General features: G+C 36.6%; 1 protein-coding gene across 1 annotated transcript; it reads left to right on the plus strand.

Moving 5' to 3' along the window:
* Positions 1-18,827: 18,827 nt before the first annotated feature.
* Positions 18,828-21,219, plus strand: LOC147481846 (uncharacterized). Its single transcript, XM_086579091.1, has 3 exons — positions 18,828-19,177; positions 20,821-20,871; positions 21,177-21,219. The coding sequence occupies exons 1-3, from the start codon at positions 18,828-18,830 to the stop codon at positions 21,217-21,219; spliced, it is 444 nt and encodes a 147-aa protein (XP_086435217.1).
* Positions 21,220-72,089: the final 50,870 nt, after the last annotated feature.

Raw genomic sequence — 72,089 nt, forward strand, 5'->3', positions numbered from 1 at the left:
ATACTAATAGGTAAAGATGTATCATCTATAAATATTTCTATACGAACAGGCAAATACACATTAGTAATACATATATGGAGGCTAATAGGCAAATATACATTATGTATAAGTATATCAACGCTAACAGACAAATTGAAACTACTCATACTCATACGTATACGTAGTAGGCAAAGATATTCTACGTATGCGTATATATACTGATAGACAAAGACGTACATATACGTAAAAACTAAACAAGCAACGTATTATATATAGACTAATAGACTACTCGTATTTTGCATAATAATTTGATTTCGTAAATACTCAGTGAGATTGCAAATGTCATATAGAGAGCAGCTTCACCCCGAAGGTTTTAGAAACAACTTACCCAACTCAGATTTTAACCCTCGTTGGAATGTTCTCCTCTTTCATGACAAAATCAACTTATTAAACAAGACAGTTTACCCATATGTAGCTAGATAGTAAGCATGCAACAATGTACTCTTATACATATATATAAATATAACCATGCAAAACATAATCACGGGCATGTATATATACATTAATATACAATTCATAATCACTCAAACGTGTATATATATATATATATAGAGAGAGAGAGAGAGAGAGAGAGAGAGAGGCACATTCATTATGTGCACATTATAGCCACATTTTCGACATACAAATTAATTAAGACCTAGTTTTTTGTAGAGATGATCTCCCCACCATGAAGATCATTCTCACAAAAAATCATAATATTTGGATATGTCTAACCATGTAAAAATTAGTGTTCATTTGTGTTCATTTTTGAACTTTTCATCTAATGGTCTAAAAGTTTTGTGAGCATGTTCTAATGTTAGACTTCTTTGAATAAGTTGAATTTTTGTGAACATGTTCTCCATGGTGGATAGATCATATGTACAAAAAATTGGCCCTTAATTCAACTTTTAAATCCATATATATATTAACAGGCGTACACACATGATTCATACATATTTCTAACCTAAGACGCAAATAATAGTCCATTACCTACGACATAATAGATAAACACATGTGAATCATGCAACATTATATTAAAAAAATTGAACCTCTAAGCTTCCCGCAAGTCCGCTAAAGAAATGAAACTGTCGTTTCAACCCCGTGAACGTTTTGAACTCCTCAAGTTACTGGACTATTTCAAAATAGAGAGCTTGGACTCAGACCACTACTGGAGTGCCACAGAACAGGTTATTCTTGCACTGAAATCTGGACTTCAACAGATCGAAATGGCTAGCGCACACAACTAATATAATTGCGCACGCGAATGGTATGACTCGTCGCGGACGCTACTAATTGACCCGCGAACCCGATCTAAGTAGCAAATTCTGTCCTGAATTTTTAGCAGTGAGCTTAGTTAGCTTTGTAGATGTTGTTCTAGGCTCAAGTTAAAGGTACCTGTATGCGAGACAAAATAACAATACGGGATCAGTAGCAAATTGCGAAGAAAATAAAAATGAAAACACACTCAAAAAGGAAAAAAAATGAAATGTATGGAGGGGTAGGAGTGGGGGGTTCCCCTTGGATATAATTCTATCTTGTAACGTATGATCCTTACATCTTTAGGATGGTAGCGACGCCATTTGATATTAGCACTTTTATGGTCTTATGAATATGCAATTTCACAACCTTTTACGTACTAATTTTTAAGGTTTCCTTACTCATATGTTTTCGTTTGTATGTTTAGAGAATATCCTTACATCTTTCGTTTGTTTTGTTGAAGATTTATTTTTCCTAATGATTACCTACTACACAAGTTATCTAAAATTTGCAAGTTGTTTCTTAAATAAATAGAGAGAGAAAGATAAGGAGAGGATTAACCTAATCATGCAAAGATTAACTACATAAGATTTTAGGAGACAAGATCACTACATCTCTAAATAGCTGCAGGTTCAAAGACAAACCCGAAACTGATTCGAGTATTGATCCCTAGTAAGATGTACTCATCTCTGAGTCTATCTTACTAGCATGAGGAGTTGTCAAGATATTTCATTTATGAAATATCCCTTCAACTCCTGGTTTCGTTCTACATCGGTCGAGCAAGTTTCGCAACCTGTGTTCCCCAAGACTCGCGCGCCCCAGTGTAAATGGTTTGCTCACTCGACCTTTTCTGGAGTTCCAGACTCCAAACTAGGTCAATCTCTGCCATTTTAGAGCAGGTTGAAAAACCAAACCTATGCCTCTAATTAGTGACACTGGAATCCTAAATTCGTAACCTGATCCTCACATGAGCATCATTAACCCTCCTTTTGGGAGGGTTTTAGCTTATGATCCTTGGATTCATATGATATGTTAACTATGTAATGATAAATTAAGAAAATAAGAAGAAGAAGAATAACAAGTGCTGATTTTACCTAAGGTAAAAGCTGATTTTTATTTAGAATACAAGTTTTTCCACCATTAAAGATATTACAAAAAACTTAACTTAAGCAAAGAAAAATGAAACATGTATGTATGTAAAATGAGAATGAATGAGAGTGGTTAAAAAATAGTCCATTTCAAGAGATTTCTCTCATTCTCCCACGTGAATCAACTCCCACAATTACTCACATTAAATTTTATCTTATCTCCAAATCCAAAACAAATTGACGCCTTGCACAAATTGACACTATTAGCACCTCAAGTTTACTCAACTTAATTAATGTCAAGCAAGGTGTCAATTTTTGCTAATAATTTGTATATTTTGTCTTGACTTGCTCTCTGATTGATGATTCATCCAATCTTGTGGGCCCGCAGAGTGGGTCCATGTGCTTGGTCCAATGGTAGGCTGGGCTTTTACCATTTTTACAACTTCCTGCCTGTTTGTAGAGTTCATCGCACTGATCGTCTGAGCAGCTCACTCGCCGAAATTGGAGTCCCAGTTCAAGAGATATGAGCTTCGGAGGTTTGATGCTTTTGTGCACGTAATCCCTTTCTGACTTGGAATTGTCATGTTGGAGTCCCTGGGCTTTAGGCGGGTTTTGTTGAGCTTTTAATGAGATAAATTGGAAATCTTTATGTAAACATATTATTCCATGCTTAAATACTGGTTTTATCCTCATTTTTACGTTAGTTGCGCAAACATGCAAAAGCACGAAAAACAATTATTTCATGATTATTAAACACATAATTAACCGAAATGTTATGTCTCTATGGGGTTTTATAATACAGTTTTGGGTGCTTATCAGTGTCTACCTCGGTCACTTCTTCACGAACATGCTACTACGGAGAGCCATCACCAATAGTGATCTCCAAGACTCTTGGCAACCTGGGAAGACGGTTTTGGGGTTGCAGAAATTACAAAAGACATGATTGTGGTTACTGTGTACAGTGACATTGAAGTGTTCCAACAATGTTTAGATGCTGCTAAGACGAATAAACTCAATTTGTAAAAGAAATTGATAGTGACAGTTAAATGTGAGAAGAAAAAGAGAATGGAGTTGAAGAAAAAAGTGAAACAATTGGAATTGAAGAATATGTAATTGAAGCAAGCTATTGTAATTTTAGTTTTTGCATTTATGTTGTACAAGTGTTTAATGTAAACGGTTATTTGGCAATATTGTTTATTTGGTTATTTGAGCTGCTTAATCTGCAACAAATCTTCTGCAACAATAATACATAACATAAACACTTACTAAAATACTGCGTAAATCCTTACATTAAACAACAAAAATAACCAAAAATCTTGACATAGCATCCTGACATATGTTCCTAAACAACCAAAATAACAAAATACATAACATCCTGACATTTGTTCTTAAACAACCAAAATAACCAAATACACATCTTGACTTATGTTCTTAAACAACTAATTACATAGATCACTTGGAAGCTTTACTTCTTGTTGTGACACCAGTAGTTGTTGATCTAGTCTGAGGCCTTTTGCCACCCAAGGTTTTTCCAGCTTTGTTTCTAACTTGTGGTGCTTTATTTGCTTGAGATCCTCCCATGGTAGAAGAACCTTCAAGGCCACTAAGTTGATCAGGTGCACTTGATGAATTACTTCTCATAGATGATTTTTCTTGTGGCTATGTCAACAATATTCAATGTGTCAAAAAAACCTTATTACAACTTACATGAAACAACTAACCATATATCATAATGAAGACACAACAAAAACTTACATGAAAGAAGTTGCTTCCACTTGGAGGGACTGCATGTATTCCTTCACCCAATGACATGACTTTTCTTGGTGCAGTTAGAGGTGACAACCTTGAAGCAATCTACACATAAAATAGATCATATTGATATAAGTGAAAAAAAATACAAATAAATAAAACAATAAAACCAAAATAACACAGACACTCACATTGATATTTCTTTCTCCATCACCTATATGAACTTGTTCCTTTCTTCCCCTAGCTCTACCCCTTATTCCTCTACCTCTTGAACCTCTACCACTTGAACCAGTTACAACACCAATCCCTTCTTCCTCTACATTAGCAGCTTGTACATTCTTTGCTTGTACATTCTCATGTACTATATGCATATTTTGCATATTCCGAGGTGGAAATCTACTTGCAGTCTACATAAAATATGGCAATGCACTTGAGAGTATAACACTTGAAAAAAAAACACACACACACACACACACACATACACGTGCACATGACTCTCACATTGATATAAGTTTCTCTATCAGGGCTCTTATATACTCCAAAGCCTATAGGAATTGGATCCCTTCTTCCTCTACCTCTTCAGCCTCTACCTTTTCTTCCTCTAACTACTCCTGACCCTCTACCCCTTGAATCAATGACACCACTAGGGTCTTCCTCTTCTACATTCCTAGCTTCTACATTCCCAGCTTGTGCACCTTGTACATTATTGTCATTTGATTGTTCATTCTCATTCCCACCTTGTTCATTGTCATCATTTGATTGTTTCTTCTTCCTCACCTATTAAATAGAGTTAAATACAATTACAAACAAAAGTAGAAAATTGGGTAAAATTAAAGCACTAAACAAACTAAAAAAAAAAAAATTAAAAACACTCACTTGCTTCTTTCTAACTGGTTCTTGAGTAGACTTGCAAGATCGAATGTTGTGTTATGTACTATTGCACCTTGAGCAATGCCTTTTCCTACCTTTCCTGCTGAGTTAGTGAGAAAGCTTGTCTTGTGTCACTTGTGTAACCCTTCCAGTACCCACTGCCACCCCTTCCTTTCTTTTATTCTTCTTGGGCCTACCAGGCATTCTCCTTTCTATTGGGGGCAAAAAAGCTTCATTCCTTGTTCTATTCCATAGGTTTTGGCCATTCAAAGGCCGCAACACATGACTATATATGTCTTCTTATACTCAGTCACAGAATACCAACTTGATATATGCTTCATTGGATCAATGTTGACAAAATACATAACAGATATGGAGTATGCACATGGGATGCCAGTCAACTCCCACATACTACAAGTACATGGCATAGCTTCCACATCAACAGTGAAGGCCTCATACTTGTTCTTCTTTACCTCAAATGACTTGGAGCCATTGTACTCTGCTGTCCAGTATCTATGGTCCTCCTTATTTTTCTCTAGCTTCTTTATTATCATAGGACATATGTCACCCTTCCATTTTTGCATGTCTGAAATCTTCTTTTGCATCCTTCTCACCACTTGCAACCTGATTTCCTCAAGTATGGTTGAGTTGAATGTCTCACATATATTGTTGTCAACACAGTCAGAAGAAGCAAATGTGGTAAAGAATGCCCTTGACCATTGTTTTGGGTTTTGCTTCACCATCAGGTGTTCATATGCTGGTGAGGAATACTTCTTCAATTCTTCCATGATACCATCAAACTCTTGAGGTGTCCCGCATTTGCTAGCCTTCCAAAATGAGAAATTATATTGTAAACCAAGGAATAAATTTTTAAAATTGGCATAAATATGCCTAGCATAATTCCTGTGCTCAGCAAATGGCAAATAATCTTTAACTACTTGTACAAGGCCCTTTTGGTTGGTCACTTATAATGGTCAAGCCAAGTCCATATCCTTCACTGTAACCTAAGTCTTGCATTAACAAATCAAGAAACCACTTCCAACTTTTTGAGTTTTCTACTTGTACTACAACCCATGCTATTGGGAACATTTGATTGTTTGCATCCCTCCCAATGGCTGCAAGTCTCCCCTTTGCAGTAACCCTACAAGAAACATCCATCCACCCTAATAACTGGCTTGCAACACTTTTCCAAGCATTTATAAGTGCTCTAAACCCTATATACATACTCTTGAAAACTGCAGGTCCATTAGGTTCAGGATTACATGTCACAATCTTAATTGTACTACCAGGATTACTCCTTTTAAGCTCAAACTGGTAGTCCCATAACTTTGCATATACTCAACCCAACCTACTTTCCACTGCATCTAGAACTTTCTTCTTAGCCCTACAACACTGAAACAATGTCACATCCAGCTTAAACTTATGAGATATATGTTCTTTCAAATCTTTCAACTTCATTTTAGGGTACTTGAGTATCTTGTCATGATAGATCCTAACAATCCATTTACAGTTAGCAACTTGAACATCAAAGACTCTGGAACATGTATGTTCCTCTATATAAGACTTTATTTGAAAACTTCTTTTTGTATTCATCCAACTAGCATACAGTCTGAAAGAACACCCCTCAGCACAAACTGCAAGAATTCTTTTCTTGTTGTTCAACTTGAACCACAATTGGTACCCATGAGCAACTATAAAGTCCTTCAAACAATCTTTCAATTGATTAGCATTAGTAAAGACCATCCCTAGTGCGGGTCTCACATGAAACACATCAGTTTTGGGATCAAAAGTAGGGTACTTCATCTTCTTAGACTTTCTAAGTATGGTACCATCCTCATCTATATCAGGGCTATCATAATCACTAGAATCTAAATAGTCACTATCAACATCTTTCGGTTCCACCTCTTCATCACTTGCAACATTCCTTGCTTCATCAATATTCACTGCCATCACTAGTTATAGCTTGATCAACAGTTCACCATTCAATGCTTGATCACCACTCTCACCATTCACTGCTTCATCACCACCATTCTTAGTCACTGGAATATCTTTAGGTTCATCATCATCCCAAATGGATTTCATTCTTTCAATTATTCTTAGCCTTTTCCTTTCTTCAACCATTTTTCTAACTTCAATCAGCTCCTCATAATTATTAGACAACTCAGGCAAATCCTCAAATTTAAATTCATCCTCAGACTTACTACAAGAAAGATAAACCTTATCACTCTGTAATTGAGTTTGTATCTCTTGCTCTTCCCCATCCTCTAACTCAAGTTCTTCAACAGCATGTTGAACAATCAACTTATGCTCAGTATACACCTCAATACCATTCCCATCCTTAACTTCTTTCAACATTTCCATCACACCACTATCATCATGAACCAACATATACGCAGTGCCTTTAAACCCACAGAAGTGAATTTTGATGATATTGGAATAACCCAACCCATCCACAAGTTCTTTCAAATCAAAATAACCAAACCTATCAGGATCAATATCGTAAAAATATGATACCTTACCCCCACAATAGTGAAGCTTTGGAGTCGTAGCGAATCCTTCTCCATGATGGAGATGAATAGCAATACTATTCACTACATAATTAAACAACACATTATACTAATAATAAATTAACAACAATAATATTTTAATACTAATTGAATAATATTTATGCTTACTTGAATCGAATAAATTCCTAATATTAGTTAACAATGTGAGTTCACAAACAACTTTCTACAGTTTCTAGGGTTTTATGGTTTTCAGGTTATGTAGGGAGAGAGAGATGTTGGACAAATGTTGGAAATTAGGGTTTTAAGATAGATCCCCCATTTTCACTTAATTGTTGGAAATGAGCACAAAAAATGAGAAATGAGAGGGAAGTTTGAGCCATGTGCTTCTAACGTGCTTCATTTTAAGCTTGTGTGGCACAATGTCATAGGGAACCCATGCCATGTTAGAAAAAACATGACACGTGTTGACCATGTGAGCACAAGTTGAACAGAATTTGGCCTATGGTCGTCACCTGAAAGAAAATGCAAAGTACAAAGTACTGTAGTGAAAAAAAAAAAAAAAAGTATCTAAATTGCAAAAAAATGTAAAGTACGTTGTACATTATGCCTGTTAAATGATAAATAATAGTTTTAGGATAATATCATGTTTTTACTTTACCCTTATTATTTTTCAAAAATATAAAAAAAAAATTAGGATAATATTAACTTAGATAAGGTTTAGGTTAACTAGGATAAGGTTTAGGATAATACCAACCTTTGTCCTAAAGTGAAAGTCAATTGTATTTTGGTTGAAGTTAATAATTTACCAAGTGTTAGAAATTTGATCAACTTGGACCATTTGGATGCGTGAGGTGAGTAGTGCAACAATACGCTCACGCATCTCAAATCAATTTGAAGATTAAATTTCTAATCGTTGACATTTTCCTTTTCATTAATCTGGTTAAGTAGTTACATCTAATAACACTAACACGTAATATTGCCGTTCTTATGTTATCAATTCTATTTCCTACTCTCAATATAAATTTGCAATATAATAGAGTATGGATTCGTTCCACTCTTAAACTACCAAGACTCAATATGATTAAACTAATTAAACCAAGATGAAAGGGGTGATAGTAATAGTTATGTTGATAATAAACTAGCTATGATTATGCTATTAATTAAAACATAAACTAAATAAACTAAACTAATAGAAATAGGGTTTTGATGGAAAAGAAGATTATAGAGGAAGTAATAAATCAACATATGCAAGTTTATTCATAATTCAATTAGTTCATGTATTAAAGTCATCATCTTTATCAAATTCCTCAATGTAATGAAATAAAGATTCATACTTTGTAAGATCCCTAATCAACTATTACTATCTCTAGTTAATAATTAATTAGCATGAGAGAGTAACACTTCTATGAATCTCTTGTATAAAATTACTAAACTCTAGCTTAAAACTAACAATTCTTATCTCTAAAAATATGAAAACTTTAAACTTTAAACGCATAAACACAAATAACCAACAAAATCATAAACAATCCTCACACAAGCTTCATTAAAACTCCACCTAATAGGAGTTTTAGCCTTGATTCATTGGACTATCATAAATTATATCTAAAGAAGAAGACATAATAATAAAGAACATGAATTGATTGAATTGAAGAAACTAAACTTTTATTGAGAGGTTCTAATGGAGGCTACAAGAATAAACTAATTAACTAAATCTAAACTAAACTAATGAGAGAGAGAGAGGAGAGAGAGAGAGAGAGAGAGAGAGAGAGAGAGAGAGAGGCCTAAATTATCACTAACTAATGAGGGAGTGAGAGAGAGACCTAATTAAAACTAAGCTAATGAGGGAGTAGCCAAATAAAAGTTTAGCCTTAATCCTCTTTATATAGGAGAGGATTTAGGGTTATATTTTCATGCATAGGCTTGGAGGCTAGACTTTGACCTTCTAAGTGAGCCCAAAGTCTATTAGGTTAACTCTAAAAGGGCCAATTTTGTTGGAAATTACTTTAGTTCCCTTTTTGTCCACTTTAGCAATTTTGATTGGGGCAAGACCGGGTCCATTGGAAAGCTTATTCTGAGCTGGTCATTTTAAAATAAAGTAAGCCGAAGTTCGAGGTTCGAGTCCAAAGATACGCCATTTTGAAGTTCTGCTGACTTTTTATCCTTTTTCTACTCGAATTCACTTTGACTGGGCTTGAAAAGACTTTTTCTTCTTGATTGTTGGGCTTTAAATATAGAACTTTTCTAGCAATCATCTTGACTCATTTTCCATTCAAAATGGCATTTTTAAGCCAAACACATAAACAATACTAACTCTTATTTATTATAAATATAATTGGCCCAAGTATAATACAATTAAGGGGGTTTAAACTACACTTTTAGGTGCTTATCACACCACCCCCAAACATCATTTTGCTTGTCCTCAAGCAAAGATGATAAATAAAAACAGATAAGTGGCCAAAAATGTGGTCCTAATTAATTAATCTCGTTTCGCAGAGTGCGATTCCATTAACCATCTGCAATAAGGCCTTAAACCACTAAAAATTCCCTAGTGGATGAGTTATAGCCTCATGAGAGTTTTCCAGAGAAAATACTCACAACTCACAAACTTTATTTATACGACAACGACTAAGGGATAAAAGTAATGTTCCCTTATTTTATCTTAGATATCTATACATCTCACTAGCATTTAAACAAGGATCATCAATCTAACTCCTAAATTAATATATACATAATAATCAAATTATCTTAAGATAAACAACTATACAATGAACTATGCTATGAAATGCAATGGTAGGTCCGTTTCTGAAACTTTTTGATAGCGTGCCTAAGTAGGTTCTCACAAAGAATGTGTCAAGACATATAATACTTTGATTTTTCCATTCAAGTTTGTTAACTCCAGTGTGTAGTGGGCACACATTTCCTCACAATCTCAATGAGAATCCAAGGAAGTCGAGGTCGATCAAACACATCTACCACTTACTATCACACCAACCTATTCCTAATTGAGCTAGAGGTCTTTATAAGGTGTTGCGGAGATTAGGTGATAGTTTAAGAAGGAAGGAAATGGATATTCAAAAAGAAAATAGGGTCTTCATATTATGTAACTGGAGAAAACCTTGTTCTTACTTTGCTTTTACACTTTGTTTCCATCGTTAGCCTTTTTGTTTTGGCTTTTGATTCCTTGGATTATGTTTTTTGGAGTTCTAACTTTTTATTTTATTTTTCTTTTCTTTGGATGGAAACATTCTTTTCTTTTCTTTTTCTTTTTCTATTTCTTTTGAAGTAACTAACTAATTTTTGTTTACACAAGTTTTTCTCTTATATTTTCTTCACTCATCCTATTTCTCAGACTTATCCAGATAGGTAGATTGATTTTATTTTTTATTTTGTTTTATTGGGTAAAATATTTGTGGTTTGTGAAAAGGCTAATGAAAGGCTCAGTGGGGCGACTAGCGGAAAATATACTTAGGTCAAAATTTCTGGCTTTATTGATCCAAAAAGGGCCTAAATTCTCGCTTAGGATATAGTATGGTGATCAAACAAGTGGATGTGTGATTTCTCTACTCGGATTTGACTACTCCCTTGTGTCATTACTCAGATATTAATTTATATGGGTTTTTTTCCTAGATGCTTACTGGATATGTATTAAGTACTCTAACCTAGGTCTCTGAAAAATACTGCCAAGTACAATCATCGATGCTCATGTAAGATGTTCATGAAAAGATGCAATGACTATTACCTACATATTAATCTAAGTTTCAAAAATTAAATTCTAATCCAAGTACACTCATACATGCTCATGTAAGATGTAAATGAAAAGATGCAATGACTATTACCTACGTATTAACCTAAGTTTCTAAGAACTACGCTTAATTCTATTTCTAGTTGAGATTTCTAGACTAATATCATCATGGAAAAGGAAATAATACCATTATTCTAAGTGCATAGTATAAACTATTTCTATACTTTTCTAATTTTTATATGACAAATAATAATACGTAATATACAACCTAATATGTACTTAAACATTTACAACATGTTTCTATACCACCCCCAAACAGAATCATGCTTTGTCCCTAAGGTATAAAATGAAAATAAAGGATAGATAGTACCATAGAAACGTGCTTGTAAATGGGAGCACTTGAAAAAGAAGGTTAATCTATACTAATATAAAGAAATAAAAATATACACAACTCCTATATGAGTTCCTCCCGTTATGGGGATAACATGAAATAATAAATAGCACTTGAGACATAAGTAGATTCTAACATAAATAAAATAATACCATAAGTTCACAAATCAAGCATGCGCATATCGTGGCTCCTATAGGATTAGCCTCTGAAATTCCGCAAAATAGTGGAATTGCACAAAATTAAGGCACCTAATTACATGATGAATCCTAATTAAATTAACAAGGCCCATGAGTTCTATATTTTGATATTTATACATGCAATTTTAATACGTGAACATACAATGTGCTAAAATTAAATATACCACCCCTAAACAATTTGGGAGAAGGGGGTTCATAAAATAATTTAATAGGACAATGAAATTACATAACTAACTAACCTAGACTTTACTAGAGTAAACATGACATGCAAAAGAGTGGCAAAAAGTTTTGAAATAAAAGACCAAAATACGTCACCCCCAAACAAAATTTGAAAACATTTTTTAAGTTTGAAATTTTTTGCTTGGCCTATGCTCCAGAAAGGTGGTATTACACAAAACTTGGGTCTTTTAAAGTCAGATTCCCTAGACTTACTAATATATGTTTATGTTTTTAATTTTTTTTTATAATTTTTATAGGTTTTATTTTGGAAAAAACAAAATTGCAAGGAAGAAATAAAAATGAAACTCACTCCATAGAGAAACACTACTCAAACAACGAGAAAAAAAAATGCAAGAGATGAATGTGAGAGTCACATGAAACGTGGATTAAAGATCTGACACTTACAACCATATACTCCAAAAGGAGGGTTCGGTTACCTTATTGGTGCACTCCTATAATATAAGATTGGAATGCAGTACACCGAAGAGTACACTTAGTCTTTTATAGTCAGATACTTGAGAATTTATCTAATATATATTAACATGTAGTTTACCATATATCAATAACCTAAAGAGTTGTGGGTCTTTCCATAATAATTATCACAGAAAGCACCCCCAAACAGAATTAAGCACCAGGATTTTCTATGACGTGGCTTAGCGGAGTAAGAGCGAAGTCTGATAGACTGAGAACCGAGTCTAACATGTTGTCACTTCTACTTTGAATGAAAGGGTCTGCAAGTAAATGATTGTGAGGAAAAGAATGGTTGTGGAAAATACTTGGAATGTGGATAAGTGTTAGAAGGAAAGGGTGGAAGGAATGAGAACATGGGGTTAGCACAAAACTTATTCATGCTGTAGGTCATAGACTTCTGAGAATTTTTTTAAAGGAGAATAAAAAAATGGGGACCAAATACTGGGCGAATGGGAGTGACATAACTTAAGTAATTCAAATGATACAGTGCTCCTCTTTTTGCCTCTTTGATAAAAAAAATTAGTTTAATTGAATAAGCTTATCTTCTCATCTTCATCTTTCATTCCATTTCGGGTAAAACCCTCCACTATTCACAGTGAGAGTTCTGAAATTGGGGTGCCTCTCTCTTTCTCTTGGGTGATTTTCTCAGTTGCCTTACATCCTGACTTCTGAAAAGACTAGAATACAAGAATTGCTTCGCCACTTTCTCATTTCTCAAGCTCCATTTTTCAGGTAAAATCCTTCACTGTTCAACAGTGCGAGTTTTGAAATTTGGGGTGCCTTTTCCTGCTTCTTGGGTAAAATTCTCCACTGATTCACGGTGCGAGTTCTAGAAAGTTTGGAAGTTTAGGCATTGGATATCAATCCTCTCAATTCTCATGTTCTATTCCTTTTTGGGTAAAATCCTACATTGCTCTACAATGTAAGTTCCGAAAAGGGTTTTCTATCATGGATCTCTATGAGTTTGAGAATCCAAGCAATCAGAACAAGGAACACACAGAAACAAGATGAGCAATTAATCATCAATGACAAAAGTGCTGATGACTCACAAAAAGGTACTACGAAAATCTCTTATGTGGATGCTGTAAAACAATAATTGAGACAACCAGTTGAATTTCAAGAACTTCCTATTCCGGAAAAAATGGGAGTACCTAGCCATAACAATTCCTGAAAAAGCCTGCGAAAAAGGATTGCTTTATTGCAAACACTGTTTGGTGGGAAGAATTGATTGACAAAAAGTATCATTGGATAGGGTTCGAGCAATTGCATCACAAATTTGGAAACCAACAGGTGAATGGCTCATTACTCCTATTGGCAAAGGTTTTCTCTTCCTAAGATTTTCGGATGCAGAGGATCTTAATAGGGTATAGGCTAAAGGGTCATGGGACTTTGATAAAATTCCTATGAGAATCAGCCAATGGACTCCAAATTTCAATCCTGATAGCCAACGACAATCTCATGGATTGGTGTGGATTAGATTACCTAGCCTTGGTCAGGAATATTTGGAACCAGAATCTCTGATGTCTATTGCTCGTGGAATGGGGTACCCTATGCAAATCGACGAGAAAACACTCAACAGAGAGTATGGATACTATTCAAATATTTTGGTGGATATAGACCTTTTGGAACCGATACCAGATCAAATTTATGTCAGGGCAAAGAATATGTCCTTCTGGCAAACAATGGAGGTGGGTAAACTTCCAAAAATGTGCACGCATTGTAAAATTGTGGGGCATTTGGTTACGGAATGCAGAAAACTCAAGAGCGATATGCATACCAACAAGGCTAAGAATAATAAAGATAAGGGGGTAGTAGTGGATGCAATCCCTCCCTTGGATGACTTAGGGGAAAAAAAAATTAGACGACAGGGAAGGAGAAGGAACACAGGAGAAACAAGTAAACAAGGGGAAACCATTTGGAGAGCAAAAAACACAGACAAATCTAAAGATGTTCGAGTCCATAATCGATTTGAAGGGCTGGAAGTGGATGAGATCCACAATATTGAGGACCAGGATCATCAAGTAGCAGGTCAGGATGATATTCAGGAAGTTATTACTAGGGAAGAGAATCATACTCATAATCTAGGTTTGGAAATAGACTCAGATAAGCAAAATGATGCACTAGTCCATGACACTGCCCATGCCTCTCTGAATATAGGAACAAAAAGAAATGAATATGACAAGATTATTGAGGTAGAGGTGGGAATGCAAACAGACCAAACAGATAGGATGGATTCACCAACAAATTCAAGAGAGGATATGTTATTTATCTCTCGTACTGGGGATAACTCAATATCTCGAATCCATACCACTCCAGTTGGAATAATTATCGCGGACTCTAAAGCATAACAAGTACTTCATCTCTTAGTGAAAAAGAAGCAAGTGCGAGACTTGGAGGATAAACCTCCAGATGACACTTCTCCTCAGTCCTCGAGCTGGGCAGATGAGGCTGAAGAAAAAACTGGTGATCAAGTCATTTAAAAAAAAGGCAATTCCAAACCACAGTGGCAGCTGCAGAAAACAGATATACCCTCCACCAGGTCCAGATCCCGATCTAGGACTGGAACTAGGGCAAAATAAGGTGACTCTCACCATTTCCATCAATAAACTCCCTCTGTTCACAATGAGGTGCATATTTTGAAATATAAGAGGTATAGCAAATGAAAAATCTCAGAACAGGCTATCCAAACTTATCAACAAATGGGATCCATATATCGTGGGTATAACATAACCGAAGATACATCCCAATGATAGTCCCATCAATTTTCTTCACTCACTAGGAATGAGCAATGCCTTTTACTTAAATCCTAGACCTAATCCAAATCGAGTTTCTAATCTCTGGCTCATATGGAAAGCATTGATGCCCACTCCTACTATGGTTTATTTTTCAAACCAACACATTACAGTGGAGGTTGAAAATGTTCTCATTACCATAGTTCATGCTCACTGTACCTCTGTTCAAAGGAGGCAGCTCTGGCTAGAACTATCCAACATTAATCCACTTAATCTACCATGGCTAATTATGGGGGACTTCAATGCCTGCTTGAGCATCTCTGAAAAGAAAGGAGGAAATAATCCGTCTTCATCCTCCATGAATGACTTCAGAAACTTCATAAGTAACAATCAGTTGATGGAAGTTCCAAGAAGTGGGTATCAGCTCACTTGGTGGAATAAGCAAGTAGGGAGGTTCAAAATACTGGGCAAGATCGATAGAATGTTATGTAATGCAGGCTGGGGGTCAAAATTTCCAGGTTGGAAATACTAAGTGTATAGCAGAATTTGTTCTGATCATCCTCCGCTACTGGGGGAAAATCTGACCATTCTGCAGCCCAAGAACATGCCCTTTAAATTTTTCAATATGTGGTGTACTCACCCTATCTTTAGAGATACTATTTCTGAAAGCTGGCAGATACCACTTCTGGGAAATTCCATCTTTATTCTTATGCAGAAACTGAAAAGGTTGAAGGGTGTATTGAAGAAGTGGAATAAGGACACTTTTGGCAATATCAAGGTCAAAGTGGAGGATGAAACAAAGAAATTGGAACAGATGCAAGAACAATTTGAGAAGGGAAATGTGATAGAGGAATTCACTGTGCAAATGGTAGATCAAGAAAACCAAGTGGAGCTTTTGTTACAGCAAGAGCAAATGTTCTGGAAGCAGAAATCAAGAACAAAATGGGGCAATGACAATGACAGGAGTACAAATTTTTTTCATGCTATGGCAAATAGAAACAAAAGCAAGTCACTAATTACAAAAATGAAGAATGATGAGGGCATCACTCTAGATACTCAAGATGAAATTTGGAAACATATAGTCAAGCATTATTCTGACAAATTCAGGAAGGCGGATCATAACATAGACTGGGAACTCATTCATAATATGCCTCAAGAGATGCAATCGGAGGATAATGATTTTCTCACCACTATTCCTTCTACAGAGGAAGTGAAAGCGACAGTATTTCATTTGAACCCAGACAGCTTTCTGGGACCTAGTGGATTCTTTGAGTATTTCTTTCATCACTGTTGGGACATTATAGGGCTTGATCTAGTACGAGCTATCATATATTTCTTCATAAAATCTAGATTGCCCCTTGGATTCAATGCCAACTTCATTGTTCTTATTCAAAAAGAGAAAAATGCCAATCATCTTGGGAAATTTCGCCCTATATGCCTTTCAAACTTCATTTTTAAGGTCATCACCAAGATTCTTAGTACAAGGCTGAGTCCTATAGTAGAAATAATTATTAGCAAGGAACAATATGGCTTCATTCCCAATAGAAATTCCTAACAAGTCATTGGACTAGCTTCAGAGCTAGTGAATGAACTATAAACACCTAGGTATGGTGGAAGTATGGCTATCAAACTAGATATCTCTCAAGCCTTTGACACTATGGACTGGAACTTCCCTTGGGCAGTGCTGCAGCATGTGGGATTCAAGGAAAGTTGGATCAAATGGTTACACACAATCTTTCAAAGTAATACAATGTCAATCATGCTTAATGGAGGTCCTCAGGGATATTTTTCAGCAGAGAAAGGACTGAAGCAAGGCGATCCCCTATCCCCTATGTTATTTGCTCTGGTGGAAGACTGTATAAGTAGAAGCATCAGCAGATTGGTTCTTGATAAGAAAATTCAACACATGGTGATAAACTCCAAGTATTGCAGTCCTTCCCATTTAATGTTTGCGGATGATATCTTCTTTTTCTGCAATGATAACATGTGGAGCATTAAGCAGCTTGTCAAACTTCTCCATAGATACCAGGACACCTCTGGATAACTCATAAATAAGGAGAAGTGTAAGATTTTTCTTAGTACAATGAATAACAGGCAAAAGCTTTTGATTCAGGAGGCTATAGGCATAAAAGAGGGCATGCTACCAGAAAAATATCTCGGGGTTCCATTAATTATGGGCAGAGTGACTAAAGCTGCGTTAGCACCATTAGTTGACAAGATAAAAAACAGAGCTGCTGGGTGGGCTGACAAAATGCTATATTTCCAAGGTATAGTAGTATTGGCGCGACATGTTCTTAATAGCATACCAGTCCACAACATAGCAATCTACAAATGGCCAACCTTAGTGATAAAAGAATGCGAGACCATTTTCAGGAATTTTATCTAGAGTGGCAATCTTGTGGATAGAAAATCTTTTATGGTATCCTGGGAAAAATCATGTAAACCTCTCGAGGAAAGAGGACTGGGTTTGAGGAGACTTAAAGACATCAATCTCTCAATGCCCATGAAAGAAGCATGGGGTGTGCTAACTGAGGAGAGTGATTAGGCTGCCTTTATGAGAGGAAAATACACAAACAGGTCAGGCACATGGACTGATTATAAGACTTCGACAGTTTGGAAGGGAATAAGATGGGCTCTCAAAGAAATGACTAACCTACATGGATGGGTGGTGGGAAATGGATCATCAATAAATGTTTAGAGAGAGAATTGGCTTCAACACAAACCGATTTGCGACTTTTTCCAGGAGGAGAGTAGAGACATCAGGAAATTCCAAGGCCGACTTAATGAGTTCATCCAAGGTAATCAGTGGGACCTTTCCAGCAACATTACACAAGTGCTGCAGCTAATTGGTATTGATCTCACCTTGTTGTAACAACCTGATTCTTCAAAGGAGGATGAGCAAATTTGGTTATCAGACAGCAAAGGAAAATTTTCAGTTGCAGCAGTGCATGAAGATATCAGGAGAAAAGCACCTAAGCATAAGGGCTACCAATTCATTAGGAGCTTAAAAATTCTTCCCAAGACACAGGGCATAACATGGAAATTACTCCAGGGGGCTTCTAGAACAGATGATATGTTGAAAAAAAGGAAGACATAGATGGTCTCTCAATGTTGTGTATGTAAGCAGGAAGAAGAGAGTCTCGATCATATCCTCTATCACTATGAGTTGGCCAAGAGAGTCTGGAATCATGCTAGACATATTTTTAGCATCCAATCAAATATCGAATCCTTCAATGACATAATACAATAGGGGAAACACCACAACTCTTTGATTTTAGACATGTGGAAAGCCTGCTCAATGACAAGTTTGGTAAACTTATGGAAGAACATGAATAAGGTTCTCTATGATCAGAAGACATCCAGTTTCTCTAACATTTGTTTTTTGATTAGAAGAGCCATCATCAGAGCGTACCATAAATCACCAGGTACCATGAACAACTAGATGACAGATATGAAAATTCTTCACATATTTAATCTCCCTCACAAACTCAGAAGTGCCCCCAAAATTTTGGAATGTTATTGGCTTCTCCCACCTCTGGGTATTATAAAAATTAATGCTGATGGAAGCTCACGGGGAAACCCAGGCATGGCAGGTTGGGGAGTGATTCTCTGGGATCATATGGGGCATTTTTTGGGTGCCGCAGCAGGAGGACTTGGAGTAACAACAAACTATATGGCAGAAACCTTTGCTATTATAGAAGGAATTCAGCGAGCACTAGATCGAGACTCGAGATATATCTGGGTAGAATCAGACTCATCCTCGGTGGTTCAAGCTTTTCATAAAGATAAAGTGTATTGGAGAGTAAGATCAAAATGGAAGCAACTAAGAGAGAAAGTAGCCTGGATCAATATATCAACTACATGGAGAGAAACAAATTTAGGAGTGGACAGCTGTGCGAGACATGGTGTTGCTTTACAAAATGGAGAAAGTAAATGGTGAGACAATAAGCCTCCATTTGTGAGGAACTTGGAAAACCATTTTACTACTTACTTCCGATTCATAAGCTAAATTTTGGATGTAATAGGTGGGTTCACAAATGATGAGACCCATACTAAATAGATCTTACACTTCATATTCTTCTTTCTTGTAACCTTTTATTATTTTTGAATCAATTACCTTTTAGCAAATATATATATATATATATGATGTTGTAGGTCGATCTGAACTGTCTCATATCTAAAAATGAAGGTGTCAGGTGGCTTATCCTTGGGTATTATTTTCTTACTAGATGGGTTTAAGAAGTCATGAAGTACAGGAGAAGCAAAAAGGTCAAGTGCAAACTCAGGGTTCCATTGAAAAGGTGGAGGCAGGGGAATCGAGGTGGTGGTAAATGATTAGATTTTATTAGGGATTAGCTTAGGTAGATGAATGTCGGGTGGAGCTCTAGGTAATTCTTGAGAAGGTGGATTATTACAGGCTCTTAGAAACTCATCGAATTCCTCATATAGGTTGTTTGTATCCACATAATTATGGTATTCATCTGCATTTTTGAGGAATTCATCTATCTTGTCCATTGTGAGATTGACTCTATCTCCCATATAGTCAGAAGGTAGGGTGGAAAATTCTTCCTCTATTTCAGTTATGTTTAGGGAGTCAAAATTGTGATCTTTGTCTTCTTCCAGAAAAGGTGCATCTAGTAAGGTGGGGACTAAGGCATCGGCCGTACTAATATGAGAGAAAAAACTCTCAATGGACTTCACTTCTCCTTCTACAGACAAACCTAGTTGTCTTTGTTTGATTCTAAACATGTTGACCTCCACAGAAAGATTTCTAAAGGAAATAGTCATTGATCCATCCCGTCAATTGATTTGGGCATTGGTGGTTGCCAACAAAGGACGCCATAAGATGATGGGAATAGAATCATGGCCAACTTCTGTGTCTAGAATAACGAAGTCAACCGGGTAGTAAAAATCTTAAACTTTAATGAGAATGTTTTCAACTACTCCCTTGGGTATTTAATAGAACGATCAGCTAACTGCAAAGTCATTTTGGTTGGTTTAAGTTCATGGAGACCTAATTGTTTATATAAATAAAAATGAAGTAAGTTAACACTCGCCCCCAAGTCTAATAGAGTAGTTGTTATGAAGTAATCTCCCAAGGTGCATTATACAGTAGGACGACCAGGGTCCTTATAAATAACAAGTCCATTATGTTTAGATAAAGATGGATATTGTTTAGTTAAAAAGGTTTCTTGGGGTATGTTCGTTTTCCTCTTCGTGGTGCACAATTATTTTAGAAACTTAGCGTGTTCAGGTAGACTTTTTATAACATCTAGAAAAGGTAGGTTTATAGTCAGATTTTTAAACACTTCCCTAATCTCATCAAAATTATCGTCTTTTTTAGACACAACTAGTCTCTGGGGATACGGTGGTTTATCTCTATATTTAGCATAAGGGTCAACATTATTATTAACCTTGTTTTTATCTTTAGCATGAGGGTGAACATATTTATGAACCATTATTTTATCTTTTGGTGGATTCCCTTTTGGTTGTGGTTTAACTGGTACTTCTACAGTTATAGGATCTTTAGTTTCTATTACAGTATTTGGTATGGTTTCATTTTCAGCTTCCGTTTGCAGGCAATCTTCAGGCGTAGTCACTTTATTATCAACTACTCTTCCTGAACGAAGGTAGTGAATGCTAGTAGGTCCCCTTAGTTTATATTACCAATACATTGAATACTATTTACTTCGAAGGCAGTGTTTGTTGACTTAGGATTAGGCACATATTAACCTGGAAACATGCCTTTTCAGTTATTATTTTGGTTAGGAGATAACACAATTACCTTTTGGCATAAAGACTGCATCATTTGCATCGTTTGTTGTAGCATGTTAGAGTTTTGACCATGTTGATCTTTCATAAATCTGGAGTTTTATTCATTTTGTTCCTTCATCATGTTGGAGTTTTGTTGTATAATTTGATTTTGATGTTACAGCAAAGTTACTACTACTTCCTCTGTATATGGTTTAACTGGGTGAGTGGCCATAAGAGGAGTGCCTGGAACTAAGGCTTGTTGAGTGTTCATGTCTTGATGTTGATAGTTCTGGGTCATGGGCACTAAACTTCTGTTCTGGTCACCTAGATGTCATTGTCCTTGATGTTGATTAAATGGGTTGAAGTTTACAGTAGGCCTAATGTTATGATTAGTAAAACCTGGAGATGTAGCTTGTTGTCATGGATTATAAATAGTTTTTTACCTCTATTATGTGTTAGGGTTGTTATTTAAAGTGAAAACATTTTCTGTCCATGGTGGTGGTTGTTCATAGACAAGAGGACAATAGAAGTCAGAATGCTCAAGACAAAAATAGAAATTGAAATGAGGAGAGTTGATGTTCATGACTGGAGTGGGTTTCGCTTCTTGTTTATGCACAGAGAGGGCATCGACCTTTTGAGTGAGGGATTCAATTAAAGTTCTAAGTTCAGGATCTGGTTTTACCTCAAACATACTGGCTGCCTTAGCTGTAGATGAAGAAGGGGTGGAACAGGAGTAATCGTTACCTCTCCAATTGTTGCTTTTCTTGGATTGATTATTTAAGAAGTTATAAGCATCTGTGGCTCCTTTACTTAATTAAGAAATTACCTCCATTCATGATGTCTAAATTCCCATTATGGTGGTGAGATAGACCTTTGAAAAATGCACGAACAAGTGTGTCTTTTTCAAGGTTATGATGGGGACACTCTACTAGAAGATCAGTGAAATGATTCCAAGCCTCATAAAAAGGTTCATAAGGCTTTCGGAGAAAGAAGTGAATATTTTGAAGCATTTCGTCACTCTTCTGTGGTGGGTAGAATTGTTCCATAAATAATTCAACTAGTTTTTCCCATGTGTCCATAGAGTTCGGCTTTTGTGTTTTTAGGCAAGCAGCCACTTTGTTAGCTAAGGTGAAAGGAAACACCCTAAGTTTTATTTGTTCAGGACGTACTTCAGGATAATAGAAGGTGGTTAGTACTTGTTGTATCTTACATAAATGGTGATAGGGTTTCTCATGGTCTAATGGTCTAACCCATGAGAAATAGGTAGTAAGTTAAAGATATTAGAGGGGATTCTAAAATCTCCAGTTGTATCTGCAAGAATGATGCAGGACTCAGGTCTATCGTTCAAAGCCTTGTAAAAGTCCGAGAGGGGTCTCTCTATCTCTTGAGCCCTTACTACAGATGTGGTGTTGTGAATTTCTAGATAGGTGTGTGGTATTGTGTCTACGGTAAACAAGTAAAGTAGGTTTATGCATACCAGATCTTAATCTCATACAATTTTAAGTCTAATATGCAATCAACCTAATTTAGCATGCAAAACAGCCTAATTATTACTAGAAATTTAATCCTCTTACAACAAATGCGAGGATGTAAAGAAGTGTTACCTAGAGCGTCCTTGCTATGCGTATAAATAGCGCTTTCAACAGCCTTGAAGCACGTTTATTGTTATTGGAACACTTATACGAGTATTGGATGTGGTGATGTACTATATTCACTACTAAAATCTTTCCAAACCAACGGCTAGGCCACTTAAGAATTGAGGGAGGTTGTCCGTGCGTGCATGTTATTTAATTAAATAACCCCAATCCTATAAGTTTTCTAGACACCGTATAGTATGAGAAAAAAATTCGTGAATCTAGGTGTTGTTCTGTACCCAATACAAACAAACGAATGATTAACCAATCAAATAGAGTAAAAAATTGCCAAAATTTTAGTGGAAACTCCTGACAGATCATGTGTGTTCCAATAAATTTTAGAGTAATTGGAATTCTACAAATCCTCCTTCTCGGCTGTTGTTTCAGACATTAAGTGTTGCAAAACTGCAGAAACACACTGGAAACAGTCCACTAGTTAGGTGGTCAAAACAAGTAAAAAACTCTTCATATTTTTACTGAAAACTCCTGACTTATGATATATACTCCTGTAAAAATCTTAAATTTTTTGAAACTTCCTAAGTAACCGTTCTCGTATGTTTTTCCAGAAACTTACGATTTGGAAGCTGAAATACAGCACTGTAAGGATGGTATTAGTTAACTAGGTAAAACACCTAAGAAAAATCTGAAAAAATTTCAGTAAATCAATAACACCTTAAGGAATATTCCTACAAAATATCAGAATTTTCTGAAATTTACAAATATTTTTATCGTAGTATTCTTCACTGTGACTCTGCAGTCACAAGGGAGGGTAGGGCGCGCTCTGTGCAAGGCAAATGGGAGTGCTGGCGCCCTTTAATTTTAACCAATGAAATTGAACTTTTGATAGATAACTTCCATAGATGTCTGGAAAACCTTTCTTTAGTCGTATGCCTCAACCGGGCGTCTGAAAAAAATCATAGTAAGAATATCCAGTAAGAAATTAATGAAAACGCGAAAAACAAGAACGAAAAATTAAATGGGTGGGTGGGTTGAGAATGGGGGTTTGCCCTTTAGATAACCAATTGAATTTTTGTCTTAAATGAGTTTAAGATGGCAGCAGTGCCATTTGATAACTATAAAACCATTTAAATACTAAATATTAATGCTAAGAACACTAACACGTAATATTACCGTTCTTATGTTATCAATTTTATTTCCTATTCTCAATATAAATTTGCAATATAATAGAGTATGGATTCGTTCCACTTTTAAACTACCAAGACTTAATAGGATTCAACTAATTAAATCAAGCAAAATGGTGAGAGTAATAATTCTGTTGATAATAAACTAACTATGATTATGCTATTAATTAAAATATAAACTAAATAAACTAAACTAATAGAAATAGGGTTTTGATGGAAAATAAGATTATAGAGGAAGTAATAAATCCACATATGCAAGTTTATTCATAATTCAATTAGTTCATGTATTAAAGTCATCATCTTTATCAAATTCCACAATGCAAAATAAAGATTCCTACTTTGCAAGATCCCTAATCAACTATTACTATCTCTAGTTAATAATTAATTAACATGAGAGAATAGCACTTCTATCAATCTTTTGTATAGAATTACTAAACTCTTGTTCAGAACTAACAATTCTTATATCTAAAAATATGAAAGCTTCAAACTTTAAACGCATAAACACAAATAACCAACAAAATCATAAACAATCCTCACACAGGCTTCATTAAATCTCCCCCTAATGGGAGTTTTAGCCTTGATTCATTGGACTATCATAAATTATATCTAAAGAATAAGACATAATAATAAAGAACTTTAATTGATTGAATTGAAGAAACTAAGCTTTTATTGAGAGGTTCTAATGGAGGCTACAAGAATAAACTAATTAACAAAACCTAAACTAAACTACTGAGAGAGAGAGAGAGAGAGAGAGAGAGAGAGAGAGAGAGAGAGAAAAAAGAGACTAAAAAACTAATGAGAGAGTAGACAAATAAAAGTTTTTCCTTAATTCTTTTTATATAGGAGAGGATTAGGATTACATTTTCATGCATAGGCCTGGAGGCTAGAATTTGGGCCTCTAATGTGAGCCCAAAGTCCATTAGGTTAAGTCTAAAAGGGCCAATTCTGCTGGAAATTACTTCTATACTTTTTTCGTCTGCCTTAACAGCTCTAATTGGGGCTAGGTTAGGTCCATTAGAAAGTTTATTATGAGCTGGTCGTTTTGACATAAAGTAAGCCTAATTCTGAGGTTTGAGTTCAATGATACGCCCTTTTGAAGTTCTGTTGGCTTTTTGTCATTTTTCTACCTGAATTGACTTTGACTTCCCAGCTTTGACTTGACTTGAAAAGACTTTTTCTTCTTGATTATTGGGCTTTAATCATAGAACTCTTCTAGCAATCTTCTTGACTCATTTTCCATGCAAAATGGCATCTTAAGCACATAAATAACTTCAAGATCTGAAATACACAAAAACACGTAAACAATACTAACTTTTATTTATTATAAACATAATTAGCCTAAGTAGAATACTATTAAGTGGTTTAAACTACACTTTTGGGTGCTTATCACCCATAAATCAGAAAACCCCGACAGAAGAAACTCAAGAATCTGTGTTGGAGATTAACTCGACAAACTTGGACAATGACATTGAGGAAATTTATGAAGATATAGGAAGATAGGAAAAAGAAAATCAAGTGCTCGAAAAAGATGATATAAAATCTATGGTGGAACGAGGATCTCAATTTACTTTGGCCGTTCAAGATTTAACTAATGGAATATATTTATGACATCCTTACAATTTTTGAAATGAACCACAATTCTGTGAATATGCCTAAGCTAGATGAAAAGTCTTCTGAGTTCCCAAGAGTATGTGATGAGCCACTACCCAACCACCATTCTCCTAAGTTAACACCTTTTGCCATTCACCCATCTAACATCACCAAGCTATCCGTCAATCTTTTATTTCAAAGAAACCTCAAATTTGCACTTGAACCAATCGCCTCCGAAATACTTCATAATTTTTTCAATCCTCCCTGTAAAGAGACTTTGCCCAATATACAAATGCAAGAGTCCATCAATTCAGTAGTTGAGAAACCTGGAATGTCCTATTCTCCATCATTTGAGCCTCATAAAGGACATCTACTACCAACCTCTCACTCTTTTGGACAATTCAACTATGATGGGTGACACAAGCATCCTCTTATCATTCTGTATCTTACACTCCAAATGCATCATTTCATTCTATTTGGGGGTAAATGCTTTATAATATTTGTATGGATTAATCCTTAACTGTTTAGACTATTAGTTTATAGTGAGCATAAAACTTACTCACGTAAGATAGCACGTCGTCTTAGACAACCTCCTTTCTCTAGTCCTCCACCTTCTAAGATGGCTGACGAGGTCATGAAAGCTGAAGAGCCTCTCTCCAACTTCTACATACCGTTACAATATGGACCTCCATCTTGTTTACGACTCACACCGTTCACGATTGATTTTCGCATTCCACCGAACGTGATCAATCTTTTACCCATTTTCCACGGGTTTGAACACGAGTTACCGTACGAACATCTACACCGGATATACGAAGTATTTACTTTCCATCATCCGGGCATCACCACTAATCAACTGAAGCTACGAGTGTTTCCTTTCACTATAGCTGGTAAAAGTCACGCATGGCTTCTTTCTAAGAAGCCCGATCTTTCGATACATGAGAAAAACTTGTGTTCTCCTTCATGAAGAAGTACTTTCCACAGAAGAAAATAGAAGAGATATGAAGCAAGATACAATTCTTTAGACAGAGTTCGAGTAAGACATTCTCCAAAGTATGGGATAGATTCTCTGACTTACTCCATTCAGGTCCTCACCATAAACTAGAAAAATCCACTATTGTCTAATATTTCTTCGAACATCTTCTCCAAGAACACAAAGTAACCCTCGACATCATGAGTAATGACAATTTTTTGGATAGAGCTATAACCGAAGCTTTAACCTTCCTTGAAAACCAACCTGAAAAGAGTACCCATTGAGGCGACATAAACAATTCCAGAACAACCCAACCCAGTACAGCTAAGGCTAATGGTATTTTTGAGGTGAAATCTGATTCGTAAAAAAAATATTAATTGAATTCCTCACAAGAAAGATAGATGCCCTCACAACCAAACAAAAAGACCAAACTCCTCAACCTGTCATGAACATAAATACCTTACAATGCAATTTCTATTTAAGCTTAAATCATTTAAATACCAATTGTCCTTTGCTCACCAACATATCATCACTTCAACCAGAAGAAGTCTGTGCTTTCAATATGCCAAATGCACCATGGAGGCAGCACCCTAATTTCACATGGACTACTAATCCACAAACGCAACCACCTCCAGGGTTCACTAACCATGTCAAGCCACCAAATACATTCAAACAAGGACAAGGTATGTATAACAATTAGAGCATGACATTGGTTCCATCCCATTTTAACTAGAACTATCAAAACCCACTAATCAACAACCAAAGGGACCTAGTTCTAGTTACACAACCAACTAGTATCCAATCAGATAAGCCATCCGAGATAATGCTATCGGTATAATGCAACAACAAACTCAAATCCTAACATCCATGCAACAATCTCTAAACTTGTTAGCTCAAGACAAAATCCATAAAGGTGTGTCCCCAGGACAAGCAATTCCAAATCCTAAACCAACAAACACAGCCTTTGAAGCAATAAGTGATATTAACGAAGCTGGAGCACTAAAAATTCTTCCATGAGTATTCATGTTTACAAGGATTAAATCCTCTTTTCCATGATGTATTCCTTTCCCTTTCCTTTCCATTCCATATCTTTCTTAAAATAACTACATCATTAAGGTAACCGGACCCTCCACTTGGAGTGTGTGGTTGTAAGTGCCGGAGCCTTAGTCCACGTATATCTCGCATATTCTTTGGAAAACACTTTTTCCTCGTTATTTGAGTAAGTGTGACCCTTTGGAGCGAGTATACAATTTTCTTTTTCATTATTTTACATTTAAAAAAAAATAGTTGTTTTCTCCGTTCTCTTAATGCAATGCAAGATTCTCGATATATCAATAGTTGTGTGTTTCTTCCAAAAAAAAAATGAGCAATGGATTCTACATAGACCAACCCCTAGAAAAATGCAACCTATGGGCGGTTTGACATCAGTTTTGCTTATTAAGGGTCGCCTATATCACTGCTAGCTTATTCAAGACGGTCCGACATTCCATGTCTTCTTGCTAGAAATCCTTTAACACGCCAGATCTCAGCTCTGCATGCGGATTGAGTTTGCCCCAGAGCCGACACGAAAGTTGCCTAAGATTACCTATTATGGTTTGTTTTCAAAATTAGAGTTAAGAATCACTATTTTTGAGTATGAGAATCTTATCACATCTCTCCATAGTTTTCAAAACTAGAGGATATAAAAATAAATATTATACGCCCCGGAGTAACCAAAATGATACCGGATTCATGTATAATTTTGTCTTCTTGTCAAAACCTCTATATGGTTAGAGATATCTTTTACATGGGAAAACCAACTAAAAAAAATAAAAAATAAAAAGAAAAGATTAGGCATCCTCAAACACGAATTAAAACAATTAGTGTAATCCAAAGTGATACTATTATCTGTTTAATTCTATCTTTTTTCTCCGCCTCTCTATATTTGCCTCGAGAATCTGACGTTAAAAGACTCAAACTTGTACAAATATTTCAAAAATTCCCCATTCTTTTCAAATCTTCAAAAACTTTCCCCTTCTCAACCTCTTTTTCGAAAATTCTCCTCTTTTTTCGAAAATTCTCCCAATTTTCAAAAATGTCTTCTGATCAAAACAAAAACCCTCCACCTAGCAGGACTAGATAGATTAGTTTCAATGATCATATCTAAGCACTTCCTAGAGAATTCCAAGTGAAAATATGGACCCATATACCAAAAACCATTCTTGGTTTGAGTAAGAGTTCATACGCACATAAGAGACGCGCTATGAGATAAGGCTGGTGCTCGAACTGTCAAACACCAACTTGCCTTAGTCTTCAACCTCATAGTGATAATTCAGTTTTCAAGATTTTCATGTGTCATACACCTGCCCACTGAGCGTAGCTTAATAGAGTAATCCAACCATCTGGTTAGGATTGACTCAAGTTTTCAAAACTTCAACAAGTTTTGGGAATTTGATTAAAAATGACCCACATCTTTTACAGTTTTCGAAAAATTAATTCCTAAAAAACTTAATTAATTGTTATTTTTCAAGTTTGTAAATAAAAAATAAAGATCCTCCTTCCTTTGCCCTCGTAACATTCTTTTTGTCTGATCATGCCATTTGTACATGCTTGCTTACGAGTTTGACACACTCTATTTCTTTAGAGCTCCATCGTGTTTAAACTTATGTCATCTACGCACCTTAAGGCGTTATTTATCATCCTTCCTATTGTACGACCTCAGATAAAAGCATGTGATATACCGTTGGATAGGATTTTTTGTGCTAGTTGTTTAGACGGCTCATTTGTCCAATTCCAACTGGTAATGAAATGGGGATTTGCGTTTAACGAGTTACGAGACTGGAAATGACATCTTGGGTATTTCAGATATTTACATGGGCTTGGGCCAAAATTTTCTTAACCCTAAAAACCCAACACCCGACTGTCGTATATGGGTATAAAAGCTAACCACGACCGTGATCAACTCCAAAATGTGCATTTTATTACCCTTACATTACTGCATTATAGCCCTTCTTACGCATAATGAAAAGACAACTCATAGCTTTTAATGCCTTTTTTAGGTTATAAAGCAATTCATACTACTTATCATAAAAGCTGCGTCTTAGCACCAAAAGGAGCCTTATTTATGCTTATTATGAAGACACGAAGCTGCTATGAAAAGTGCTGAAAAAGTCAAAGTCAAAGTCAAATGTCAAAGGTCAAAGGTCAAAGGTCAAGGACTCCAAACCAGAGAGCTGAAAGTCAAGTCCTTAACTCAGAAGACCAGAGATAGATGTCTTTGACACAAAATAAGGCTTTCTCTAAAACCTATCTTGATCAAAAAGAAAGCAAAAAACAAAAGGAAAAAGCAAAAAGGAAAAACATAAAAAACTTGGTGAGGTGTCTCACATGTAGAAGGAGAGGGCAAATCAGTCTTTTGCAAAAGTAGGGATATAAGAACTCAAAAGTAGGATGAGATAATACACCTAGACTTATTCTAGTATCATGTAGGATTTTATTTTCAAGTCATTTTATATTCAAGTTATTTACTTTTTGTTCATCATTTTCAATCTAGTTATTTCTTCAAGTTTTTGTTCTTCATTCAATCAAGTTATTTCTTTCAAGTTTGTTCTTCATTTCAACAAGTTATTTCTTTCAATGTTGTGCTTTCAATCAATCTTTCAATCAAATAGTCTTTTCTAATATTCTTCATATAACTAGAGTTAGCAAAACAAGTCCTAAAGCTAAGAAACCTACCTTTTCTCCTTCAAGACCCCCTTTCATCCAAGTTCTAAACAATTTATGGTGAACCTCACATCAATACTGTTTGATTTACTCAACACTATCATTAAAATATCAAATGGCACCACCATCATGGATTGAAGGAACAAGGATGTTTGGTTGAGCATCTAAGGAGGGAAGCATCACTTTCACCCTTTCATTTATTGTTTTTCTAATTTTCAGTTCATATATTTCGTTATTTATCATTATTGATCTACTATTTTGCAAATCCAAGTTCGAGATCCGCATGCTGGAGAGGAGCTGAAGCTATAACTGGAGGATGGGGCAACTTGGCCGAGATCGACCGCACCCTCGCTAGAGCACAACCGCCCAGCCACTTCCACACAGTGATAGCTCATTTTTTCATAGATCATTCATTTTTAGTGTGTAGTTGTACTGTGAAACTCGGACTTTGTAATAGAGTAGTATAAATCAGTGGACTTTGTTGTAATAGATAGAGATAAACCGAAAAAAAAAAAAAAAAAAGAAAAAAATAGAAAAATATGAGTTTTTGATTAGTTATTTAGATTGATATGAGTGGAACACTTGGTTGAAGTTGAGCAACTTACCAAGAGTTAGAGTTTTCATTGCCTTGGGAAGTTTAAGTGAATGAGGCGAGTCGTGAATCATACACTCGCCCACTTTGAATTAACATGGTAATCAACACTCTAATCACATTTAGCTCTAGTTAATCTTGGTAATTTATCTAATTTAGTTAATCTATTAGATTAGTATTAGTGTTAGTTTAGTTTTATATTTTGGGCCCTTGAAGGCAAAGTTGTTTAATTATCAAAAACCCGAATTGTGGGCTTTTTAAGTGGACTTTTTTTGTAACCTAAAACAGGGAACACTCGAACGGTTAGGCTTGATTCTCAAATCACGCGCCAACCAACGTCGCCTTCTCCTCAAGCAGCGTGTAAGCACGATTTGAGAGGTAAATTTTAAACCTCCTTGAAGCCCATGTAAGAGGATACCTTGTGTGTTCAAGCATGCTTACATGATTGTTTGAATTTTAATTTCCGCACTGCAGTTTACATTCATGCATAAGGCTGAACCCGAGCCATATAACAACTATTGGGAAGTCATTCCCCAATGTAGATAAATTGGACGTTGCTTGATTTTTGAAGCCCTAGATTAAACAAATAAATTAAAATCAATCAACTAGAGCCTAAAGTAGTCAAGCTCCTCCAGAAAAGGACAAAAATATAGCCATGAAGATTTAGAGTAATCAGTCACCAGATTTCGGTGGACCAACTACCTTTCTCACTCCCTTTCCTCAGATTCATCATGAGTGAGATTCTTGATAGCACACCACTTGGTGAAGTGACTACATACTCTTCTGAGCCGTGTAGTAGAGCCATCCTAGTCTCGCACCCAATTGTTCCCTTGAACAGGGCATAGTAAATTATAGACCAATCAAAGTTTTCAAAACTCCAAGCTTGCAAAAATGAATTTCGATTGCTTGAGCATACTTAGCATCATTTGCGCATGTTAGGATTGTTTTGCTTTCTTGCTAAAAGTGCACTACTTTAGGCACTAAAAGTATTAGCGAGAATAAAACTTACTCACGTAGGAGAGCACATCGTCCTAGACAATCTCCAATTTCTCGTCCTCCACCTACTAAGATTGCGGATGAAGTAGTGCAAGCTGAAGAGCCTCTCTCCAACTTCTACACACTGTTGCAAGATGGACCTCCATCTTGTATACGACTCACACCGCTCACGAGCGACTTTCGTATTCTACCAAACATGTTCAATCTTCTACCCATCTTTCACGGGTTTGAACATGAGTTACTGTACGAACATCTACGTTGGATACATGAAGTATGCAATACTTTCCACCATTCACTACTATAAAAATGCACATTAGCCACGGTAGGTTATTTGGTATATACTACTGTTCCCATAATAACAGTGGTTTATACTCATTCACCATGGTACAAAACACTTTCTTAGTTTTGGAACAAACAAATACCATTGATTTTGTGAAACAGTGGTATATAGTACTCCATATACCACGGTACTATCAAATATAACCTAATATTTTTTTTGTATTCATATACCCCACTGTTTTCGTGAAAATGGTTGTTTATATTTTGGGCAAAATTATAGCTACCGTGGATAAAGGGAACAATTGGGCAAAAAAAAAAATCATGATGGTTTGGTTATTTTCCTTGTTGTTTCTATTTCTGTAGACTGTGGTTTGGTTAACTGATTAGATGGGTATGGTTATTTGTTGGTTTTGATGGAGTTGGGTTTGTTTCGATGCTAGGTTTGTTGTTTGGGTTGGATTTATGGTAGTGCTCTTGTTTGTTGTACTTTGGATTTGTGTCGACGGTTTTTTGGGTTTGGTAGAGCATAGGGTGTCGTCATCATGCTCTCTCAGAAGAAGCATGTGCATTGCCCTTTTCGTGAGTTTGACATGTGCAAAGATGGGGTCAATGGTGGTGGCGGTTTTGCAATTTTGTATATCGAAACTCACATTAAGAAGCAGCACTTGAATAGTCAGGGAGATGCAGATAGACTGCGGGTTAAAATTAAGGAGGACATAAGTTTATATTTATCCCTTCTTAATTTTTTGAAAACGGTGAACAAATGGATATGTGGCCATTATCTCAACATGCATGCACTAACTATACCATGTCGTCATTCAGGAGGCACCACAAAACCACCGGAAAATGACTGATAATAGGGAGTTGGGATGTCTTATTGTCGGTATACCTGAACAACCTCCCATCCCTATGACTATGCAACATGCACTCTCATCACAAGGAGACGCTAGTGCTATCCTGAGGCCTCTGGATGTTGTTCCCTCTCTTGATGAGATGTTACTTGATAAGGCATTCCGTATACCCTTTCACACTGTGAAAAGTATACCACGAGCTTGTCGTTTGGCATTTTCTGGTGCATTGAAGTCTAATCTTTGGGATATTACGGCCGATCCTAGTTCAGTTATGTCATGGGTTCATCTTCTCCTTCTTCCATGTTGCACTCTACAGGTTTTTCAACCACAGAATTGTCACGAACGTCAGTCTGGTAATAGGAAAAACCTTTAGTAGAAACAGATTCTACATGCTCTGATGATTTGTAATAAGCATGGTGGACTGTTTCGCCTCTTAGAGTCTGCAGTAGAGCCTCCTTCAATCCAACCACCCCAAAGATTTATTTCCACTCAGAATGTGCGTCGATGCTTATAGAAAGTTGTTGATGGGCATTTTACTACATCGGTAAAAGTGTTGTCATCATCAGGGGTTGCCCCTAACTCGGCGAAGACTATTCAAGCATTAAAGGAGAAACACCCAATACGACAACCACATGTGAAGCCAACAGTTCCTTTTGCTGAGCCCCCTTTATTGGTAAAGAGAGACACCATATTGTCAGGCATTAGGTCGTTTCCGAAAGGTACTTCTTGTGGCCGTGATGGTCTCCGAGCTCAACACTTGTTGGATGCCATGAGTGGTGTTGCAGCATATATATCATCTGATTTGAATCTTTGGTTACAGGGACGATGTCCACAGCCGTTAGCGGAATTCATAGCAAGTGCGCCGCTTACTCCACTTCTTAAGCCGGATAATAGTATTCGTCCTATAGCTGTGGGCATGGTTTGGCGTCGTCTGGTCTCCAAGATTGTAATGAAAGGAGTTTCTAGAGATGTGGTTGGGTACTTATAGGATTTCCAATATGGGGTGGGTGTTTCTGGTGGAGCAGAGGCAATTTTGCACGCTGTCAACCGTATGATGTATGCTAATGGTGACAATACCTCTCTTTTTATGATGCTGGTAGATTTTCAGAATGCTTTTAACATGGTTGATCGGACCACCATGTTGAGAGAGGTTCATATCCGATGCCCAGCTATTGCCCCTTGGGTTGAGTACTTGTATTGTCAGCCTGCGAGGCTATACGTGGGGGATGGCTACATATGGTCTACTACTGGGTCCAGCAAGGCGACCCTTTGGGTCCCCTTCTATTTGCACTAGTGTTGCATCCTCTAATTCTACGGATACAGTCGAGTTGTCAATAATTGCTACAGGCTTGGTACCTAGATGATGGGACTGATCGGGGATACAGAATAGGTGACGACAGATTTGGGTATGATTCAGGAAGAAGGACCTTCTTATAGGTTGGTTCTTAATGTGGCTAAAACTGAGAAATTTTGGCCATCACCGGATCCATGTCGCTCTCCCGGTCTCTTTCTTTCAGATTTGTCCCATCCTAAGCATGGGGTTAAGTTGCTTGGAGGTGCGGTTAGCACTGATTCATCCTTTGTCATGGGCCTTGCTCGCAAGCGTGTCGAAAAGGTTATGACTTTGATGGACCGTTTAGCTATTTTGGATGATACACAGTGTGAGTTAGCACTCTTACGTGCTTGTGCTAGGCTTTCTAAGATGGTATTTATGATTCGTACTTGCCCACCATCCCTTTGTAGAGAGGTAGCTAAGACTTTTGATCGACATTTCCGTAGTGTTCTCCAGGGTATTGTGGTTTCTGATGGTCCTGACTTCGGTGATTTGTAGTGGCATTTATCGAAACTCCTATTACGTCTTGGTAGATTAAGTATTTATTGTGCCACTGATGTCTCTTCTTTTGCCTTTGTGGCCTCCCATTGTCAGACTTCTGAGCTTCAGAACCACATTTTTAGGAATTATGGCTCAGTTCTTTTGGATGAGATTCTTGATGTTGCTCGCAATGCATTGAGTCTCTGTCTACCCGATTTTGACCTCAGTTCTATGGCTGTGAATGCTATCGTCCCCTCAAAACCACAAAAAGTTTTGGCGAAAGCATTCTATGGTAAGATTGTTGCTGGTCTTCAAAGGGAGTTTGTGTTATCTGCTCGTCAGAAGGCAATCATTGGATGCTTGTAGTCGGAACATGCGAAGGATTTTCTACTTGCTATTCCGATAGATGGACTTGGACAGCATATGTCGCTGGTGGAGTATCATTCTATTCTCCGGTACCGTCTCATGATCCCTTTGTACTCTGATGGTGGTCTATGCCTTGTTTGCAAAAAGAGTAGACTAGATGCTTTCGGAGACCACGCAGCACATTGTAGATATTTTCCAGGTTTCAAATACCGACATGATCATGTCAGAGATATTTTATATGATGCATTTTGGAGGGCTGGGGTACAAGTGAAGAAGGAGGCTCCTGTGAATTTTCTCACTGATCCGATTGAGGGAAGATTGACACTTCGGCCTGCGGATGTATTGGTCTACAGTTGGTCTGAGGGGAGGCATACGTGTGTTGATGTAACTGGAGCCTCTCCATTGGTAAGGCTTAAGAATAGAGTCTTTGAGGTGGGAGAAGCAGCTAATAGAGCAGCGGCAGGGAAAATTGAGAAACACGAGGAGGCTTGTAGAGCTAACCAGCATTATTTCATTCCTTTTTGTTTTGACACTTTTGGTTTCTTGGCACAAAAGTCTGTTGAGCTCCTTAAGAGATTGCAAAAAGTTATGGACTGCAACGTAATGACAGCTGGTTCCAACGAGTTTGTTTTTAGAAGAATAAGATTTGCCATTCCGGAAGGACTTGCAGCGCAGCTTGTTGCACGCTTGTCCTAATTATTTGTAAAACTTGTTATCATTATCAATAAAATTTTCACTTAAAAAAAAAAAAAAAAAAAAAAAAAAAGAAGAAGGAAAGACTCGCGCTAGAACTCCCTATTCCACTTCTATCTCTTCGTAATTTTTGCCACCAGGGTTCACGATTTGAGAGAAATCAGTCGACCTGTCTTTGCGTGTAAATATTTCAGTAGATGTAAAGAACGCATTATCCAATTTCTCTCTAAAACAAGAATCAAAGGTAAAAACTTAATCTTTTTCAGAAATTAAACAATGGGTCTCTCTCATTTCCTCGAATTCTTTTACTTTTAATGGTTTCTTGCCAGATATCTTGATTTTTTAACGAAATGTTGTTGATCTTGTAACTGGGAAAGATAAGAAGTTGGTTACAAGATACCGGGATCAAGGGAAAGATTGATTAGAAGCCAAGATTCAATGCCATTAACACCGTTAAGAAGATTAGTTGGGGGTATTTGGATGGATAATGAAGCTTTACAAGAAACGAAGGGTGTCCACACTAGTGGTGGGATTAGTGGAAGAAAAAGAAGTAACATGTTTGGAAGCTTTTCAATTAAGCTCCTTCGCCAACATGAAAAGTTGGGTATCTTGGTACTCCATATATGTATAAGAATCGTTCTTCATTACTCTGCAACTAAAAGCTGGAGCAGAGATGCTTGTTATGGCATATGAGAGGTCATATGGGTTACTTGTTGTAACCACTAGAGGAAACAATGTGTATGATGATGATTTTGACTACTATTATGGAGGAGCATAACATGTGAGTAATGTTTTTTTTGTGAGAAACTAGTTTTTTCTACTCTTCCTGTGTGTTGATGTTTGATTTCAAAAGTATGAAAACTATGTTAATAACTTTCCCTTTTCTATGAATGCAGAAAAAAGCAGCTAAAAGTATGGACGAGCATGGAAGTCTTGATAATTTAAGGAAAGACCTTTGTTTTATTTTCTTAAGCTCAATTTGTAAGTGGTATGTTACATATCGTATAAATGCAAAATTAGATTCATGCTTCATTACCTTGGTGGTTGATTGGTGGCAATTTGAATTTATTAAGATTGTAGGTCAGTGACCTAAGGTCACAAGTATATACAAAATGCTAGTTCTTATTTGTTACAGTTGAGTTTCATATAAGCAAAAACTGCTCTTGAGGTGTGCATTAAGTGTTGTACTAGGCGATTTCTCATTTCGGCATAACATGCAATGGGTGTATTTAACTTTAGATAACAAAAATGAAAAGTCAGTACAAAACCATGGTCCGAGGTTGGTTATGACCTTGCTCAGCAGCACCACATGAAAAACATAATGTTTTCACTTAAGGACACTGCAACTTCCAGTTGGTCTTTGAAGTTTTAGAGGTTTTTTGCTGTCTTGAATACCAAATGATTGTCGTATGGCAAATTGACGATGTTATCATTGGTTTCTGACTACTAATAAGGGAATGACATGGAATATAACTTAGGTGCCAACTTGGTGCTAGCCCAGTTTCCGTATGACTCGGCTTAAGGTAGATGCGATTCTAGGCTTCGAAGAATCTTAAATACAAGGGTAAAGCATAGTCTTCAGTATCTGACTGATTTATTTTGTCTTTCCAAAGGTCTGTGATTCGAAATTTGTGCTCACTTTTATTTGAATAATTTGTCAAGATTCTTGCAGAACATATTTATGAAACGAGCTCTGGCACAACTAGGAGGGTAATTAAACTAGATGACAATTCCCAGTCAATGTTTTAGGAGTTGAGTCGATCACCACACTAGTGTTGGCTCTTTTGAATTTCAACCAAAGCGTTAGGTATAGAATGATACATCTTTGGAATTTCAACCAGAGCGTTAGGTATCCATGGTGCAGTTAGGTTAGGTGCTTTTACTGGAATTAGGAAACCCCTGAAAAAAACTATTTTGCCACTGAACTCGGATCTGCTATAGTGGTTTTTGCATTGACAATACATAGGCACCATCTTAATGTTGATTTGTCTAAGAGCACAAAAGCTGAAGTTTTTTTCCTAATAATGTAAAGGTTTAAGTGTTTAAACAAGGAATGGGGTATGTTACACTTGATGCCTCGTATTTTAATAGGGAAAGAGTACTAGCTCATCTGAAGAGGGAAGGACTAGCTGATGACTCAAATGCTCCTCATTCTCTGACCCCGTAAGTGAATATTGAGTATGTCATGTATGATGAGTATTATTATAGTGTTAAGGGATAGGAACCCCTGATGGGCTTAAGGGCATGTGCCTGACCTGATTTTTTGTTGTGTCGTATACGAAATAATAGTTCATGTACCTATATTTGGCTTCCTAATATTTGCTTGACGTGTTTATTTTCATGATTTCCTTCCTAAAAGCTATTCTAAACTTGTTTTTACTATTTTGACATGGTCTTGAGGTTCCAATCTGACATGTGAAGCTTGATTTTCAAAATTCTTTACAAGTTACAACACAGGTGAGACCATCATGCTTTACATAGAGCCTTAAATCATCCATGTACATCACAAATCTTTATTTCTCATATATTTGCATATTCTATGTGGTTTAAGAGTGGAGTCCCCATATTTATGGTCAATCCTATCTGTGCCAACAAATGATTCATGTTATAATGTGTATGGGACTGGTAAAGAGTGTGGGTATTACAGAATGAAGTTTTTGAGAGAAATAATGGAAGCTTTTTCAGATAATTCTTTTGAAAATAAGGTATAAGTCGTCATACACGAGCATTCTCTATCTTATGTTACTCTTCATTTTTTAGTTATTATATTACTTTATGATCTTTGATCGTGCAGATAACAAATCTATCCCTCAAAGATACATACACACAAGAGGAACTTGATGTTGTTCGACTTGAAATTCTTAGATTCATCTAGCATAATGGAGCGTTCGAGCCAAGCATTATGTCTTAGCTAGGTTTTGACCCAATCCAGTTAAGGTTTGGTGTTTGGTCTCACCATTTTTTTGATATTTTAGATGGAACAAATAGATTGCTCTTTTGATTGATGGAACAATTTAGGTCATTATTATTTTGATAGAACAAGTAAATTTGGATTTTAATTTCATTATTGATGACTCAAAAAAGTTCAAAACTCTTTTAGCAATTCAATGTCTTCGTGTTGGATGTTTAAATTTATTTCTTTTGTTCGTGTTACACTATGAATTGTTTATTTGAGCAATGTGCTTTTAAATCCAATATGGTGAAAATGGGCAGGTTGCAGGTTGAATGAATATGATTAGAATCAAATAATTAGGGGCTTTTATTTATTTTTTTTAAAATGACTATAAACCACGGTTTGGTAAGAACTGAGGTATAAGCAGTTTATATACCCCACGGTGTTTATCCAACCGTCGTATTTAGCATCATTATTCCCCACGGTTCACATCGAATAGAGCATACTGTTCATACTATTAACCACAGTTTGGAAATCTTAATATCACAATTTTAGTTAAAACCATGGTATATAAAAGGTACTTTTCCCCACGGCTTTGCTAGAAGTATTTGTCATGGTGGTTGTTACCACGGTATGAAAATAGTGCCTAAAGGCTTTTTACCACTGTAAATAACAATGGTATATGAGCTTTTCTGTAGTAGTGATCCGAGCATCACTGACGATCAAGTGAAGCTACGAGTGTTTCCTTTCACTCTAGCTGGTAAGAGTCACGCTTGTCTTCTTTCTCTGAAGCCCGATTCTTTTGATACATGGGAAAATGTTGTGTTCTCTTTCACGAACTTTCCGCCTAAGAAAATAGAAGAGATAAGAAGTAAGATACAGTTCCTTAGACAGAGTTTGAGTGAGACATTTTCCAAAGCATGGGATAGATTCTCTGACCTACTCCATTCATGTCCTCACCATAAACTAGAAAAATCCACTCATGTCCAATGTTTCTTCATAGGTTTTCTCCAAGAACACAAAGTAACTCTCGACATCATGAGTAATGGTAATTTTTTGGATAGAGGTGCAACCGAAGCTTTAACTTTTCTTGAAAACTAAGTTGAAAAGAGTACTCATTAGGGCAATATAAACAATTCCAGAATAGCCCAACCCAGTACATCTAAGGCTAGTGGTATTTTGAGGTGAAATCCGATCCTGAAATCAAAACTTTAATCTAAACCCTCACAAGAAAGATAGATGCCCTCACAACCAAACAAAAGGACCAAACCCCTCATCTTGTCATGAACATAAATACCGCACCATACAATTTCTGTTTAAGGTTAAATTATATAGATGCCACATGTCCCTTGATCACAAACCTATCATCACTTTAACCAGAAGAAGTATGTGCTTTCAATTTACCGAATGCACCAAGGAGACAACATCCAAACTTTGCATGGATTAATGTTCCACAAACTCAACCACCTCCAGGTTTCAACAAACCACCAAATGCATTCATACAATGACAAGGTACCTATAACAATCATAATATAGCGTTGGTTCTATCCCAGTTTAACCAGAACTACTGAAGCCCACCTATCAACAACCAAATAGACCTAGTTCTAGTTACACCATCAACTAGTGTCCAAACAGATAATCCCACCGAAATAATGCTATCTGTCATGCAACAACAAACTCAAATTCTAGCCTCCATGCAACAATTTCTAAACTTGTTAGCCCAAGACAAAACCCAAAACGGTGTGTTCCTAGGACAAGTTATTCCAAACCCTAAACTAGCAAACACAGCCTTTGAAGAAACAAGTGACGTGAATGAAGTTAGAGCGTTAAAAACTCTTTCATGATCATCCTATCTATGAGGATTAAGTTCTTTTTCCATGATGTATTCCTTACCCATTCCATTCCATCTTTTGCTTAAAGGGAATACATCAATAAGGTAACCGAACCACTCCACTTGGAGTGTGTGGTTGTAAGTGCCGGAGCCTTGAGTCTATGTATATCTTGCATATTCTTTGTAAAACACTTTTTACTCGTCGTTTGAGTAAGTGTGATCCTATGGAGCGAGTACAAAATTTTTCTTTTCTTTATTTTACATTCTTTTTCAAAATAATTTTTTGTCCTTGTTTTCTGTCTTACATAAGTTCTTTCCTTCAATCTTCACTATTGACGCTTGAGTAGTCTTTCCTCTATAAAGAAGAGATGTGAAACAAAGCAGAGGTGAGATGGTGATTGAGTGGAGGTGTTTTACAGTTGCTTTTCATGGTTGTTTTGCATGCTTAGTCTTATATAGGCATGCCAAACTATGGGATGGTTAGCAATTGTAGCCCTTTTAATTCAATTTTTTTTTCCTTTTGTGGGCGATTTCTAGTTGTTTCGAGTTTCATCTTACAATCTAGTTGGAATGGCTTTAACTAGGGCTAACTAGAGAGTAGGAGAGGAGAGACTAGAGTATCTAGAAATAGAGCTAGTCCTCTTCACTAGATTTGTCTACTTGCAAAACAAGAGGTGGAAAATCTAAGGAGACCAAACCATGGGATGGTTCGCAATTTGAGTCACCTAAATTCAAAAATCTTTTCCTTCTATTAGGTGGATGACTCTCCTCATAGTGATTTTTCTTAGTAGTTTTCTCATTTTTTGTTATTGTTTCAAGTAATTTAGGAACAATAAACCCAAAAAACCAAAAAGAAAAACCCTCCTCTCACCCTTTCATAAATGTTTGTTTTCTCCGTTATATTAATACTAGATTCTCGATACATCAATAGTTATGGTTTGTTTTCAAAAATTAAAGTCATGAATCACAGTTTTTTGAGTTCGAGTATCTTCAAACATCTCTCCATAGTTTTCAAAACTAGAGGATATAAAAATTAAAATTGTACGCCCCGGAGTAACCAAAATGATATCGGATTCACGTATAATTTTATCTTCTTATCAAAACCTCTATATGGTTAGAGATATCTTCTTCATGCGAAAACCAACTGACCTACCTCTTCTCTCTCCCCAAAAATCACCCTTCAAATTCATGTTGCAGGCATGACCGCACAACCTAAACCCGCGCCCGCCCCTTGATTTTCACTAAATCCAAATTCCTTACATCACCTTGTAGTAAATCTTCACCCCTTCTCAACCCAATCTTCAATTTAACGAAACCTCCACTCATGGCTGCCGATCGAACCATTGTACTCGAGATGAATTTTTCCTCTCTCTTCGATGTGGGGATTTATGATGTGTTCTACAAGGCGCAGATCTTAAGGAGAGGTTAGAAACCTCTAATGTTAGACTCTACAGCTCAATACTCCCCCTCTCTTGTTCAACCTGTTTATCGCGACTTAGCTCGCGATAACAAGTGAAGCGCGACAATTATGATTGGAGAGGAATTGCTTGAGCTCAACAGAGCAGTGGTTGGAAGAGCTTTGGGTATTCCTGGAAGGTACGAGATTCCAAAAAGTCAGGAGTTTCACGGTTTGGTGTTTAATCTGATGACCACCACGGTTATCGAGGGGCAATACTATAGTGGTTCTACATGCACGAGGTAGAGCTCATTGAGAAAAAACCAGCTAGCAGTAGCAACGTGGATAATCCACAACTTGGTGGGAACGACGAAGCCTTCTGATATAGGTAAGTTGATTCTCTACATTTTCTGGATCTTACAGACCTGAAACAACGGGTTCTGTATTATTACTTTTCTTTGGGACCAGCTTACGCAGTCTAGACGAAGTGCTGCTCCCCTGCTCACCCTTGTTACCAAGATTATGCTTGCTTGGGGAGCAGCAGTACCTACAAACTACGTTGTAGTCTGGACTGCCGCAGTCACACCTGTATACTGTTGTTGTGTGGTGCTCGATTGGTCGCCAATAGAAGAATGTGCCACAGAGCACGCAATAGAGGATCTCCCACCACCACCTCCGGTTGGCTAATTCGCTCCTAGAGAGATTTCATAGTTTACGCGCCTACTGGATGCGATTGCATTCATGTACGAGGGTCAGCGGCACCTGAACTAGCGTGTTGTCATCATGCAAGACGAGCAACGCACTTCTAGAGAGGACCACGATGTTTTTCAGGATTGCGTCACTTGAACTCTTAATGAGTTTTGAGATGTGATTATTCCGGAGTACAGATCTCAAAGAGTCCGCCGAGAGCCAGGAGAGAGTAACTCGCCGAGACAGCCTCGACATTAGATATCCCACACGGATTTTGACTAGGCAGCTCCCTAGTGTCCATATAGATAGTTGTTTATTTCCTTTCAGTACTTATGTGTAAAACAATTAGCATAATTTTAATTTTATCTACTTGTTTTAATTTTCTGTATGTGGAATTTGGTATATGAGTAAAAGGTAATACAAATACATCATGCCAAAATTTCCATTTGGCTACGGAAGTTGGTTTCTAGGGTGGGCTGGGGGATCTGTCAGGAGGTGGGGCAAAGAACATTGCATGGAGGGACTGGTTGGTTGATTGGTGGCGCTGGGAAAGAGATGCTGCCAAAGTTGGTGGTAGTTGTTGCTGGCGGGTAGAGAAGAAGGTGGTGGGTTGTTGATCCAGATCCACTTCTCAGCCGTGGTTTGGATTCTAGCCCGATTAGTTGCGCCGGTTTATTAGCCTAGAACGTAGACTTGAGACGGGCTAAGGGTTTTTTCATTAGCTTTTGGTCTCCTATGTTTGAACCTAGTTTGAGCCCTGCCTAATGGGGTTTCAACATAGTTAGTACCAGCATGGTTGCTTAATTGCACCAAGATGTTGAATTGTCCACGGTTCACTTGCAAATCCTCGGAGGATGTGAGTGGTACTATGAATGTAAGGATATATTATATTAATACAGGTGGGGGTCTGCCTAACCCTAGCTTAATCTTATATATATATATATATATATATATATATAAACCCAAAAATTTCATAGTAGAATAATTTCGTAACTTACTAGTTAGATAACCCATGTATTTCTTATTCTATACCAAACAACCCACGCTCCAAACTTGTTTAGGGGTGGTATATTTTTATCACGAAGAACAGAGTACAGGTGTACTGCCATTTTTGCTTATGTTTCTATGGTAATCTCTTTCCATATCTCTTCATACTTTGAAAAAAAAATATATTTTTGTGTGGGGGTGGTATAGTAATATTTTGCAAAAACTATGTATTTCTTATATTAGATATATTAGTATATTTCTTTCGTTCTTAAAATTTTTGGAAAAAGACCAAAAATGTTTTTCTATTTAGTACGAAATGTCTTGTTTCCTTTTTCTATGATGAATAAATGGCAGTGGAAGGTGCGGCAGCAAGAAACTGGACACGAGTTTGGCTAGAAACAAATTCACATTCAGTTGCACTAGCCTTCTCTAATGGCCACATTCCCTGGGTTCTGAAATCGAGATGGGCGAGAGCTACTGCTGCGCTCTCCTACTATAGGATATCGCATGCCTGGAGGGAAGCCAACTTCAGCGCGGATGCTGCGGCAAAGCATGGAGTCACTTTAAACCAGGATGATTTTGTATGGAGCGTGGAAAGACCACCTTTTGTCACACCAGTTATACTGGAAAACCAGGACCAGTTATACTTTAGATTTCCTTAGAGTGTAGTAAGATACCCTTTTGTTCCTTAGGTAGTAAGAAACTCTAATATGTAACTTTATATTTATCTTTATAATATATTCACATTTGCTTGCAAAAAATAAAAATAAAAAAAATAAATAGTATAAAAGTTTCATTATAGCAATACAATAAGGATTTGTTTTTTAAACTTAGACTAATATACGTACAATAGTTTTTGCATCTTTTCATGAATGTCATGCATAAACATTTGATTATATATAGTAGTGAGTTTCTGAGACCAAGGTTAGAACAATTAAGTTCCATATCCTGTGAGAATCTAGCCAAAAGCTTCATCTAAATGATTATTGAGTGATGACACAAAGGATATCCAGATAGAAAGACCATACATCCACTTGCTTGATCACCACGCCATATCCTAAGAGAAAATTTATGCCCTTTATGGATCGATATAGCTAAATTAACATTAAAAAACCAAAAAGATAGTTTTCCTTTATATACCCCTTTTTTTAGCCTTCAAAAATTTCTAAAAGCTTTTTTATTCTTCGCCATCAAAAACCAAAACTCTAAAAAAATCAATGGAGTCAAAAATCAAATCTCCCAAAAGTTCAAAATCAAAAGGAGTCGATATCAAAAGAAACAAAAGCAAAGTTCGAACTCCCAAACTTCAAAATCATATAGCGTCACGAAGCCAAAGGGCTAAAGAATAAATCACAATTCGGAAGCAAAGAACGTAACGAGGTTCTTCTCTAGTTACAAGTATCTTGAAGACCCAATTTATCAACTTATCAGATTTTGTTTTCCCTTCTTTTTTCTTTCTAAATCATCACCATAGCCCCATAACTCCTAATAAAAGACTTCTAGCTCGATTAGGAATAGGATGGTATGATAGCAAGTGGCAAGTGTGATAAATTGACCCCGATTTTCTTTGGACGTCATTTGTGTATGTGAGGAATATAAATGTCGGCTGCATTTGAAAGAATGAAACTTGAGTGAATCTATCAAAGAGTTTGTGTTTTAGCACATCCCTGTGAGAACTCACCTTAAAGGCGCTCTCCAAAAGTTTCGAAAACGACTCTGCTTCTGCATTTCATTATTAATGTTTGCACATTTGTTTCTAAATGATTTAATTAGTGCACATATGTTATTCTAAGTTAAAAGGAGTTTGTCCTTATTCCCCGCTAATGAGATGTATAGACTTCTGAGAGTAAATAAGGAGACAAGACCCTTTGTACTAGATAGAGGAAGTTTGTGAGTAGCTTCTTTGGAAAACTCTCACGAGACTTAAGCTCGTTCACTAGGGAATTCCTAGTGGTTTAAAGCCTTGTTGCATATGGTCAATACATTTGCACTCCATAAAACAAGATTGGATAATAAATCACACATATGTGATCTTAGTTTTCTCTCTCATCTTTGCTTGAGGACAAGCAAAATGTTGTTTAGGGGTTGTTGATCAGCTCCCAAATGTACATTTCATTACCTTTATATTACTGCATTACTGCCCTTCTTACGTGATAAGTACCCAAAAGTTTAGTTTAAAACCCTTAATAGTATTACATTTAGGCCAATTATGTTTATAATAAATAAGAGTTAGTAATGTTTACATGTTTTTGTGTATTCCAGGTCTTGAAGCTATTTATGTGGTTAAAGATGCCATTTTGCATGGAAAACGAGTCAAGATGATTACTGAGGAAGTTCTACGTTTAAAGCCCAAGAATCATGAAGAAAAGCCTTTTTCAAACCTAGTAAAAGTTGGGAAGTCAAAGTTAATTCAGGTAGAAAAAAGAATAGAAAAGTCAACAGAACTTCAAATGGGCGTATTTTTGGACTCGGGTCTCGAAATTGGGCCTAATTTATATCGAAACGACCGGCTCGAAATAGGTTTTTATAATGGACCTAGTCTTGCTTCAATCAGAGTTGTAAAAGTGGATGAAAAAGGCACTAAAGTAATTTTCAGCAGTAGTGGCCCTTTTAGATCGACTTGACCTAATGGACTTTGGGCTCATATTAGAGGCCCAAAGTCTAGCCTCCATGCCCATGCATGAAAATGTAACCCTAACCCTCTCCTATATAAAGTGGGTTGAGACTAAACTTATTCTCTCCTTCCCCTCCTTAGTTTAGAATAGTTTAGTTTAGGTTTAGTTAAGTAAATTAGGGTTAGCATTATAGCCATCATTAAAACCAACAATAAAAGCTTTAGTTAATTCAATTCTCTTTATTCTTATGTCTTTATTTCATTGTTTAGTTAGTTTAAATCCAATGACACAAGACTAAAATCTCCATTAAAGGGAGAGTTATAATGAAGCCAAAAGTGAGGATTTGATGTATTTAATGTAGACTTATATTGCTTGTTCTTAAAGTTCGATTCTTGCATGTTTCTAGAGATAGGAGTGTTTGAATTTGAACTAGAAATTGTGAGTTCATGCTGGAGATAGGTGAATAAGCTTTTCCTCATGCTAGTTTAACAATGACTATAGAGATGTAGGTTGTTAACTAGGGATCATAAAGTTTAGATATCTGTGCTAGAACATTAAACACATCAGTTATTTTGCTTAAAGTGGATTTAAAAGTCTTCCCTATCTTTTTCTTCATCTTTTAATTATTGCTTTGATAGCTTAATTTATTTATCTTATCAAATGGCGTCGTTTGCCATCTTGCTTTATTACGTATCACGTGTTTAGAATATCAAAACTGTTTTCACTATTCACAAAACAAAACACTGTTTTCACTGTTCACAATTTTCCAAAAAAATTCTGCTACTGTTTGAGTGCTACGAGTTGCTCAACCAACTCACTGCCCTCCCATGACCTGACCCTAAAAATTTCAACCTACTGTTTTAACTTTCGAACTCGCACACACCCTAGATTTGCCTTCACAAAGTGCGCCTTGCACATTACACCCTAGGCGTGACCCACACCCAATTTACCCTATTCTTAAGCGCGCCCCACGGTCCTTCAAATTTACAAAAAAAAAAAACAAATCGTGACCAACGCCCAATTTAACATATTTTTAGCGCGTCCGCGCCCTATTTGAAGTAAAATAGATTTATTTTTTTTATATTAATTGCAAAATTATCTTAAGAGTACAGTACAGTACTCGTATGCTAAAAATTACAAAATTTTAAATATTATTTTTTTTCATTCTAAACGGTGTCTAGAAAATTGACAGAATTTGGGGTTCTCTAATTAAGGAATATGCATGCATGGACAACCTCCCTCAAATTCCTAAGTGACCTGGCCGTTGGATTGATAAAAAAAACAAAAAAATTAATTAATTAATCATAGTTAAATTAGTAAACCTACCCACTACCAATGCCCGCTTCATAGGCTTGACATCCAAGCCCAACACGAAGCCCATAGTAAAAAGCCTTTTCCTAGTTCTTAAAAATTTAAAAACTAATAAGGTTAATCTTTTTACATGACTTCACAATCCACACCGTGTACCCGGACCAGTACTCGTATAATTATTCAAGTAACGCAGACGTACTTCAAGGCTATTGAAGACGCTATTTATACGCATAGCAAGGACGCTCCAGGTAACACCTCTTTACATCCTCGAATTACTGTTAGAGGATTATAATTCTAGTAATAATCAAGTTATTTTTGCATGCTTGTTAGGACTTGTCTATTAGACTTAAAACTTGAATGAGATTAAGATCTAGTATGCATAAACTTGCTATATTTGTTTATCGTAGACGCAAAAATCAACGCCTATCTAGAAATTCACCAATCACCACACACACACCACCTACACCCACCAACACTACATCTGTAGCAATGGGTGAAGAAATAGCAGAGAGACCTCTCTCTGATTTCTATAAAGCTTTAAACGATGGACATGAGTTCTACATAATTCTTGCAGATACTACGAGAGATTTTAGAATCCCCCCTAATATATTTAATTTTCTACCTGTTTTCCATGGCTTAGACCATGAGAAACCTTATTAACACTTACGTAGGATACAACAAGTAATTACTATATTTCATCATCCTAATGTAAGACCTGAACAAATAAAGCTAAAAGTGTTTCCTTTCACCCTAGCTGACAAAGAAGCAACTTGGCTAACAGCACAAATGCCAAACTCTGTCGACATATGGGAAAAACTAGTTGAATTATTTATGGAACAATTTTACCCACCACAGAAGACTGATGAGATGTTATCACATATTCATTTCTTTTGCCAAAAGCCTCAAGAATCCTTTTTTGAGGCTTGGAATCATTTCACTGATCTTCTAGTAGAATGTCCCCATCATAATCTTGGTAAAGACACATTAGTTCGTGCCTTCTTCAAAGGCCTATCCCAACACCATAAGGAGAAGTTAGACATTATGAACGGAGGTAATTTCTAAAGTAAAGGAGCCACATATGCTTATAACTTCTTAGATAATCAATCCAAGAAAAGTAACAACTGGGGAGGTAACAATTACTCCCACTCCAATACTTCTTCTTCAATAGTTAAGACAACCAGTATGTTTGAGGTAAAACCTAACCATGAACTTAAAACTCTTATTGAATCCCTCACTAAAAAGGTCGATGCCCTCTCTGTGCATAAACAAGAAGCGATACCCACTCCAGTCAGGAACATCAACTCCCCTCCATGTAATGTATGTTTTAATCCCAACCATACCTATTCCTTTAGTGCCTTACTCTACAGTTCACCACCACCACAACCCGTAGATAATTACGCTTTCACCAACCCTAACACACAATGGATGCAAAACACTAATTATAATCAACAACAACAACCTACACCCTCAGGTATTAATTATCAAAATGTTAGGCCCACTACAAACTTCCACCAATTTAACCAACATCTAGGACAAGGTGATTTAGGTGACCAGAACAGAAGTTTAGTGCCCGTGACCCATAATGATCAACATCAAGACATGACCACGCACTAAGCCTTAGTTCCAGTCACTCCACCAGTTAAACCATTTACAGAGGACGCAGTAGTAACTTTGTTGCAACATCAAAATCAAATTATGTAACAAAACTCCAACTTGATGAAAGATTAGCATGATAAAAATGTTAACATGCTACAACAAACAATGCAAATAATGTAGTCTTTGTTCCAAAAGGTTATTAACATGTCTCCTAACCAAAATAATAACCAACAAGACGTGTTTTCAGGTCAAGTTGTGCCTAATCCTAAGTCAACAAACACTGCCTTCGAAGTAAACAGTATTCAATGTAATGGTAATATAAACCAAGGGGACCTACAGGTAGTCACTACCCTTCATTCGGGTAAAGTAGTTGATAACCAAGTGATTATGCGTAGGGATCACTCACAAACTAAGAATGAAACCATACCAAATACTGTCATAGAAATTGAAGACCCTACAACTGTAGAAGTACCAGTTAAACCATAACCAAAAGGGATAATAGAAATTGATGATCTTACACCTATAGAGGTTCCAATATGGAAACCTAATTGGAAAACGGCAAAAGATAAAAACAAGGTTAATAATACTGTTGACCCTTATGCTAAGTATATAGAAAAACCACCGTTTCCCTAGAGACTACTTGTGTCTAAAAAGGACGAGAATTTTGATGAGATTAGGGAAGTTGTAATGCTCGTATTTAAAATACGTATTTATTTATTAATTTATTTATTTATTTAAAATTTGTTGGACTGGATTTGGGATATGTGGGCCTGATTTCTAGGCCTGAGTCTGTGTTGGGCTTAAGTTTCAAACCCAGGTATAAATTTATATTTTTTCCAGAGAATAGAGTTTTTTAGATAAAAATAAAATAAAAATGGAAGTGGAGATAAAAGCTTGATTGCTAGAGCATTGGAGCGCGACGATTCAGACTAGGAGGGATTCATCGAGCTTTTAATACAAGTGAGTAGTTATAGTTTTTAGGTTTTCGTCGAAGCTATGGGAGCTATATATGTTTTGATCTGTTTCCTTTCGTTCATTTTTGTATTGTTTTTCTAGGTTGTTTTTCTCTCATCCTGTTAAATGGTTAACTCGTTAAATGTTAGGTGTTGTTCCGCTTAATTTCTAAAACTTTGGAAGTAGGATTCGTCAGAACTATTGGACTGCTCGAACTCCGGAGTCCGTTAATGGCGTCGCAAGCCCAAGATAATGGAATCATCCTGTCTTTTGGTTGTTTGAACTCTTCTTTTTTTGTTTTCGCTTTGTATCGAGTTGTTGATGTCGGGGCTGTTGAAGCTCTGTCAAAGCTTGGAGGCGTTAATGGCGTCGAGATAGTTTGGTGAGGAGTGAGGAGTTTGGATTTTTGTGCATATCCCAAGATTTGGTTTTGATGTAGGTCAACACCGAATCGATTGGTGGTGGTTGGTGGTTAGCATAGGTGTTGTTGGGAGCTTGAAGGCTTGTCAATGGCGGTCGGGGTTGAGTTTTCGAAATGTGAGGGTATCGAGTTTTTATTATACAGAAATATTGGGTTTTTCATCCGGGTCAAAACTGCTGGATCGAGAGAGGAGGACGAGTGGTGGGCGACGCACGAGCTAGTGGTGGAGGAGAGGCTGCTAGCTCTGGAGGTGAGGGAGACGAACTGTTCCCTTGGTTGGGCTTGGGACTAACATTAGTTTGTTGGTTGGGCTGTAACTAATTTAGTTTTGTCTGGGCCCGGTTTAGTTTAAGTTGTTTTGGGACAAAGCTAATTAGTTTTCCTTGGGCGGAAATCTATTTGATTTGGGCCGGACTAAATTAGTTTAGTTTGTTTTAGGGCCAGTTTCATTTTAGTGATTTGTGGGCCGAACCAATTAAAGTTTTGGGCCAGTTTAAGTTTCATTTTTTTTTGTTGGCTTGGGCCGAAACCAATTAGCTTTCTTTGGGCAAGTTTCAAGTTTGTTTTGGGGCCGGTCCATATAACTTAAAATAGATCCAATGGGGTCTTTAAATATTTAGACTTTTGGGCTTTGATTGTGGACTTTTTGACTGTTGAATTGTGCTATGTTTTATGTTGTAAATTGTATGGACAAGTGATAAGAGCCCAAAACTGTAGTTTTAACCCCTTAATAATCATACTTTTAGACCAATTATGTGAGTAATAATTAAGAGTTAACACTGATTACGTATTTTTATGCATTTCAGGCTTCAAAGTCCATTATGTGCAGAAATGTGCCACTTTAGCGAGATAAAGGAGCAAGGGTCGGTTACTAAGGAGTTCCGTGATTAAAGGCCAAGATTCAAGAAGATAAAGCCTTTCTAAAGCCCGGTCAAAAGCTGAAAAGTCGACACGGGCGTAAAACAAAGACACAAGTCGCCAGAACTTCCGGGCGTATCTTTGGACTCAGACCTCGGAATGGGGCCTACCTTATGTCAAAACGACCAAATCGGAAAGAGCTTTCCAATGGTCTAAGCCTTGACCCAATCAGAGGAGAAAAAGTGGATGAAAAGTCTGTTGAAGCCAACTGCAGCTGAAGAGGCCTTTTTGGACTGAAAGAATTGGGTTTTGGGCTTGATTCTCTGGCCCAAAACATGGCTCCAAGCCCATGCACGATTTTTGGATCTGAAAGTATAAAAACAAAAGCTTAACTCTTTGTTAATGGTAGATAGTTAGACCTAGAAATAGATTAGATTAGTAGCCTCCATTAATGGATTCTAGATCTAGTTTTTTCATATAGATTAATTAAGTTTAGTTCCATTTCAATTAGTGTATTAGATTAAACCTTTGAATCTTGTTCTTCATTTTGATTAGATCAATAAAGTAGTATGTTTATCAACTTCGATTTTTGTCATCCATTTCTAGATCTAATTTCAATTCCTGTCCTTATTTCATTTAGTCATTAAATTAGATTTCATTATTGTTTAATTAAGTAAATTTCAATTCTTTATATCATGTTTAGTTTAAATTTAATCGGAAATGATTGCGTAATGATTCTCGGCTAAACCTCCATTTGAGGGGGTTGAGAAGCCTTGATGAAGGCTTGATTCGACTATCGTGAGAGTCGCCATAATTTCCATTTCTTTCCACTCAAGAAACGATTAGTTCACCATGAGAATGGGTTTAATCGTTCACATGCTAGTTATGAATTGGTAGAAATGCCATGTGTAATTAGGGATTAGGAAGAACATTTTGTTCTGCGAAGCAGTTCAATTCGGATTACGACGATTTGTCGTTAATAGGATTAAGTCGAGTTAAGGTGGAATCAATCCCCTCTAATGACTCCTTATCATCGAATCAACGTAGCATTCCCTTAGTTATTCCCATAGTCGACTAGTTGCATTTTGTGGGTAGTTGCATCGTACTCTAGTTGCCTTTTTCGTAAATCTCTCATTAGACTTTAGAGTTAGAGTACTTACACATGAGAGCACAGCATGCGGAAGGACTGAGAGTGGAACGAATCACTCTACTCCACTATATCTCATAGGATTGAGAGTAGAATCTTTGATAATATAGGCATAATAAATTAGTTTTAGTTTTACTTGCGTTTTGAGTTCGTCGTTCATTTCATAGGTAAACTATTCAATTGTATGCTTTATCAAATGGCGTCGCTGCCATCTTAGTTGCACTTTCGCATTATTTTCGTAGTGTAAGTACTTTTCTTAAAAGTCCCATTTCACCCACCCACCCGTGTTTGATTCATACCGTGGGCTTTCCGCTTTCATCGTTGAAAAATTTCAGCGAGAAATTATACATCGAAGCTGGCCGCTATGAAAGCGCACCTAAGCTCTATAGCTTGAACATTGAGCGACCGCCTTTAAAAACACTGTAATTTAAAAATTACCTGGGCGATCACGCTTCTATCGAAGCGCATCCAGCTTGTTAATTTTTCTAATTCTACGGTTTTGATTTCGAACTTTGATTTTTCAAATTTTTCAGTGTTCTAACCTGTTATATACATTGAACACGCATAAACAAGACGCTATTCATAAGCGCAGCAAGGACGCAATCAGGTATTCCTTTCTTCCACACCTCGCATCCCCTGTTAGAGGTTTATACTAGTATATTAGAATTGTTTGGAGTGTTGATGTGTTTAGCTAAATTTGGTTTTAGCCTTGTATGAGATTAAGGTCTGGCCGAACAAAAACACATAACGTAATTACACAACAACGTCAACAAACAAGTCTATCTAGTATACCACCCACTACACCTCTAGCTACTATTTCACACACATCACCGATGAATGCCCGGCGAAGAAGAGACTCCTCTCTCGACTTCTTACAAAGCCTTGAACGATAGCCCCAAATCTTGCATCGTTCTAGCAGACCCAGTGGGGGATTTCCAAATCCCCCTAAATATTTTTAATTTGTTACCCGCTTTTCATGGATTAGACCATGAAAAACCTTATCGGCATTACGCCGCGTAGGATTGAACAAGTCCTAACAACATTCCACCATCCTACGGTTGGTGCGGAACAAATTAAACTCAGGGTATTCCCTTTCACCTTAGCCCGGTAAAGGCGTCTTGGTTAACTTCCCCAAACGCCTAATTCTGGACTCATGGGCTAAACTTGTTCACCTGTTTATGGAACATTTTACCCACCCCTAAAGACGGACGAGATGCTTTCCAAGATTCATTTCTTTCGACAAAATCCTCATGAATCATTTTCGAGAGGCTTGAATCGCTTTCACCGATCTCCTTATAGAGTGTCCACATCATAACTTAGCAAAAGACACACTTCGGTTCGTGCCTTTTTCAAAGGACTTCTACACCACCATAAAGAAGTCCTAGACATAATGAATGGGGGTAGTTTCTTAAGCAAAGGAGCTTCGAGGCTTATAAAATTTTAGAGGACCAAACTAAGCGAAATAACAACCGGGGTAGTGACGATATCCACCGCTCCCGCTAGTTCTTCTAATACGATTAAGGCAGCGGTATGTTTGAAATTAAACACGATCCCGAGCTTAAAACTTTAATCGAATCACTCACTAAAAGGTAGAGGCCATTTCGGTTCAACAAAATCCTATCCCCGTCATGAATGTAAATTCAAATCCATGTAGTTTCTATTGGAGCCCTGAGCATCCCGACTCCCACTGTCCTATAGCCTATGAACAGGCTTGTTCCATTAATAGTGAACCTAACGCCCCTTGGAGACAAAATCCCAACTTCGGTTGGAGAAATAACCAAAACATCACACCTCAAGGGTACAATAATCAATATGTTAGGCATACGCACAGCTTTAACCAAGCCCCACTACGACAAGGACAGGGTCAGGGGAATTTCAATAATTATAACAACCAAGTGCAACCTCGACAAGGTCAAGCACAAAGTCAAGGTAGTTATAATAATTATAATGCTAATAGAGGTATCGTTCCGGTAAATAATAACTATCAAAATCCACCCATAAATAATTCACGTGAAATAGTTCCAAATCACCACCACCGACTACTACTACACCCACACAACCGGATTGTCTTGACACCTTCATACAAGTGAGCCAAAAACTTTTCCAAACCATGGCTCAATCTAACCAACAGCTTTTACAATCCGTTAATAATTTAACCCAACAGTTGGCTCAAGACAAAGCCCAACCCAAAGGTGTGTTTCCAGGTCACGCAATACCTAATACTAAAATAACAAATACAGCCTTTGAGGTAACCGATAATACTAGTAATGAATATGAAAACGTAGGTGAGCTAAAGGCCATCACCACTCTCCGTTCTGGCAAAGTGGTTGATAACAAAGTAACTATGCTTATAGTTACCCCACCAGTAGCCCCTACACTTGCTATATTACTAGATACCGAAATAGAAATTGAAGAGCCTACCACTGTAGAGGTACCAGTTACAACACAACCTAAGAAATAGGAAGCCACGGTTAAACACCCAGGTAACACCATTGCTAAATATAGACAGAAACCACCGTTTCCACAAAAATTAGCCTTGTTAACTAGGGATACAAATTACGAGGAGATTAGGGATGTTTTCAAAAATCTAACTATAAACCTTCCCTTCCTCGAAGCTATAAAAAAGCTACCACACCATGCTAAGTTTCTTAAGGAATTGTGTACTACTAGGCGTAAGACCAATATACCAAAAGACGCCTTTTTAACAAAATAATTCCCAACTCTATCTGAACATAATGGAATTGTTAAGTACAAGGACCCTGGTCGTCCTACTGTACAATGCACCTTAGGAGATTCCTATACGATGACCGCGTTATTAGACTTGGGGGCTAGTGTCAACTTACTCCCGTTTTATTTGTATAGACAAATAGGTCTAGACGAGATGCAACCCACTAGAATGACGCGTTGCAATTAGTCGATCGGTCTATTAAGTATCCTAAGGGTGTCGCCGAAAATGTTCTCGGTAAAAATTCAGGATTTTTACTATCCGGCTGATTTTGTCATCCTCGACCACGTAAGTCGCAACGACTCTGTCGATCATCTTAGGGCGCCCTTTCCGGCAACCGCCAATGCGCTCATTAATTGCCGCGATGGTTCAATGTCCATGTCTTTTGGCCATCTTGCTGTTGAAGTCAATGTTTTTAAAACAAAGACACAGTTACCCGATTCGTCTATGGATGGAGAGATTAGCATGATCGAGAGCTTTGCTCGAGATTATTTCAACACCACGTTCCCGGATAATCATATGCCCAAATTTCTTTCCTTTGGAAGTTCAGACTCCAACATTTCCATCCCTACACTAGTCGATACACATATTACGGATGAGGATGAGATAGATGACTTTCTCAAAGATGTAGATGACTATCATAGTAACGTGGATATGACCAATCTAGATGACGAATTGGATGGTTTTCTTCGAGCAGGTGATGAATCACCCTATCAAGAACTACTTTGCACAACATCCACCTCGATTCCCCTCCTTCCACCCTTTCAAAGGAATCTTGAGTTTGCACTCGATCCTGTTATTTCTTCTGTGCTTCATAATTTTTTAAATCCACCTAGTAAACAAATACTTCAGAAGGACAAACCATTTGACACCTTCATTTTCAGAATTGAGACAGTCCCTACACACACAATGAATGAGTTTTGTGCTAAAACCACATCCTCATTGTTTACAAGCTGTCTTTCTACAACTTATCCATATCCACCATATTCTCCACAACCATTCACTTTTCCACACTTATTTATTAGAACACCCACTCATTCAAAAATGAAAAATAAGGTGCATGATAGGTTACATAATAGGGTTATCCGACTTCGCTTTCATTTCACTAGGTTGAGTCATAGGAAATCTTGGTGCTTGATTGTGTTTGGATATGTTTTCTGTGATATTTATTTATGGAATGATCCACAACTATTTCGGTTGTTGATATATGATAAACTGCATGTTCTTACATATGTTTAGATAAAGTCTCGAGTATATGACTATAAACGACTCAACTTTTGTGTTTGGTGCATTTTATTTCATTTCCATATATTGGTGAGTGCACCATTAAAGTATCCGGGCCCTCCCTATGGAGTGTGTGGCTGTAAGTACCGGATCCGAAGTCCAAGTTTGACATAATTCACGTTTTCCACTCTTGCATGTTTTCTCGGATTTTTGAGTTATGTTTCTCTATAGGGTGAATTATGTCTTTATTGTTTATTGTTTTATTTTGAAAATTAAAATATATATATATATATATATATATATATATATATATATATATATATATATATATATATATATATATATTAAAGAATAAGCATAGTAACCTAGGAAGTCTCGAATCGACTTTAAAACACCTTATCGCTAAAAACAAATTTTCTAAAATTTGTGTAAAAAAATTTGTTTGGGGTGGGGTGTTAAATGTTCCGCACTAAATGTTTATGTCCCATTAGAGTTGCTTAGGCCGTTTTATTGTATTACGATTCGGGTTGACATAATCCAAGAATTTAGAGTTCAATTGTTCGCATAACGTACGTCATGCACGCACTTCGAGGCATTTTCCACTATTTTATATGTCATCCACAGTCGGAATAGAGTGTTTTATGGATCATTGGATTGGAAATTCTCTCCTGATCATTTCCATATCTCATTCGCAAAAATCGGACCGGTAACGAAGCGGCAATTTTGATTTGAAGTTTGGCGAAAAATTGAAAAAAAAAAAAAAAATCACAAATTTCGATTTTGGGCTTGGGCCCAACTTCAACTTCAACCCCGCGGCAGACCATTCCAGCCCTTTACGTTCACCATCAGTTCATCATTTTCACTTCCACACCGCCATTAAAAAGCTTCAAACCCTAAACAAAAATAAAAATTAAAAAGAAAAACAATTAACCCACGCCCACAATCCAACTCTAACTCCAAATCTTCTCTAAAACCATACCCAAACCACCTCCACCAATTCAAACCACCAAAAACCACCAAAAAATTAAAAATTCAAAGCTGCCGCGCCACCACACCACCACCACCATCGTTTTTGATCAGTGAGTTCGTTCCTCATTACTCCTACACCTTCTACAAACACCAAATCATATTCAAACTTCCAATGGCTCAACAACGCCGAATTTTATCGGAGCAAGCTTTTACCGGCGACCACTTCGCTACCGCTTTACGGTGATTTGAGATGATCGGTCGACCGAATAGCTTGTGGTACTCGACTGAAGCCTATTACCACGAGGACTTAGTCCGACGGTTCTACAATACGAGGGAGTTGGAAGGGACTAGGATTTTTGTTGTTGTGGCAAAGAGGCGGAAGGAAGTGACGACTGGGTTGTTGGCTGAGATTCTAGGCATTCCGCCTAAAATCCATCTGGATGTCACCCTGTAGGAGTCCCAACATAATGGGGTAGAGCCATTGATGAACGAGACAGTTATTGGAGGGGACTACAATGCGAGATCGCATTGTGTTCGACAGGCTTCCCTTAGGACCAACTAGCTGGCTGCAGCTCAGTGGATTGGTCGGAACGTCCTGGGGAAGGAGAAGGTCAGCGACATCGGCCTGAACTGCCTCCACATCTTATGGATACTCCAGGAGCGGAAGTATGAGTTCTGCATCTTAGAGTTTTTACTGAGCATGATTAGGGGAGTAGGGAAGTCTGTTGCACCTCTCCCTGTGTTGATAACAAAGATCATGCTGAAGTTGAGAGCAGCTCAGGCGACTGATCGGACATACATCACCCTCCACCGTAACCCTCGCATCTATAAGGAGTGTGTCCAACGGGTTTGGAGGTTGGCTGAGGATAGAGAAGAAGAAGAAGAGGATGGGGGAGCTGAGAATGAAGAGGAGGCTGGGGGAAATCAGGATGCCTTGGAGGATGAGGAGGACTTGACGTGTTTTGACGCGGATGCCTTGGAGAGGTGCTGGTCAGATGCAGAATGCATGGCTGTGATCCATCGTGGCATGCGTTCGCTCAACACTATCTGTGAAGACCTCCGAAACTCGACAGTAACGATTCATCATAACCGAGGTCCGTACCGAGAGAGGACGAGAGGTGGGAACAGATTAGGGCCGAGCTAGAAGCTCAGCGCCAGTTCCGGGAAGAGATGCTGACATGATTCCCACCTCACGGGGATTCTCCTTCTGAGGATACACCCTCGAGACACGAGCGCCGTCGCCGAAAGACAAATGGTGCTAGTCCATCAGGAGCTCAGGAGCAGTCTCCGGACCGTGTGCCCTCCGCTACCAGTTCCGGAGTAGCTAGGGATAGTATAGTTTGATGTTTTATGTTTTATTTGTAGTTTCATTACTGTCATTTATTTTTATGTAAGTTTATTTCCGTAATTTGAATTTTGTAGTGAAATGTACTCCGAATGAATTATTTTTAATATAATGGGTTATTTTCATTATACGTGGTTGTTTAATATTGACCCCACCTTCCCAACTTGTTTGGGGGTGGTTTTATCTATTCCAAAGATGAGTTTTATATAACCCTCGTTTAGAATTTTATTACGAGTCAAGGTGAAAATATGGCTATTTAGGCATATATATGAATAAGTATCATGGTAGGATGAAATCTAGATTAAATAGGTACATTCTATCATAAAATCAACCTAAAAGATACTTTGGGGTTTGAATTAGAATTAAGGAAATGAGTTGTTTCCGCTTTGGGTTTGGAAATTTTAGGATTTCGAAACTGCCGTAATTAGTTTTGGCAACTTCCGATCCATTTTAGCAACTTAAAACCTATATAAACTTCATACAATCTACACTCACAACTCACACTACACCTAAACTCCATCACTCACCTTTCACTCCCACGATTCCCACGTTTCGCTCATTTTCCGAAGTTTCAAAGAACTCCGAAAGATTTCGCGATTCTACAGAGCGCTTCACTCTGTATATTTTTTTTGAAGTTTTTGTCGAAGGCCATACAAGCTCCGAGCGACCAGCTCAAACACCGGAAATTTCAATTTCTTCAGGCCTTTCACTCACCGACTTTCGTGGACCAGAAAATTTCCAGTTTTCCGTGGGTACTTTCCGGATCATTCACAGCTATTCCAAAGCATAATTTTGAGATGACATCTCCAACATTGATACCGGAATAGTCTTTCGAAGATTTGTTCCAAAGCACTACTTATGGTGCTTGGTTTTGTTTGGGTTTATCACATACGTTGGCTGGGAGCCGCTTATGGTAAGACCCAATGCAATTTATTCTCCAACTCTAGCATCTTATTTTTACGATAACTGCATTTTCTTTGGAAGACCAGATGGAGAACAAGTGTTCTCCATCAACATTGATAATGAACCAATGGAAATTACCAGGTTCTTGCTAGCTTTTGTTCTTGGACTTGCTATGCCCGCTGAAATACAAGACCCATGGTGCTATTGGGTAGACAATATGTATGTCTATACTTACGAGTTTTTGCATGAGTCGTTTGGCGCAGGCATTTTCCATATCGAGGACCAAGGGGAATATAACGTCGCCTTTGGTAGCCTGTCCATGAACATAGGAACTGTTATGTTTTGGATCATGCTAAATATTTTAGGGGAATGGCGTTTTTCTTCTGTGAATGATGCCACTTGCAGCGTTTTCCTTGCTTTAGCCACGGGACGTATGTGTCATGACCTTCCCCGAACCTTGATGTCTAGTTTAGCTCGATCCCATAGCATGAGGCATAAGTACCTTCTTATGCTTGTTTTAATTTCACGTATTATGCTATGTTTCTTTCCTGTTTTTTGTACACGATTCACGGATTGGATTACGGCCTTACACCTTTATGCGACCACCAATAGTATTATTCGATCTTTCCATGCAATGACTTAGCAAGGGTGGCGGATACAACCTCATCAGGTTGCACCCTACACCCCGTTAGACCAAGTGGCTCTTAATAGGTTAGCAATCATAGATGATAAATGGCGGGAAGCCTGGCAAATTATCATGGCATGGCAGGACGCGAAGGAACCTCACTTCTTTATAGAAGAAGAGGATGAGGAAGATGATGAGTAATGCGGGGGGATAAGGTAAGTTTCATTCTAGTTAGCGTCTGCTTATGTCCCAAGCAATTTCATTCTTGTTAACCCCATAATGGGTAGAACTCGTATAGAGTTGTGTAAGTTTTTATTTCCTATATTAGTACGTTCTAACCTTGTTTTACAGATGTTCCTGAATTTCACGCGCTTCAATGGTATTTTTCCTACCCTCTTTATTTAAATGCTTTGAGGACAAAGCATGCTTTTGTTTGGGGGGGCAGAAACACGTGTAATTAAGGCATCTGTTAGGATATAGATAGATATAATATGCATTTGTTTTCTAGTTAAAATTTTAAAAAAAAAAAGTCAAAAATATAAATAAATAAGTTATGTTATACACTTAGGAATATTGGTATTGTTTCCTTTCTCCATGCTCTTAACAATCTAGAAGTCTCACGTAGCTTTTGCATCAGAATAATTGTTAGAAACTTAGGTTAATATGTAGGTAATAATCTTTGCATCTATCTATAAATATATTGCATGAGTATCTATGATTGTTAGCAGTAAGTTTCTGAAAGCAAGGCTAGAGTACTTATTCTACAAATCCTGTGAGAATATAGCCTAAAGCCTTATATGAGCGGAACATTTGAGAAATAACAAAAGGGAGAAGTAAAATCCGGATAGAGAAATCACACGTCCACTTGCTTAATCACTATGCCATATCCTAAGCGAGAATTTAGGCCCTCTTTGGATCGATATAGCCAGAAATTCAAACCTATGAATTATTTTCCGCTAGTTAAGCCCCTCCTCGGCCTTTCTTTAGCTTTTCATAAACCACAAATCCTTTACCCTGTTACAAAAACAAAACAAAATAAAAAAAAATAAAAAAAAAAAAAAAAAAACAACCTACCCAATTTAGAATAAGTCTGAGAATAGAATGAGGAAGAAAGAAGAAGAGAAAAACCTGTGTAAACAAAAATTAGTTAGTTGTTTTAGAAAATAAGAAAAGAAGTTTCCATCCAAAGAAAAGAAAAATAAAAATAGAAATAAAATAAAAACTCCAAAAAAATAGAATAAAAGAGTCAAAAGCCAAAGAAAAAGAAAAATATGGCTAAGGATGGAAACAAAGTATAGAAGCAAAAGAAAATAACAAGGTTTTCTCTAAGTTACATAATATGAAGACTCTATTATCTCAGACTTGTCCTTTTGAATATCCATTTCCTTCCTTCTTAAACCATCTTCTAATCCCCGTAACACCTAATAAAGACCTCTAGCTCAATTAGGAATAGGTTAGTGTGATAGTAGGTGGCAGATGTGTTTGATCGACTCCGGCTTCCTTGTTGTCATTGAGATTGTAAGGTAAAGTGTGCCCACTGCACACTGGAGTAACGAAACTTGAGTGGAAAAATCAGAGTGTTGTATCTTGACTATTATTGTGAGAACCTACTTAAGGACGCTATTCCGAGTTTCAAAAATGGACCTGCTAAACATTTCATAGTATTACTCATTATATATATGTTTATTATAGATGATTGATTATTATGCATATATTAGCTTAGGTTTTTGACTTGGTTATTCTTGTTCATACCTAGTGAGATGTATAGATAATTTGGAGCATGAATAAGGAAAAAATAGTTTTATTTCTTAGTCGTTGTAGTATAGATGAAGTTTGTGAGTACCTTCACTGGAAAACTCTCACGAGGCTATAACTCGTCCACTAGGGAATTCCTAGTGGTTTAAGGCCTTGTTGCATATGGTCAATGCAATCTCACTCGGCGAAACGAGAAGTAGATAGAACTCCATTTTTGGTCACTTATTTTAATTTCTCATCTTTGCTTGAGGACAAGCAAAATGCTGTTTGGGGGTGGTTTGATAAGAGCCCAAAACTGTAGTTTTAACCCCTTAATAATCATACTTTTAGACCAATTATGTGAGTAATAATTAAAAGTTAACACTGATTACGTGTTTTTATGCATTTCAGGCTTCAAAGTCCATTATATGCAAAAATGTGCCACTTTAGCGAGATAAAGGAGCAAGGGTCGGTTACTAAGGAGTTCCGTGATTAAAGGCCAAGATTCAAGAAGATAAAGCCTTTCTAAAGCCCGGTCAAAAGCTGAAAAGTCGACACGGGCAGAAACAGCACACAAGTCAGCAGAAATTCTGAAGGCCGTATCTTTGGACTCAGACCTCGGAATGGGGCCTATCTTATGTCAAAACGACCGGCTCGGAAAGAGCTTTCCAATGGTCCAAGACTTGAGCCAATCAGAGGAGAAAAAGTGGATGAAAAGTCTATTGAAGCCAACTGCAGCTGAAGAGGCTTTTTGGACTGAAAGAATTGGGTTTTGGACCTGATTCTCTGGCCCAAAACATGGCTCCAAGCCCATGCACGATTTTTGGATCTGAAAGTATAAAAACAAAAGCTTAACTCTTTGTTAATGGTAGATAGTTAGACCTAGAAATAGATTAGATTAGTAGCTTCCATTAATGGATTCTAGATCTAGTTTTTTCATATAGATTAATTAAGTTTAGTTCCATTTCAATTAGTGTATTAGATTAAACCTTTGAATCTTGTTCTTTATTTTGATTAGATCAATAAAGTAGTATGTTTATTAACTTCAATTTTTGTCATTTCCATTTCTAGATCTAATTTCAATTCCTGTCCTTATTTCATTTAGTCATTAAATTAGATTTCATTATTGTTTAATTAAGTAAATTTCAATTCTTTATATCAATGTTTAGTTTAAATTTAATCGGAAATGATTGCGTAATGATTCTCGGCTAAACCTCCATTTGAGGGGGTTGAGAAGCCTTGATGAAGGCTTGATTCCGACTATCGTAGAGTCGTCATAATTTCCTTTCCACTCAAGAAACGATTAGTTCACCATGAGAATGGGTTTAATCGTTCACATGCTAGTTATGAATTGGTAGAAATGCCATGTGTAATTAGGGATTAGGAAGAACCAATTGTTCTGCAAAGCAGTTCAATTCGGATTACGACGATTCGTCGTTAATAGGATTAAGTCGAGTTAAGGTGGAATCAATCCCCTCTAATGACTCCTTATCATTGAATCAACGTAGCATTCCCTTAGTTATTCCCATAGTCGACTAGTTGCATTTTGTGGGTAGTTGCATCGTAGTTTAGTTGCCTTTTTCGTAAATCTCTCATTAGACTTTAGATTAGAGTACTTACACGTGAGAGCACAGCATGCGGAAGGACTGAGAGTGGAACGAATCACTCTACTCTACTATATCTCATAGGATTGAGAGTAGAATCTTTGATAATATAGGCATAATAAATTAGTTTTAGTTTTACTTGCGTTTTGAGTTCGTCGTTCATTTCGTAGGTAAACTATTCAATTGTATGCTTTATCAACAAGTCCAATGATAGAATATTATGAAAGCCTGTATAAAATGGTTTGTCATTATCTAATTGAGATTTGACGCGAGTAGTGTGTAAAGCATATAAATATTGGCACGTAACAAGAGGAGAATTCTTATAAGACTTAGATATATATGTTTTTATGATAATTAAATTATATACGGACTTAGATTCATGGACTTTAGTATTAGGCTTTGATGGGGAATTGAGTTCACATAAATATATTGAACGAATACATTACATGATTGATTACTATTATGAGTCGCTACTTAAATGAATCGTAGTATTTCTGAAGGCTTGAGATATTCCATATGGTGTAGTGCAATATATGATTGGCACGTGAAATAATAAGTTTTGAGATTTGATATAGAGATACTTGGATATCGTGCAATGAATAGTATTGGCACGTGATAATGTGGATTTTATTATAACGAGAAACGTTGAGCTTCAGTACAATTAAGTATACTGGCATGAGATAGAACAAGAATTATTATGAGATATAAATGTATGACACTTGAATAAATTACGTAACGAAAATCCTAGAACCTAGTTACCACAACTCATGTGATTTGGCCCTAGTAATGGGCGTATGTGATATGATTGGCCCTTCTGGCGTTTCAGTGAATCTGAATGGCCCTTCTGGCGTAAGTAATTTGATTGGCCCTTCTGGCATTTTAGTGAATCTGAATGGTCCTTCTGGCGTAGCCGAATAGTTGCTTGAATTATTCCGTTCGCAAAATTAGAACGAGACGCACGATATTTTATGCCGAATAGTGGCAGTACTCACATAATGGCTTCCGTGTGAGGGTTACCTGGTATGCGATATCCCGCTTAGGATAGCTACGCACGGAGTGGTTCATTATGTGAGGGGAGGCATGTGGATGTACATGTTCGGCGTTGGGTAGCGATTGTGGTAGCCAGGGAAACTAGGTAAGACATAGATACGACGTGATTTTAGGGACACGCAAAGAAAGCCTTAAATAATATAATTATGGTAATATGTTGGTTAATGATATATCTTTAAATATATGATTGTATATGGCTTTGCAGAAGGGTGGGCCAAACTAATTACTTGGGCAGAGACGACCCACTCTGTAATTAAGCATGAAATGTGGTACGTATAGAATATGATTGGTTGGTTATTAGTTTAGTTAGAACCTAAGGCGCCTCGGGGGAGGAACTAAATACCTTATGGATTGTGTATATATATGTATAAGTATAATTTATATTTTAGGGCTACTCACACCAGCATTGTTTATAATGCTGACCCGATTTGCATGTTTGTTTATCGGGTGTGTTTATTAAATGAACATAGTTGATAAATCTTGACAGGTTTAGTGTTGAAGAAGGTTGGTTGCTACTTGTGGTTTGCGTTAGCATCGCATTTCAAGATAGGTTTTATTTTCCCTTAAGGCGAAATAGATTTTTAGTTGAGACAATGTTATTTGTATTTTCATTTGTAATTTTAAATAAAGAGTTATTGGGAAGAGATTTGTAACCTAATCTTATTTGTGAATTTTTGTAATGAAGAAGACTTTTGTTTATTCTAAAAATTTTATTGGTTTTTAATTATCCGCGTAATTAAATAGATGATAGGTTTTTGGAAGTGGAAAGTGCATCACACCTCGAAAATCAAAGAGTTGGGAACAAATATTGTTTTTCCGAATTCTGTCGAAATTCGGGGTGTGACAGAAGTGTTTAAAAATCTGACTATAAACCTACCTTTTCTAGATGCTATAAAAAGACTACCTGGACACGCTAAGTTTCTAAAAGAGTTGTGCACCACGAAAAGGAAAACTAACATACCCTATGAAGCCTTTTTAACTGAACAATATCCCTATTTATCTGAACATAACAGAATTGTTAAGTACAAGGACCCTAGTCGATCATCCAACTGTACAATGCACCTTAGGCAATAACTTCATAACAACTGCACTATTAGACCTAGGGGCGAGTGTTAACTTACTCCCATTTTATTTATATAAACAATTAGGTCTCCATCAACTTAAACTAACCAAAATGACTTTGTAGTTAGCCGATCATTCTATTAAGTATCCCAAAGGCGTAGTTGAAAATATTATAGTTAAAGTTCAGGATTTTTACTACCCAGTTGATTTCGTTATTCTTGACACCGAAGTTGCTCATGATTCTATTCCGATCATCTTAGAGCGTCCTTTCTTAGCAATCACCAATGCCCAAATAAATTGTCGGGATGGATTAATGACTCTTTCCATTGGAAATCTATTCGTGGAGGTTAACATGTTTAGACTCAAGCAGGGACAACTAGGTTTGCCTGTAGAAAGAGAAGTGAAATCTATTGAGAGTTTTGTATGTCACATTAGTGATTCCGACACTTTCCTTCCCACACTAGTAGATACCCCTCTTAAGGAAGAAGACAAAGATCATAATTTTAACCCCCTAAACATAGATGAAATCGAGGAAGATTTCCTTCAACTATTTTGTAACCCTTCTATTAACATCCATTCATCACTTGACGCCATGACGGAAGAAGAATTTTTCACCCTCTATCGTAATGATTATTCTGACCCACCTATAGAGGAATGTCTTGTATATCTGATAAGAGCCCAAAACTGTAGTTTTAACACCTTAATAATATTACATTTGGACCAATTATGTTTATAATAAATAAGAGTTAGTACTATTTACGTGCTTTTGTGTATTTCAGGTATTGGAGTCAAATATGTGAAGAAATATGTCACTTTTGAAAGAGAAAGGAGAAAAGGTTGGTTGCTAAGAGGTTCTATTATTAAAGCCCAAGTTTCAAGGAGAAAAAGCCTTTTTAAAGCCCAGTCAAAGCTGAAAAGTCAAAGTCAACGCGAGCAGATATAGAGTAGAAAAGTCAATAGAAATTCCGCAGGCCGTATCTTTGGACTCAGACCTCGGAATTAGGCCTACTATATGTCAAAATGACTGGCTCAGAAAGATCTTTCTAATGGTTTAGGCCTTAATCCAATAAGAGGAGTAAAGGTGGATGAAAAGTCTGTTGCAGTAATTTCCAGTAGAGAAACCATTTTTGGACTTAAGTAATTAGGTTTTAGTCTTGATTTAATGGCCCAAAACATAGCTCTAAAGCCCATGCATGAAATTGTAAACCTAGCCCTCTCCTATATAAAGAGGACTAAGGCAAAACTCTAACTCTCTCTCCCATTAGTTATTTAATTTAGTATAAACCTAGTTTTATTTTTTATTAGCCTAGACACTATTAATTAAAGTCAAGTTATTTTTAATAAAGTAGTTCTTCATTATGTCTTATTCTTATTGTTTTAATTATGATAGTCTAATGAATCTTAGCTAAACCTTTGGATTAAAGCTTTGATGAAGACTTGATGTGTTAGTATAGAATAGTTATAGTAAGATATTCCACTCTAGAAGGTAGTTAATTCACCATGAGAATGAATGGGTTTCAATTGCCTCACATGCTAATTATTAGTTGGTAGAGATGCCATGAATAATTAGGGATAAAAAGATATAACCTTTATTTGAAAACATAAAGATTAGGGTTGCAACAAAAATCTACACTAGCATATTAAAATTAATCAAGGTGGAATCAAATCCCCCTAATCTCTTCTTCTCATTCACATCTTCTCATTAATAAACTGCCATAGTATAATTTAGCATATCTTAATTAGTTATTTTCACCATATTAGTATAATTAAACCATTGCTCTCATTGATATTGTAGAATTGTTTAAATTAGAGAAATTTTTACGTCTAAGCAACTAGGAGTGGAATGAATTATGCCTCCCGTTATTGCATGATAATTGATAGTAGAACTTTGATAAAAACAACTAGTGTTAATTCACGTCTTTTACTTCTACCGATTCTATTTAGCGTAAGCGAAGAAAAAGCTTAATTTTACTTTTATCAATATGTCCAGGCCTCTGATGATCTAGAATTGAGAACACTAGCTGAGCACCATTCGCCCGCCTCACATCATCTTGTCAGTTATTCATCTTCCATCACGAGTGCTCCCCGCCCTCCACCTTTCCAAAGGAACCTTGAGTTTGCACTTGACTTCCTTGCCTCTCCTGTGCTTCATGATTTTCTAAACTCATCTAGTAAGGAAATAATATCTAAGTACAAGCCACCCGATCCCTTCATTTTTGGATGTGAGACAGCACAGCCATACCCTTTCAAAACTTATCCATATTCCAAGTATCTGCCACAATCATCTATTTTCTCACGCTCATTCACTTGGAAACCCTTTCGTTCAAGGAAAAAGATGAAATTGCATGTTAGGCTACATTCTAGGTCCATTAGACTTCACTCTCATTCCGCTAAACCATGTCGTAGAAAATCTTGGTGCTTAATTTTGTTTGATAGTGCATTCTGTGTTAACTATTTATGGAAAGATCCACAACTATTTCGGTTGTTGATATATGATAAACTGCATGTTAATACATATATTTTAGATAAAGTCTCGAGTATCTGACTATAAAAGACTCATTGTATTCTCTGGTGTACTCTATTTCATTTCATATTTTATGGGAATGCAACTTTCATGTAACTCACGCATTCATCTTTTGAACTTTTTCTCATTGTTTGAATAGTGTTTCTCTATGGAGTCAGTTTCATTTTCATTTTATTTTGTCATAATTTTGTTTTTCATAAATCAAACATATAAAAATTAAAAAATTAAAAACATAAACATATATTACTAAGTCTAAGGAATCTGACATTAAAAGACCCAAGTTTTTGTACAATACCACCTTTATGGAGTATAGGCCAAACAAAATTTTAAACTTAAAAAGTGTTTTCAAATTTTGTTTGGGGGTAGAGTATTTTGGTCTTTCATTATAGAACTTTTTGCCACCTTTGCTTTTCATGTTTACTCTAGTCAAGTCTATTAAATTATGCTATTGAATTCTAGGTTAGTTAGTTAGTTAAGTAATTTAATTGTGCTATTGTTTTATTTTATGAACCCCCTTCTCCCAAATTGTTTGAGGGTGGTATATTTTATTTTAGCACATTGTACGTTCACATATTAAAATTGCATGTATAAATATCGAAATATTGATGCATAATGTAATTAGGTATCTTAAATTTCGTGAAATTTCACTATATTACTGAATTTCGGAAGCTAATCTTATAGGAGTCACGATATGCGCATGCTTGATTTATAAAAGTGTGATATTATTATTTTATTTCTGTTAAAGTCTGCTTATGTCCCAAGCGCTAATTATTATTTCATGTTAGTTATCTCTATAATGGAGGAACTCATATAGGAGTTGCGTATGTTATTATTTCTTTATATTAGTATAGATTAACTTCTTTTTTAGGTGCTCCCATTTACAAACACGTTTCTATGGTACTCTCTATCATTTATTTTCTTTACATACTTTGGGGACAAAGCATGATAATGTTTGGGGGTGGTATAGAAACACGTTGTAAATGGTTAAGCACATATTAGGTTGTATATTACATATTATTTGTCGTATAAAAAGTATAAAATCATAAAAATAGTTTATACTATGCACTTAGTGATAATGGTATTGTTCCCTTCTCCATGATGATATTAGTCTAGGAATCTCACGTACTACTTGAATTAGGATTTAATTTTTGAAATTTAGATTAATATGTAAGTAATAGTCATTGCATCTTTTCTTGAACATCTTGCATGAGCATCTTTGATTGTACTTGGCAATATTTTTCTGAGACCTAAGTTAGAGTACTTAATACATATTCTGTGAGCATCTAGCCTAAAAAGCCTCATATGAGTGAAATATCTGAGTAATGACACAAGGAAGAAGTAAAATCCGAGTAGAGAAATCACACATCAACTTGCTTGATCACCATACCATATCATAAGCGAGAATTTAGGTTATTTTTGGATCAATATAGCTAAAAATTCATACCTATAAGTAATTATCCGCTAGTTGCCCCACTAAGTCTTTTCATTAGCCTTTTCACAAACCACAATTCTTTTATCCAATAAAACAAAATAAAAAATAAAATCAGCCTACCTATCTAGATAAGTCTGACAAATAGGATGAGTGAAGAAAAGAGAAGAGAAAAACCTGTGTAAACAAATATTAGTTAGTTGCTTCAAATAGAAAAAAAAAAAAAAAAGAAAGTTTCCATCTAATGAAAAGAAATAAAATAAAAAGTTAGAACTCCAAAAACATAATCAAATTAGTCAAAAGCCAAAACAAAAGGGTTAAGGATGGAAACAACGTGTAGAAACAAATTGTAGAAGCAAAGTAAGAACAAGGTTTTCTCAAGTTACATATTTTGAAGACCTTATTATCTCATAATTGTCTTTTAGAATATCAATTTCCTTCCTTCTTAAACCATCACCTTATCCCCGTATCACCTAATAAAGACCTCTAACTCAATTAGGATTACGATGGTGTGATAATAAGTGGTCGATGTGTTTGATCGACCTTGGCTTTTTTGGATTGTCATTGAGATTATGAAGAAACGTGTGCCCACTGCACACTGGAGTTAGCAAACTTGAGTGGAAAAATCTTATGTGTCTCAACACATTCCTTGTGAGAACCTACTTAGGCATGCTACCTAAAAGTTTCAAAAACGAACCTGCCATTGCATTTTATAACATAGTTCATTGTATAGTTGTTTATCTTAAGATGATTTGATTATTATGCATGTATTAATTTAGGAGTTAGATTGACGATCCTTATTTAAATGCTAGCGAGATGTATAGATATATGAGATAAATTAGGGGACAATTACTTTTATTATTTAGTCGTTGTAGTATAAATGAAGTTTGTAAGTATCTTCTCTGGAAAACTCTCACGAGGCTATAATTTGTCCACTAGGGAACTCCTAGTGGTTTAAAGCCTTATTGCATATGGTCAATGCAATCACACTCCGCGAAATGAGATTAGTTAGGACCACATTTTTGGCCACTTATCTGTTTTTATTTTTCATCTTTGCTTGAGGACAAGCAAAATGTTATTTGGGGGTGGTGTGATAAGCACCCAAAAGTATAGTTTAAAACCCTTAATAGTATTACATTTAGGCCAATTATGTTTATAATAAATAAGAGTTAGTAATGTTTACATATTTTTGTATATTCCATGTCTTGAAGCTGTTTATGTGCTTAAAGATGCCATTTTGTATGGAAAACAAGTCAAGATGATTGCTGAGGAAGTTCTACGTTTAAAGCCCAAGAATTAGGAAGAAAAATATTTTTCAAGCCCAGTCAAAGTTAATTCGGGTAGAAAAAGAACAGAAAAGGGAATAGAACTTCAAATGGGCGTATCTTTGGACTTGGGTCTCGAAATTGGGCCTACTTTATGTCAAAATGACCGGCTCGGAATAAGTTTTCCAATGGACTTGGTCTTGCCCCAATAAAATATGTAAAAGTGGATGAAAAAGGCACTGAAATAATTTCCAGTAGTTGTGGCCCTTTTAGACTTGACCTAATGGACTTTAGGCTCACATTAGAGGCCCAAAGTCTAGCCTCCAGGCCCATGCACGAAAATATAACTCTAACCCTCTCCTATATAAAGAGGGTGGAGGCTAAACTTATTATCTCCTTCCCCTCCTTAGTTTAGAATAGTTTAGTTTAGGTTTAGTTAAGTAAATTAGGGTTAACATTGTAGCCACCATTAAAACCATCAATAAAAGCTTTAGTTAATTCAATTCTCTTTATTCTTATGTTTTTATTTCATTGTTTAGTTAGTTTAAATCCAATGACACAAGGCTAAAACCTCCATTAGATGGGGTTTATGAAGCCATATGAGGATGATTAATTAGTAGTTTAGTTATTGTTTTGTAGTAGAAGTTCAAGTTTGATTCTTATGATTATTTAGAGATAAAAGTCATAAGAGTTGAACTGGAGTTTAGAGCCACCATCAAAGAGATTTGTGGTGGAGCTAAACTGTCATGCTAGGGAATCCATGATCAGAGATAACTTGGTATTCACTAGGGATCAACAAGCAATTCGATAACCAACCTAATGGTCGATCAAATTGCGTAGTGGATTAACCATCTCTATATCTTCTTTTCATACTTTAATCCAGTGTTTTAGCATCTATTATTTACTATTTTCATATCATTATTACTCTATCATTAGTTAATAGTTTGATTAATCTAGATTCGTTACAAGTATGTGCAAGCAAGAGTGGAGAACACGATTACTCTTCCTTATATCACATGATTTAGAGAGTACAAATATAAATTGATTAGAATGATTTTAGCATGTTAAAACAACCTGTTTTCACATAATTTAATTTAATTCTCTTATCATTATGCATAATAAACAGACAACTCATAGCTTTTACTGCCTTTTGCAGATTATAAGCCATTTTAGACCACTTATCATAAAAGATACATTTTAGTGCCAAAAAGAGCGTTATTAACTCTTCTTATGAAGACTCAAGCTTCTATGAAAAAGTGTTGAAAACGTCAAAGTCAAAGTTAAAGGTCAAAGGTCAAGAACTTA

Source organism: Coptis chinensis, chromosome 8, assembly GCF_015680905.1.
Source record: "Coptis chinensis isolate HL-2020 chromosome 8, ASM1568090v1, whole genome shotgun sequence".
Lineage (NCBI taxonomy): Eukaryota > Viridiplantae > Streptophyta > Magnoliopsida > Ranunculales > Ranunculaceae > Coptis > Coptis chinensis.

Coding starts and splice junctions, on each gene's coding strand:
- LOC147481846 (XM_086579091.1), top strand. CDS start 18,828: ATGGCAGGTTGGGGAGTGATTCTCTGGGATCATATGGGGCATTTTTTG. Junction 19,178..20,820: donor CAAAATGGAGAAAGTAAATG/GTGAGACAATAA, acceptor TTCCGTTTGCAG/GCAATCTTCAGGCGTAGTCA. Junction 20,872..21,176: donor ACTACTCTTCCTGAACGAAG/GTAGTGAATGCT, acceptor TTGATGTTACAG/CAAAGTTACTACTACTTCCT.